Source organism: Anoplopoma fimbria, chromosome 7, assembly GCF_027596085.1.
Source record: "Anoplopoma fimbria isolate UVic2021 breed Golden Eagle Sablefish chromosome 7, Afim_UVic_2022, whole genome shotgun sequence".
In the NCBI taxonomy this organism is placed as follows: domain Eukaryota; kingdom Metazoa; phylum Chordata; class Actinopteri; order Perciformes; family Anoplopomatidae; genus Anoplopoma; species Anoplopoma fimbria.
In genome coordinates this window covers 13,782,795-13,837,748 of record NC_072455.1, presented here as the reverse complement: position 1 = coordinate 13,837,748, position 54,954 = coordinate 13,782,795, and the positions used below count along the sequence as shown (strand labels likewise).

The window sequence follows — 54,954 nt, the reverse complement described above, 5'->3', positions numbered from 1 at the left end:
AGCTGGTGCATTAATAGCAGCAGATGAATTCCCATGGTTTGGAATAAAAAGTCTGTGTCAGATTAGGGTGTTCACTGGCTTTGTTCAGGCCTCCACAAATCTTTTGCCCATTTAGTCTACTTTGATAACTTCCAATTGAAGTCCAAACACAAAATTAAATCGGCCGACTTTTTAATTTGAAGTCTCAGATAAGAAGAGGTTTATCTCTGTGAGGTAATTAGGTGGATAAACAAAGACCAAAGTGATTACACTGATTGATTTTCAATACAATTAGAGTGACAAAGAAAGTGCAACATTGACGCCATGTTGGAATGACATATAAATGAGCACCTCCAACATCGAGGTGTATTACATTATTAAATTGTTTTCACAGTGACATCAACTTTTTGAGGTAATCTGATTACTATAATACTATTACATGTTACTTGATACTCGTGAAAAAAACAAGTGTGGGTAAGCAATCAATCTAATTTAACTTAACTGCTTCTGAATGAAACAGCCATCTATTAGGGTTGGCTTCGGAGAGATCACTGAATTTGAGTCACTGCCAACAGAAGCTTTATATACACTCCCTCATGACCACAGATTTGATGTGTGACTTGACACTAGCGGCTAGCTGTTAATAGTTAGCTTCTATGGTAATTAAATTGGCGGCAGGCCAAATGGCAGTGACAGTGGATCATAAATTACAGTGCCGTGGATGGCCGATGAATGTGAGTGAGAGCAGAGTGACATGACAAAACCAGTAATGGGATATATGGAGGATATGTTTTACTCCAGGGGCCTTAAAAAAATAGTGTGGCAGTTAACCGCTTTGATCAACTTAGCATCATACTGTTTTCATTTCATGTTTATGTGCTAGGGACAAATACATAGAGAGAATTGTAAAAACATTTATCCAATGCAGTGTATCACAGCATGTTTAGCTACTGCTTATTTCCAATGCTGGTCCCTAGCAGGGCCTTTAAAAGAGATAATAATGGCTGCCGTATCACCTACATGTCCACTTATTACAGAGGGTGACTGCATAAGGTAGCCACATTTTACACCACAACAAAGACTGGACACTGTGTGACAAACAATATTTTTTCTTTATTGACATGTATATATGGCATCAGGTTTTTTTTTTAAAGCTTTGCTAGAAAGCTCCACGCAATGTATCACTCAACATGGGGAAATACAAATCAGTTCAATGTGGACATGATTCACATGGATACTAGGGATCAGGATTGAGATTGACAAATTGAGTGTATAGCACAGGAGAATGAACTAGTGGTCAAATGTGGATCAATGATTGGTGTAGATCTGAAGGTGTCATAGTTAGGGACCAATGGGATGAGGCCCTATGTTGAGTGAGACACCTGTCACTTTTAACAGGAAACTGAATGAGGGGGGGAAAGGGGCGTGGTCTTTATGTCTGAGCCAGTAGTGAGTCTCCATCTGAAGCTTCACTTCTGAGGGGGTGTGTGAACTGTGACACACACACCCTCCTCCCCTCCTCTCCTCTCCCCCCACAAGGTTGTAATTGGAGCAGACAGCAGTTGGTCAGGCTGGCATGACTGACAGACAACAACAGTCCAAACAGACCAAACCCAAACGTACACTGAGGAGTCCAGGGAGCTGCATTGGAATTGAAGAAGAAGAAGAAGAAGAAGAAGAAGAAGAAGAAGAAGAAGAAGAAGAAGAAGAAGAAGAAGAAGAAGAAGAAGAAGAACAAAAAAAAAGTTTGAAGGAGTCGATTAAGTAACTGCTTTGAGGAGGGGAGAGCTTTTTGGGGGGGGTTTGGGAGGGCGCCATGAAGAGCCTGGATCTGGTCCTGCTGACATGTTGCTTAGGCAGCCTCTGCACACTGGGAGGTAAGGCACCAGCTGACAAGTCTTCAGTGGTCAGCAGCTCTGTGAGACTGTAGTAACAGTTAGCTAACATCAACATGCTAAAGAGCTCCATGTGTCAAGCCAACATGCTAATGGTTAGCAGGTAATAGTGTCTCGGTTTTAGTGGTGTGCTAGCATGCTAGTATCTGCTAATAAGCACTAAACAGAGAGCTCAGTTTAGGCTTTTGCGAATGCATTTCGTTTTGCAGGTATTTGGTAAATAAATGAAATCAGTAATGTTATTTGAATTGATTCATACCTTGGATACCTGTAGGCTAAATTCTACAACAATGGATCAAATGCATGCCATGATATTTCACTCCAAACCACTACATCAACCTCATAGTAGAGTTAAAGGTCAAGTCAGGGGATCTTTTCATCTGTAAGGATTCATGTCATCAGTCAAAGAAATAACTCCAAAAAGGACATATTATCAGAGACAACCATAAACAATCATTGTTTTTTTTAGTGGCCTCAATTTCTTCAGAGAATTCAATGGCTTTTCATTTGATTTGTAAACCGACCATTGGTGCCTGGACTAGAGCAGTTCACTCAAACCACTCAGAGACAGATGTATTTCATATTGAACTTTATTGCTGTCAGTTTCCATTTTTGAAATCATGTCATATCACCTATCAACAAGTGCACTCACTTGTTTTCAGTTAGAGAAGTTATGGGGCTTTTATCAAAGTGACTTTAAATGACCATTTAAATTTACTCTGTATTTTACTGCCATCAGTTATATTCATGGCAAACATCCTTCACATGCCCAACACTAGGCTTCAGCATGTTCCTACCTCATCCGATCCCGCTGTACTTTAATCGGGTGTATTTACCAAGTCAGCTGAACTGGGCGTAGAGGAGAGAAAATGCTAAATTTGAGCCTTCTACAACCACTTCCCAGCCTCGCCCATCAACAGCCATGCTTGCCTGTGCCTATATCTAATGGGGGGTGCCTTGCTTGGTGATCGTTGTCATTTATTCCTGTCAGGTCAGATCCTGCTGGGGCTTCAGCTATGCCAAAAGTGATGAATGCTGCATCGCCAGAGCTGCTGATTATAAATGTGTCTAACCTTCCAACACCGAGGAGGAAATGGGTTGAAATGGAGCAGGAGTTATGTATAAAAAGGCTGTGGAGTGTAATGATTTGGGTTTGGTACATTCATAGCTTTGCAGGCCTGTTATGAGACACTTCTATAAGTGCTACTTTAAAACAGAGGGATTATGATCTAAGGGGAATTTATAATATGGATTTTGACAGTTTTAATAAATCTTTCATGTGGTAAGCTATGAGTGCAGCAATGTTGAAGGGACAATGTGTAGGATTTGGTGGCATCTTGTGATTTGGTTGCCGATTGCAAGCCACTGAATACCCCTCCACTCACTCCTCCCTTTCCTAGACTGCTGTAATGTGAGCAGCCAAGAGCAAAACCGTTGTAACGCAGTTCACCTCACTCAGAGGACATCCTTACCATAATACCGACTTTAGGAGCATGGTTTTGCCCTCACATGTTGCAGCAGTTTTGAAAGAGTGTTGGAGGACTACTAGGGCCTTCAGGTAATGTAAAACGCTAAAGTCTCTCACCGGAGCCAGTGTTTGGTTTGTCCGTTCTGGGCTACTGTAGATGCATGGCGGTACAACGCGGCAGACTCTGTAAAGAGGACCCACTCTCTATGTAGATATGAAAGGCTCATTTAAAGCTGATCTCGGAACCCATCGGGGCTATATTTCTGGTGTTCCAGTGTAGCCAGTGGATATCTGGGCCAATACTTCCTTTTCTTTGGGCTGCTTGTTGTTTACACTCACAAGTAGCCAGTTTACAAGCTAATTTTAAACCAATACAAAGCTAAATCATTGTCAGACGATAGTATGTGAGTTCAGAGATTGCATTTCAGGCAAAGTGTTTTGCCTCTTCCGCTCTCTTCGTGGACTGTTTACCTGCATTCAACCAAAGCCTGCTTGAACGCGATTGTTTAATACTACACAGACTTCAAATGGAAACCAGAGCATTTCTGATACGAACATTTTGCCTACAGTTTCTGCATATGAATGCAGAATCTATTTCTGCAAATAGATGTTGGCACATTGTTTACTACAAGGAACATTTCTATGGCTTTAATCAAAGATTCTTACATTTTTCCACTGATAAGGGAAAGGACCAATGACACTAAGCAAAAGAACAAAGAAAACACATTTTCCCTGTATTTGGATTGATCGATCGTTTTACCACACCAACCTGCAACCCTTGCAACAAATCAAACTCATCCAACCTTACTCTGTTACTAAGTCACTGTAATCCCTCCACAAGCCGCCGCTCTACTTTTCTCCCTCCCAACTCTTATTTGGATTGTGTCTCAGTTCGCAGTTGATGTGTGTGGTGAGGCAGAAGGTTGGACTCTGTCTAGTTAGGAAGGATATGGAGGATGTTCCATTGATTTCATTGACTACCCGCTAACTTACATTGGCTACAGCTAATCTGGCTCATTCTTGGAAGCATCCACTCACTGCGCCCTCTCGACTCGGCCCCTGAGCTACAGGGTTCTTTTATGTGGTTGCACAACACACCTTGCCTGCCAATCAGTTAGCTTCGTCCTCACTTGTCACCAGCGGAAACTTTGGTTAACAGTGTTTGTGTTCATTTTATGAATTTTAACCTCTGAGAGAGATGGACAATGGTTAATAGAAAATAAAATTGTTTCACAAAAGCAACCATTCCATTACTATTATTGTCTGCTGATGGATATGAACAGCTACCAGTAAGTGAACGATGCAGTGGCAGCCTAATTTGGCTAATGTCTTTCCTGACTTTTGAATTAATAAAGGACATAAGCAATGTATTCCTCATAATCCATTGCTAATGAAATCATACAAGCCCTCTTTCTATTCGTCATACAGGTGCGTCAGAGGTGGAGAAGGCTCTGATGAAGCAGCTCTTTATTGGCTACAACCTGAAGGTGCGGCCAGCATCCAGCCCTGAAGAGAGGGTGGTGGTTCGTGTGGGTATGGTCCTTTCCTCCTTCGTTGGACTGGTAAGGCACGAGACCCTGACACTTACCTTTATATTTACATACGTACATGCACAAGAAGAATGTTAACAAAACAGTGGTATATTGACAGGATATGACAAGAAACAGAGGCTTGTTCCCCCATCTACCAGCTCCACAACTCTAAAAGTTCTAAACATTTCACCTATTCACAAAATATATAAGTAGATAAAAGATAATCTGGCTCGTTACTATACAATATAAAAGGCTTCAAAATAGAAAATTGGATAATAAGTAGCTTTGCTTATGTAAACCTGTGAGAATTAGGATTTTTACATCCTTGTCGCAAATAAAAATGTTGGCATCAGCTTGATAGACCGTTTATGCAAACCTTGGATACGTTGGAAGCCAACGTTTTTGCATTTGGTCAGGGGAAGTGATGTAATATATTGTATGACCATTATTGAATGTTGCGTTCTATAATAACTAGTATGACAAACTAAGTCCACTAAGGGAAAAATAATTGCGAATGGAAGGGGTTGTGGATGGGTCACACAAACACAGGACTTAAACCCAGGAGACCGCTGTTTGTGTCCCATGTATAACCAAAAGTCAACGTTGACTTAAGCCTTGTTATCTAATGTTGTTGCATTTGCTATGAATTGTTACATCAGAAAGTCCGCTAAGGGGGGTTGATACGAAGTTACGCTTGTAACAATATATTTTTAAACATAAACCATGATCTTTTTTCTCAGCTTTTCCATGTAGTTTCTTTGCCTAAACCTAACCAATCGTGTTGTATTGTGCGTTTCTGCAAGCACGATACGAGGATGATATGAAAAGTATTCATGAAACGTATTTTCGTTCTGAAAAATCTACATTTATATTATCCCCTTGGTTTGCAGAACTTTTTTTTCAGGCGACTGATTTGTTTTTTTGGGGGTTCCATGTGACAGTCGAGACACATAATCTCCTGAGTATCTCCTATTTTTTGGGCGTCATTACTGGTACTTATCGCGAAAAACTGTGTTTCTATGCCTCTCAAGTACAGTGGTTGCTTCCTATGCTTAGAACCACCGATAGTTGCACATGAAAAGGATAACAAAACACAGAGTAGAGCTAAAGTTTTAAATTCAAAACAGTGAATATATCTGAGAGCCATCTGCTCGTGGATTTAGCTCTTGCTGTCCTGCTGAGTCAAATGTCACACAGAGTTATGCTACTGATGCGCAGTACTGGATTTCTATTCACCCATGCAGGTAAACAGGGTTTTAGCAGCAGGCACTCACTGGGCTTCTGTCTCAGTGTAACAGTTGTGCAACACTCAAACACACACACATACACACATATCTGGTACCTTTTATCTTTTCATTAATTTCCCCATAGCTCTCTTCTCTGTCGAACTCACCGACACACATATTCACACAGTGTCACATTTACATACACCACTACTGGAAGCACGCTCCTCACACCTCCACTCAAGGTCACGCTCACTCAGGAGAGGAAGTCACATGGGTCCCTTTAAGTTCTGATATGGAACGATCTTGAAAACTGACCCACTTTGATGCTCTGTCCCTCATCTGCCCAGAACTAGTCAGCTGGATAACAGCAGTGTTATTATTAACATCCCCCCCAGAGTTCCCTCCAAACGGTTACAGGAATAATAATCAGAAAGTGATAGGTCAGTGATGAGATGTGTTTGTGTGAGGGAGAGAGAGCGAGAAGGTTCAAGTCAACCTCCCTCTCCCCCTCCCTCCCTGATTCTGTCCCAGCTGTCTCCCTGACATTCCTCCCAGCGTTTAAAATAGCAGGCCCAGCTCAGGGAAGCTCCACCCTCCTGCTCAATAAACAATCACATGCACACATGCGTTTATTCATTGTCTGTAGTGGACATATACTTGAGCTCTGTCTTGGGTGACTATCAGCTGTTTTGTCTGCTGGTTTTCAGCTACTGTCGACAAATAAAGGCTGTATGGGTGAGTTATGTAGCCATAAGTCTTGACGTCATTAGTTCCATAATCATGGTATGATCGTCCAACAGCAGTACTGAAACTATATGTTTACATATGTACCTAGACTGAGCTTGGAAAGGGACATTTGAAAAATTATTATTAGCAAGAGTTAATTGTTTGGTATTGAAAATATCTCACAGTTCTGGTTTACTTCCTGAAACAAATTATAAACAAAACCTTTTGAATAATCCCGAAATGTTTAGCCAAAAGTGGAATTATGGGTAGTCCAGTGAGATGACTATTTAAAGGGACATTGACATTCCATTATTTTAAAACCTATATTCTTAGGCCCCTTTTATACATGAAACCCTTTACATTATTCTGATGGTCTCATGTTTAATTAGGTACCCTGCTCACTTTTACATAAAAAGCCTGACAGTAATGTAGTTTCATTTCTATATCACTTCAATACCATCGGACTGTAAAGGTGCAGCAGCACAAGCTGAAACATGCAGAAAGAGAGAAAGAGATATGTGGGTCTTGTTTCCCCTTCTAAGATCACTGTAATATATTTAATACTTCAATCATCATCTCTTAAGCACTAAATCTTTTTAATACACTAGGAAACACTATAAAATAGACCATTTCAGATTGTTGAGAAAATTCGACCTTGTCACGTCAGATCAGTCTCCAAAAATATTTACCCTTGAAATGTGACTGGACCAGAAGATGTCTGAAAATAATCTGTACAATCAGTTATAATCTGACCAGCACACCCTCTCTGCATTTTCAATTTTCAGCGTTGTAATTTTCTCACAACAAGGTTAATGCATATATGAACATATCGATTTAAAAAAAGAGTCCCAACTTGTTATTCAACGCTAGCATGTCAGACTTTATTAAACGGCCAGCAGAATGTGCTCTAACAACGCTAAACGATGGAATTTATGTGAAAAAGGATCAATGGATTAGTTTGAGAAGTTGGGGCCAGCGCCCCTCATCCTCACGAAGGTCATTAATAACGCATCAAAAGCAACATTAGTACATCAGTGATGTTGCCTGTGAGAGAACAGAAAACACTCAGGAGTTACACTAACCTTGGGCCCTCAATGTCCATCAGAAAAAAAGCTCTTTGCAAACTACATTATCAACCAAATATGCAGCAAGTTTAGTTTCCCTGGAAGTAGATCTCCCTGCAATAGAAAAAGGTGTGTGTGAAATGTTTAATGTAAAACAGAAGTTTGGGAAATTTGGAACTCTGTAGGATTCATGTGCTGCCCTCTCTGTAATTCCAAATGTAAAAATGGAGTAGTAAGTGAATAACCTGGTAATCAGAATGGGCAAAATGATGAGAGTCAGACTGCATTAGAAATCATCACATAACTGCTTGGAAGATGCCATGTTGTCAGAGTGTTGTGTATGTATGAATGTGTGTGAATGATCATTTTTACACTTTTGTTCCAGAACATGAAAAATGAAGAGATGAGCGTCACTGTTGTCATGAATCTGGTAAGTGTGTTTTGTGGCGGTTCAGTTTCTTACTGTGTTCCTGTTGCACTGAGGCTACAAAGTGGAGTTGGTTTATACATTTTACTGGTAAATAACAATCCTTCCCCAACACACAAAGATCACAATGATCTTTCAGCAGTTTGTTGCTTTACTAAAGTGACATTCATGAACGCACATCACTGAAAGTGAATAACTTCTTCACATCAGTTTGACCAACTCAACTGTGACTCCAGTTAAGCTGCAAATAACTTTATTGATGTAAGACCTCCTTCTTTGTTACTCAGTGCCAATACACTTCACAAATTACCAATGGGGAACTCTTGGAGAAGTCCTAATTATGCAAATAGTGTTTTGTTATGCAAGGACAAATGCACAAGGGAATCATCCATGTGGAATCTAATTACAGCAGTGGAGAAATGAAAAATAAACTGATGAAATGACAAATTGGTTACATATGTAAATGTAGATCTCCCTTATGTTATTTTCAGTTTCTCCTCTTGTCCCTCCCCTTTTTGTGTACAAACATTAACACAAACTCTTTTATAAACAGGAATGGACAGACCATCGGTTGTCATGGAAACCCAAGGAGAACGATGGGATTGAGGTGATGCGTATCCCCGCTGGGAAGGTTTGGCTGCCTGACATAGTCCTCATAAATAAGTAAGCACAAGCACTGCACTCCCATTGGCATGAATTAATCAGCTCCAAAGGGTTGAGAGGAGAAGCCACTTGGTCACTTTCCACCTTTTAAATAAAAGACAAATTTGCCCCTAATGGGCATTTAGTGTTTACCTTCACACAAATAATGATGTACCTACTGGTCCCTGTGTGAAAGACATGTAGAATATGATTTTGCAACAATATGACAAATGTCTCGTGAGGGAAAACTTTGGCACAACTTAAATAGTTCCTTTTTTCCTCCACTGACACAGAGGTATGATTATGTTAGTCTATTTATTCAGAGTCAATATACATCATTCCACATTCGGCATTTGTGTCGCGTTTTGCAGTCAGGGTTCTATTAAATAGTTTTATGTATTTAGTCTGTTAGCGTAGATGCTGCAATAGCATCAGTTATATCAGAACTGAAAGGTTTTCTTTCATTGGAAGACGAGCAAAAAGAACGACACTGAAGGTTTTTTCTCCATGGAAAAAAATGTTTTTGCCCTTCTTCCGAAAGGCTTCACAAAGACATTGATTGACAGATGGTCAAAAACCTGCCAAGTATTTTTTTTTTCTCCTACCCTTCACTAAATATTTTCTAATGATGGCTTCTCAGAAGGTTCTGTGTAACAAACCATCTGGCGGGTCGGTTTAGCATTTTGCCAGACCATGCTTGCAACAAAATTAATTTCTGAATGTATTTAAATTAATTTTGTATTTAATTTTGTATGCATTTGAATAGTTATCGACTTATCTTTATTTCTTTTTTTTTTTTTTTCTATTCATCCATCAGAGGTGATTGCGACAATATTCTCTATAGATAATAAGACAAGACAATGTGCGATTATAAGTCATTAAAACAAGTACATCCACAGATGATCTGTTACCATATTGATCGAGAGTCAGCAGCAGATAGTTTGTGGTGTGCAAGCAGCTGCAACCAGTGGACATTAGGTTAAAGACCCAGGTACAGCACAGTACAGTACCTATATATTGGAAAAACTCTATATCACAGCATTAAATTAGAAACTTAAGATAATTAGAGCAGCGAGGGGAGTCTCTTTTTCTTGTGCCCCCGCACACACTCCCATTAACACCGCTGTAAATATCCCCACTGTTCCATTCATCAACACTTTATAGGCAATTAAGCAGCATGGCTCCCTGAAAACTGAGCCGATGGCACACTCAGCTACTTCAGCGCACTTGGAACCACTCACACATACACACAAATATGTACATACACACAAATGCAGAAGCGTGTATACCCTTCTCTGTGTGTATGATCAATGCTGATCGTTTAAGCAGCAGCAGCACCTTCACAGGGACGGGGTTTTAGGAGGACACAAGCTTCTCCTTGTTAATTCACCAGAGCCATAAAAGCCAAACACTGCAGCATGACAGACGGCTAAATCTGTGTCTAATTGACTTGATGTCTTTGTTGTGCATCGTGTTTTGAGCTTGATGGCCAAAACAGCTCTGTTTACATCCAGCATTAGTGCTGCACTAAGAAGTGTCCTGTGAAATGTGCAGAGCTCCTCCATTTCATCCATGCCAATTCAAATGTTTTAGTGGGCTCGTGCAGTACATAAAACTGTATAGAGGCCGTTTGTTACATCTGTGGGTGTTTGCAATCTGGGGAAGGAACTGTGGGTTAACAAAAGGGATAACATGCAAACTCTGAACAGAAACAACCACAACCTCAAGACAGGTTAGAGGTCCATCATGCAGTCCGCCTGAAATGATAATTAATTAGACCCCAGTCTTTGCCATACTGTCATATTTAAGTAGTAAGGCAGTGATTTACAACTATCTAAAGCTGCATGGGATTCTGAAAGTGGCCCTATTATGCTTTTCCACTTTCTCCCTCTTCTTTAGTGTGTTATATATTTTTTTGTACATGTAAAACCTGAAGTCCACTCCTAAAAGGAGTTACCCTCCCCCTCAGAAGCTCCTGAGCTCCTGAAACGGCTCCATTCAATTCTCTCCTTCACTTCTGTAACTTTATGAGGTCATAATGTTACGGAAGTGACGTAAAACTCCTTCCTGCTAGTTTGGCCCTCAAACAACAAAAGAGAGAGACGGAGCTAGAGCTCCAGGAGGTAGAGTTTTTTGAAATGTGAAACGTTGACCAATCACAACAGAGAGGGCTAGCTGACCAATCAGAGCAGACTTTGCTTTCTGGAAGGAGGAGCAAGTGCTACAACGGAGCGTTTCAGAGAGAGGGTGAGAAGAGGTGCTGCAGGACAGCCAGGAGGAGAACATGTTGTAAGTGTAACTGGAGATAAAAATATGCACCCGGAAAATAGCACGATAGGGCCTGTTTAAAAGATGTTTCAACTGCAATCCTATTCTGACAGTAACGTACAGCTATAAGAGAAGAAAAGTTTTGAATAATCTTTCCCTTCTGTTTTCAGTAATGACGGGGTGTTTGATGTGGCACTCTATGTCCACGTCCAGGCTTATAGTAACGGCAGAGTAACCTGGACTCCCCCTGCTCTCTACTGCAGCTCTTGTGGAGTTAAGGTGAATATCAACACATACACAAACATAAACTTAAACTTGGAGACACTGGGCCCCATGCATGATTTGATCTTTAATTGTGCGTGCATACAGTTTTAGAACTTTTGTGGCACTAATTACCACTTGCGTCCTTATAAAGTATGATTCATTCTAGCTTTAATGAAACTACACCAATATGTCGCACACACAGTCACACACACAAACACCTGATCCAATAATTCGTTATGACACCGCAGATCATATATTAGGATTCTTCACACTATATAAAGTAGTACGAAGCGGCAATGGCTTATTTGCTTCCGCTCCATGCTTTGAGAAGGGAGAAGAGTTTATTTAAAGATGGAGCAGATTTGTTTGCTGAGAGTGACGAGTGACTCATAAGCCGTTTTCGATTACCGAGGCAAATTGCCTGGCATCCAATTTAAGATCAAACGCAGTTCATCACATACTCAGGTGGGTAAGAACAGATTTGGCCGTTAGCTCACGTCTCATGAATGCCACGTAGGATTTTCTTATTTTCCCCTTAATACTTTTTGCAGGAACAAACATAAGAGAAAAAATAAGAAATCGTTCATGTATAAGACTCAATGTTCTCCTTCTATTCTCATACTTTTCCATTCTAATCCCTGTGTGGTTCTGTCTAGGTAACCTATTTCCCGTTCGACTGGCAGAACTGCACCATGCAATTCCGCTCCTACACGTACGACTTTACAGAGATCGATGTGCAGTATGCACTGGACTCAAAAGGCAAGGAGATCAGAGAGATCCAACTGGACGAATCTTACACTGGTGAGAATTTGGCTTGGAACACATGGATGGATGGATTGTTGCGAAGATTATTGGATGGAACAGTGAAGGGTATGGGAGCCTTTTAGGAAGCAAGGGTATAGTTTGATGACACATTAAGTGAGGGGTTGGTATATTCCCTTGCATGATACAGTGAATGACTTCTCCACTCTTTTCTTAATTCCCCCCCCATCAGGCACTTTTGCTTCTGGCTAATATCTGAACCATAGCCACTGGAGTGTTTTTATATATTTGACTGTGTTTGCATTTTTTTTGTTTGGACCCTTTTGTGGTATGCAGATTTGCTGCTGTAATTTTGCTGATCTAAATTGTTGAAGTGTGAATGTTTCACCAGAGGGTGGCGAGTGGATAATAGTCCACAAGCCGTGCAGGAAAAACATGAACGATGATCTATACGAGGACATGACCTTCTACCTCATCATAGAGAGGAAGCCCCTGTACTACGTCCTCAACATCATCCTCCCCTGCATCCTCATCACCGTCATCGCCATCTTTAACTTCTACCTGCCACCTGACGCAGGTAGATAACAATACAAACAATGCACACAGTTTCCACTTTGATTTAGCTTTGCTAAGGAATATTTGCCTCATCATCACTCTCTAAAACTGCTTATAGCATCTCCTAATTGTGTTTGTGTGGTCTGGTTGAATTGGGCAATCACACATTTGTCCAATTACTGTCACAAAGCGATTCCGCTACAGATTAGTTAGTTGTTTCCCGTAGAGCACTGCTGAATCAATAAACTCTAAAACAAAATAGTAGCAATCAGCTTTAAGACTGTACTTTGGCCTAATAGACTTTGCATTCATTGGCTAATCAGTCTTTTGGTGTTTGAATGACAAATGTTAAACTGGCTAGAACATACATTAGAGTTGTGGACTAATTGCTGACAATACACAGATACTCTGGCTGTCAAAGGGAGGCAGAAAATGGCCCAGAGGCCGAGCGGTGCAGCTCCTTAGCCCTTATATACCCCCAGGTCCACAGACGTACCAGCCAATTGCACTAGTGGAGGATCACAGAACCAGAGGAGCAACACAGGCCATTTCATCATGCAGTGTGGCTCCAATAAGAACCTGCTGAACCCTTCACGCACACACTGCATAAAGTGAAATGACTAATTTATGCTCATAGAGGCATATAGAAACCATATAGCTTATATGTAGGTATAGGGAAATGATCCAAAGTGACATCACAAAGAGTTTACATTCTACAATTTCAAGCTGATTCTAATACTGTTTACATATTATCTTAGATGTCGCTCCATTATAAGCGCTCAAAATAAATGAATGTATTTAAATAAAAGGTATTAAAGCATTCTCCATCTGAAACCGCATTTAGATCATTACGTGGGAAGATGGATATCATGTGGAATCAACAGTTAACAGAACAAAAAGCTGCCTCCTCATCCTGCCTCTGTCTTTTTTTTTCTTACAATGTACTCCCAAGAGATCATCTGTCAACCAAAACTTTGGCATTTTGAATTTTTGTGAGGGAAATGCCACTGTTCTGACAGTTACTCAGTGTGGGAGCATGCCCTACTGCACATCAGTTTCTCATTACCCACCAACTCCAACCAATCTGTGGTAAACACAATTTGTAAGTGACCACTGAATACATCTGGGAGGCCTGGCTTTATTGCTCTATTAGCCTCACTTAGAATGGGAGATGAATTTTCTATTAGAGTCATTACTGGTGAAATACGTGGACCAGCTGCGGCTAAAACAGTACATCAGGTGAAGGAGGAGCAAACCATGTCCTGGTGAAACTAGAAAGGAACATGCTGTAATTGTAAAATAAGAGTCAAAACCATTAGCAGCCAAGTCCCCAGGAAACAAAGTAGGCTTACGTTTTTGCAAACCACTGATCCATGGGACGTTGATGTGTTGTCCTAATGCGTAAGAAAGTCGGCTTACGCTAGTTACGTTGTTACGCATGTTATGTTAAGTTTATTATTGTTTTACAAGTGTGATATGAGGCTGATATGAATCATATTAATGAAACTTATTTTTTGGTTTAGAAATGGCATTTAACATATCCCGTGGCTTGCAGAAGCGTACAATGCCCAAAAGAAATTCTGGCGACTGGGTTGCAATTAGAGCCATTGGTGGTAAACAGCATGGGGCCGCTATGTAAGATCTTCTCCATATAGTTAGTATCATATTCATTCATATATTCATTTTTTTTTCCCAACCAGGAGAGAAGATGGGTTTGTCAATCAACGTGTTGCTCACCCTCACTGTGTTCCTGCTGCTGCTGGCGGATAAGATCCCAGAGACCTCACTGGGCGTCCCGATCATTGTCAACTACATCATGTTCACCATGATCCTGGTCACATTCTCTGTCATCCTCAGCGTGGTCGTCCTAAACCTGCACCACCGCTCACCCAACACCCACTCGATGCCCATGTGGGTCCGTAAGGTGAGGTTCCGGTTTTGGGTTCGCCCTTCCTTTCCATAAAGAGACCATCAATTCTTTATTATATATGCTTATTATACAATGTCAAATTTAAAAGACTTCGTCACCTAACTATATTCAACATGCAACTAAGACTTGTCATTAATAGAAATAAGACTTGAATACATGAATACACTCAAGGTATTCCAACTGATTTATAGCACGAGTGCAATCTAATGCAACCATGTACACATTTAATTGTCTTGTAGGCACCTGCTTATGAACGCGTAAGCATGTGATGTCATGACAATGTGCTCATAATGAAAATGAAAAAGTGAAACTACCCAAAACATTTTAAATAAATGAAATTTAAGCACAACATCCATTATGTGTGCAAACAACGCCTCCATCAATGTAGTAAATTGGGGCCTTTAATTAATAAATGTAATATTAATTATTATGATAATTCGGAGGTGTAGGCAATAGAAGTTTCAGTCCAGGCAGTATTAAGTCACCAGTCCTCAACAACCTAATTGTCATGTTATACCATTAACCCCCATCAGTGGCTGTTGCCCTCGATGTACATTATGGGAAGCTAATTACAGGCCTGAGCAGCAGCTCTACACTTTGCTCCAAGTTCTGTCACGCTTTCAGGGAAGGCTCACCTCCGAAAGGCTTAAACACAGGTGATTCACATGGTTTAATGGAACTAAACAGCTTGGTACTGGATTGATGGGAGAAAAGAACATAACATGTTCTGCCTCTTTTCACTCCTACTCCTCGTACGATCAGTGCAATGAAATGTGGAAAAAGATTTGTACACAGAACAGACATTTTATGAATGGTCAGGTATGTGTGTATCTTGTTCTTGATCCCGGAACTCAATTTAATACAATGCAAAATGTGAAAAGGTGAGAACAAGCAACAAGTAAGAGGTAATGTGCACACTTGAATGTATACTATTAGCTTCACAGCAGTTTATGGAATTTCTGTGATGAATTACAAGATCCAACCTAGAAAAGTGCACTGAGCAGAGTGCAGATCTCTGCCAAGTGTGTCCGCAACGACCACTGCTTTCATTTTTGATTGAAAGAAATACAAATCACAATTTGCTACCCCCTCGGTCTAGACTGCAAGTGTATCAGATGGGTTTTTCACTAACGCGTCTCATCCATGCAGCTGTCTTGCGTCCTAGCTGCGATAAATCCATATTTTTTAAACAATACGTGCAAGGTTGATGCCCAACAAAAAGGCATTGTATATATAGTATATATATTTATCAAAATTTTGCAACCTGGGCAGAGCAAAGTGTGCTGTATATGGACAGAGCACTGGTTTAAAATTCCACAGACTTTATCTTCACTTTTTCCTAGAAGCTAGGAAGCAGGACACCAGAACTTTTGAGGTATTTTTGCAGTGTTTATTTGTGGGAAAACTTTAACCTAAACTGTAAATTTACTGCAGCTAGACAACTTCACTGCTCATCTTTTCTTCAGCTCCAATTGCCTACAGCTATCTGCCATGAGCACAGCCACGTCTTCCTCTCATGCTCAACCACACACTTGCTACGCACATTTGACCGGCCTAAGGGCGCAAATTTGACCAGGAACAATTTCTTATCTTTAACAAAAACAAGGGTCCAATTTGAAGCAGGTGTTGATCACTAAGAGAAGTAAGTAGTCAGCAGTCAGTGAGTGTATAAAACGACCCTATTTTTTTTTATTGTTTATCAATGCAACCATGAGAGGTCCTTGAGCATACAGTCATAAATGATCACAAGAAATATTAGGCGGATAAGTCTTGTAGTATAAGATATTATCTGTGGACAGACATACAGATGCACACTCACACAAACACAAACAGACACGACTGGACACTTAAACCCCCACCAGGCTTGCGTCTGCTCTCCTCTTCTCTTAGATTTATTTTATTAAAAGTATTATACTTTACTGGCATCTCTTAAAAGCTGGTCACGCAAAAATCTAAAGATGTGTTGTGATATTTTTTTCATTTCACCACCTCACAGCCCTTATCGAGGGAACAGCAGGAAGCCAGAGAGGTTGATATCCCCCCGATGTAGAAAGGGCAAATCTTGTTTCAGGAAATATTTTGGTGTTAATAATAAGATAAGATAATCCTTTATTAGTCACACAGCGAGGAAATTTACAGGATTACAGCAGCAGAGTGGATAGTGCAAACAAGAGACATAAGTAAAAAAAAAAAACACGATCAAAACAAGTATAATAAATAAGTAATCGCACAGTAATGAACATAAATAAGTTTACAAAGAAAGAAAAATATCTCCCCTTTTCAGCTGTAGAATCACAGTAAAGGACGAATTCAAGTGACCAACCTTAACTGTTTTGTAACTGTTAGTACTTTACATATTGATCATTTATATACGAGATAACACCCACCCACTTATTAATTAGCACGGTCGTCTATACCGCTAAACCTGAAGTGATAGACTCCTCTCACAGGTGCCTGTAGTGGGGTTGTGGGCATTGCCGATGTTGATATAGACCCATTTGAAAAAAATGACTTTTGTAAGTGTGTCAAATCCTCCTTCTGCACAATCACCAGCCGTTGTTTTAATACAAGGTCTTTGTAGATGAAGTGGAGCCCTCCAGAGTGAAGTTTTCTTTCTTATAGTCAGTTAGTAGTAGTTGTTGACCAGTAGTGGGACAGTCCAATTTAAATTATGCAGAGTATCCTTCAAAAATATCTATACAAGTGTAACCATGCTAGCATTGTATAACACCATGTCTATGAGCTCCCTCGGTGTGGCTGCTCTTTGTTGCTGTGTTAATGTCACTATGTGTGACTCACTGCTCTGCTGTCCCACACAGAGAGAGCAGTCTGTGGGAAATACAACAGGTGTCGCAGTATACTGGGAAACGGGAGGATAGAAAGGAAGGTCACATAAGAACATGGGCATATTTGATTCTGAATGATGGCGAAGTCATGCTCTTTCTTTGAAACTACAATGCAAGTCATTGAAGCTACAGTACAGTATGATCCTTGCCAGTGAGCGATTTATTGACATCCATCTGTCGATACAGGCTAGCCAAGAGTTATTCCAAAAGAAGTTTATCCAATCACTTCAAAGTGTAGATAAAAGAGCCATTAACAGAGCCAAACAGCATTTATGATATTGATCAAAACTAACATTTGGCCTGATGGTTTGCTGTTTTATCTTATTCCATTGAAAAGCAACTCCAAGTCTGACAGCCAGGGAGTACTCGGGTTATAGCAAACATTTATCTCTGTTTTAATAACACCCATCTGGGAGCTGCCCAGTACAACTGAAGTAAAGCTAGGTCTTAACTGAAGAGCTCCACTGGAGGATCCAGAGTTTATATTTTCTTTTCTCAAAGACACCTTGAGGGTAGACGTTGAAGAATTGGAAAGCATTAACAATTTGGTTTCCTCACCCACATCATTCAGCAGCAACTGTTCTCAAAGGTTATCTCACTGCTAAATTCAACATTTTAACACAGGGCAAGAACATTCCAGCTGCCCGATAAATCACAAAACAGGAATCCAAACAAATCAAATTTTATAACCAGACAAGACAATGGAAAGTTGAAAGTAGAGTTAAGTAACACGTCAAATCAGAAGAAGGTGAAGCGCTAAGAAACTGATTGTATTGGGAATGTTGAGCCAACTCTCTTTCTCCGTAGATCTTCATCCACCTGCTGCCTCCTTACCTGTGCATGCTAAGGCCAAAAGCAGAGACCCCGCTGTCCCTGGAGACCATTCCCCGTCGAGAGAAGAAGGTGTACAACATCAGCAAGGTGGCAGATGAATACTTCATCCGCAAGCCCGACTCCTCCATCTTGTTCCCTAAGCCCAACAGGTGAGACCAGAACCTGCTCTAGAATCTCAAGTGTATGTGTTAGTGGTTGTGCATGTGATTGGGCTTTGGTATTTTTTTGGGTCAGCATTTTTTGTGAATACCGTTGTGTATGTTCACAAATAAGCAAATTTTAGCCTCTACACGGCTCTCAACATGGCACCAACTAAGCTGGTGGCTCGCAGCAAACGGTGCTAACAGTGCTAACAACTGTGAAGGTGCAGACAGAACTAACAGTGTTTACCTAAGGGGGAACTGGAGGCTTCCATGACGAGGCCTTCTCTCATGAAGGCCTCGTTGGCAGTAACTGACCTTTGAGCACAGTGCAGACCGGTGGACATGAGCTAGCTGCTGGGGCACACTCGCAATGCACTAAAAGCATGCACGGGTGGCCCGGCTATGTAAACAAAGCACAGAGAAGCTTGGATTACAACACACAAAGATGGAGAGTGACATTCTCGGCTCAGGTAGATATTACGACACTATATCTTTACATAGTAAATAGATGTTTGCTGCTTTAATAATGCTCTGTATAGCGGATATATAGTACCTTTTTATATATTTAAAATAACTCAACTCTAGAGTATATTGACTTTTTAGTTGTTGATGTACATGATGACAATTCTACCTAGCTGACCTGTTTGCCAAGACCAAGACAGACGTACACACAATTTTTACGGCTACTTCGACGCTCGGACGATGTTAGATTGGCAGTTGAGACAGGGTCCTTTTTTAAATAGCCGATTAATCGGGGCTACACCTGAATGCCATTAAATGTAGTTTACAAATTCTAATACTGAAACTACCTTTCCATAAGTAATAGATACATATCGGTATTGATGTGAACTGGCAAATTTCTAAGATGTGTCATTGTTTACACAAAGGTCTTCCAAGTATAGAGCCATTCTTTTTCTTTGCTTTTTTTGTTTAAGAGGACTTTAAGGCATGACCTCCTCATGACCTCATGATGCAAGAGCATCACACCTACAAGCTTTAATTTCAAAGCTTATATCCACTTGTAATGCATAGTTCATATCTCGATCTCTGATCATGCGTTGTATGCAAAAGGGGAGACTTTGTGCAGTAGAATGATACATTTTTTTGATATCACTGTAAAATGAAATTTGCGCATTAATTTATGGTTTAGGAGTTCACATTAAAGTCTGTGTAGGAGGTTATCTCTGAAGTCAGCTGGCCAGCATTTCCTGTTTTCTGAAAGCTTGCATTTTTCAAATGAAATCCAGCTCTCAGTCTTCATTAATAAACATTACCAGGCACAGCAGTAACCTCAGATATGGAAAGACAGGAGTTTTAGTACAATTCCTTACTTCCTACCTGTATTTCAGTTGTTGTTTAGATTAAGAAATCATGATGCACAAAGAGCACTAGGTTTAAGGTTGAACTGAGGTCTGTGTGCAAGCACACTTGGACATCTCCTCAAAAGTCGCATATCATAGGTCCTGTGTGCAAATATCACAGTGTCATTTTTATATGCTTGCATTAAAGGCTGCACTTACTGCCAAAATTTAGGCTGCCAAATAAAATGATCTTCCTTTTTGAAGCAGTTGGAAAGTAAGTGAGCTCTTAACTCTTTGGTTTACAATGTGAGAGGGGTTTGCACCAGGACAGTGCTTGGATAAAAAATGAGGGAGTATCATGCTAAATATACTAGTAGTGTATATATATATATATATATATATAAAAGGTCCAATGTTTCAGATCCGGCCGTGATTTAGAACATAAACAAAAATGAACTCAAATCGACTGCATGTGAGGAGGTTACAGTGTTGAAGTTATGCCAGAGATGTCTCTGCATTGTGTTGCATAGATAGTCTACGGAAATGACCATTCTATAACAGCTAGTCCCGTCAGGTAATACCACTTGTTCCTCAAGGGGTGATAGTGAGTCACTGTAACGTCCAGTCTGTTCTCTCTCCAACATGAGAGGATGAGGAAGATGAGCTGCACCGAGGGTTTATCAGTCACGTTGAAGGTACGGGGTCTGTGTACGTTTTTGTTGTTCATTAGATTCAATTCAAAATGGCAGAAACCAGAAAATTACTTGTATTTTCTTTTCATCCTCCCGGCAGTCCCCCCGGGTCAGACCCCTGCTACTGGTGTTTGTGCTGGTTGAATTTGTGTTGCCACAGCTAACCGCTAACTGAAGGTCAGTCTTCAAACAGCTGGCTTCTTCCTGGCAGATTAGTATCGAGGTGGCAGGGAGGACCATAGATAATCTGCCATAGATTTAATCCAATAAACAAACTATCAAAATGTTCACCAACTCTCACAAGCCCTCTATCAGTCTAGTCTCTTTCCTGGTACACTGGTAATGGCTGACCTTGCTCAGGTGAATTTGGCAGAACGAGGAACTGTACTTCCTGGAAATCAGCAACTATGTGGCATCCTTCACTATTCCGCCTCCCTGTTGCTCTATTAATATGAAAAAAACAATCTTCCTGACAGTCTGTAGCTGTCTCTCCCTCTCTTTCCTTCACCTCCTGTGAGAAGTGAAATATGTCTAGAGGGAAAGACGGGAGGCGGCAGAGAATCGCTGCTAAAATAATAATGACCCCGCACAAATCGACTCTGACACATCAGAGCGGGACGCTGTGTGTCTAGGTGAGAGGACTGGTGACGGAAGGGGGGGGGGGCTCTATTAGAGCAATGTGATGAGACAGCAGTATCTCTCTTGAGCTCACACACATTCACACACTCCTTCTTAATTGGGTTTAGTGCATGTCTTGGCACCAGACGCAGACAGTTTTAGTTGAATTAGTCTCCTGAATAGTCATTTACTTCTCGCTGATGAAGTGCTACTTTGAGCTACGCAGGAGAAAAAGTGAGGAGGGGTTAAAAGGCCAAGTTGTGGCTCTCTCTTCCTCCTCCTCTTATCGCGCTCTCTCTCTCCATCTGATGAGGCTCCACCTCTCTTAGGTCACAGCCTCTTCACCTGCCACACTCACAGCAGCAGCGGCGATGGCAGCGCTGCATTGTAAACCACTGAACTGCTGCACTGAATACCAAGCAGCTCTCTACTCGGCCTAGTCTGTCGGGTTACACTCCTCTTTGAATGTTTTCTAGTCAGAGAGATAGTGCCCCACTGCCCTCTGGTGGTGTGCTGCCAGGCCTGCAACTCATTTTAGTTCTTTTTTATTTTTTTTAATAGGATCTCGAAAATGTGAAGTGTTTAATATTTGAGGTGTTTCATAAGAAAACAGATGTTTGAAAAAGGCGGCTGTTTTCCAGGGAGAATAATGTTAATTTGAGTGTTATCTGTTTGGACAAAGTCGTGGCAAGGACCAAGAGTAGATGAGTTCTAGTGACTTGGTTAAAGGGGAATACTGCTCAAAATAACAATGGAACAATATTTATAGTTTAATATTGTTAAATACGACTTTCACAAACATTATGTGCAGGTTCACAAGTAATGCCTAATAACTGAGCGTGTATTTTTTGTGCGCATAGGACCCATGTTTTTGTGTATTTCTACTCTAATTTTCATTACATTTATTTCATTTCTTATGGTCTTATTTTTGACCCTCAATTCTATGTATCATAATAACATTCGTAAAGTAGAAAATATGTCCGAAATGCCTAGCATCACATGCAGTTAGACAGGCTTTTAACATTCCAATAGCTAACCTTAACTGGAAGAAAAAATGAAGATGATCTATAAAATCATTACCTGAACCTTTCAATGGTAACATATCACAGGCCAACTTCAAGTCCAATTTTCTGTTTTTGTTTTAAGATTTGACAGTCAGAGTATAGAGAGAGAGAGAGAGAGAGAGACAGGAAACATGTGACATGAGACGGAGACAAAATAAACTAAACCAACTAAAATAATAAGCCACAATTATCCTTTAGGTTCAGAGGCAATTTATTTTCTCAACCAAGCATCTTAGCTGTGAAGTCCTGCACAGAGAGTCGTGCTGTATCACTACTTAAACTTATTGAGTATTGGAGATGTGTCCGACGCTCTACTGGAGACAACCAATGCAAATCCATGCGTCATTTCTCAAGGACGCTGTTTATGATTATCTGTTTAAATTCAGCAGGGAGAATCCGAGCAGAAAAGGATAATGAGTCATGCTTTTGAGTTGCTTTAGCAGCTGTATGTTAAAGCAAAACTACAAACATTTTGACAAAAGAAATAACGCATCTGTGCTTCTGAAAATGAAAAAGTTGTGTTCATAAGCAATCAATTGCCCTTCTGCCTATTTCAATTTACTCCGTTGTTTAGCTGCTACAGCCTTCCTTGGTCTGTTATGACCGGTAGCTAAGATAATGTTCTTTGTTATGATTTTAATATAGAACGAAAACAACGTTGGCCTACTGTTAGACCTGTCGTGTGAAACGTTGTGAGTGACAGCAGAGTTACGACGACACCCACAGCAACCGCTGGCACGTCATCGCAGCTGACGGTGGGTTACCGAGGGCAACCAGTAAACACAGCAGCATGCACATACACACATTGGCACTCGGAGGGTTTTCTCAGCCAGATCTGCCCAGTCAGCAGATGCAGAGCGGTGACTCCCACACTGGCAGAGCGAGCCCGGGGAGCTCCTCTGACCTTCTCTTTATTCCTCTCTGAATGACAGCGGAGTTAACGTGCAGCCTGTCTCATAAACGTTTTACTATTTTACAGCTTTTAACTAGTCTGGACCGACATCTGCTCCCACGTTGCTACATCCTGCAAGCCTGTGTGTGTTTGTTCACTTTGGATGGCGACACTTTATGTGCACTCACTACATTTCTCCTTTCTGTTCTATCAAATGTTGTGTATTGTGGATGTTTTTCCTTTGACATGAATGCTTGTTTGTGTCGTGGTTTAGGTTTCATCCGGAGGGGATGATTACAGATCTGAGAAAGTTCATTGACGGCCCCAGTAGCTACCTCACACTCCCTGACGAGCTCAAGTCAGCCATAGGGGCCATCACATATATCGCTGAGGCTCTGCAGGCCGAGAAGGACTACGAGGCTGTAAGTCTGTGTTAGCTGCAATGCTCTACAAACTTTTTTTCTCACTTTTATTCATTCTGTTTCTTGGTTCTTTGGTTTCTGAACTCTTCCCTTTTTTCTTTTTGTCCCCTTTGTCTCCTCCCACCCTCCACACCACTCCTTGTATCCACTCGCTCACTTCCCATCCTCTCCTTCTTCCTCCTCCCCTTCTGTTTAATGTCCTCCCTTTCATCCATCCATCCATCCATCCATTCTTGTCCAGCTGAAAGAGGACTGGCAGTATGTGGCCATGGTGGTGGACCGCATGTTCCTCTGGATCTTCGTCGTCTTCACCACTGTGGGCACCTTGGCCATCTTTGCTGATGCTAGCTTCAACCACACACCCACCGACCCCTTCAAAGCCCCCTGAAGCAGTGGGACATTTGTTCTTCCTAAACTATACCCATCCTGATTCATCCCCTCAACAAATAGGGAGGAGAAATCACTGTATTAAACTGCCAAATGATTCCTTAGATGTAGTTCAACATCAGCCAATAATTTAGAATATACCTCACATGTTCAAATCTGTCATCAAGCACTGCCAATCTATTTTACTTTCTCTGACTGGCAACCCCTAGATGTACATTTGCCTTTAGTGTAGACATGATCAAGTGTTGAAATAAATAATTCTTGGCAGTATGGAATGCAAAATCTGTGATTTGCAACGTATACGTTTTGGAGCCGTAAAGTACTGTTCCACCAGTTCTTGACCCTTAGCTGCATGTATCTTTCTGTATCTACTCTTAGAGGATGAGACGTTGTTTGACCAGCTGAGGTTTGTCATTTTATGCTTTCAAGAATTCCTGCATGGTTTTGTCCGAAATCAATATCAATTTGCAACAGGCAGCAACCTCCGGTTCTGAGAAATAAATGTGGAAGTGCCTTAAACCTGCTTCTTTTTAATGGCCATCAAGTTGCATACAGAAGTCTGACGGAATATAAGTTTATGAGAAAATGACTCTACTTCCCACTGAATTTATTACCTCAGTAAACATTGTAAACATGAGTTTATGATCTCAATCCCTAGTTTCAAATCTTCTTCAATACAGCTTGATGTTCATTTAGTAAATTATGGTCCCATTTAGAGCTGGATATGCTTTAGGGCGTGGCTACCATGTGATTGACAGGTCAACACAGCCAAAATGCCGAACTCGATGTTTCAAAACCGCAGTCCACAAACCATTGGGTGACATCATGGTGACTGTGTCCACTTTTGGTATACAGCCTATGAGTTGCACGCAAATTCATATGAACATCCTGAGGTTTGCATAATAACTATAGCATTAATCATATGGACATGTCTTGCTGCCAAGAAATATTTGGACTTATGTCTTGACATCAATCATTTATTAAACCAAATCAAATCTGCATTTTCTGTTCAAGGGCATTGATACTTTCATGAAATATACCAACCAAGTCAATGTTAGCGTACCTGCCATGTGTGTAAATCTAAGCTAATAGTGTTGTGTTTTGTGTGTATTAGCTACAGGAGGAATCTAGGTCTGAGTGTGGATCCAGAGTTGGATATTCATATGTGGTGTTCACACATAAACACCAAGACAAATCAGATGCTATAATGAGCAAGCTGTATGCCTTTCATTTTCCTCTGTCAGACTGTGCTGGAGTGTGGCACATGCTTTGTGGATATTTCTGCAGCCATAATAATCCTCTTTGTATTTATGGCACCAGTGTATGTGTGCGTTTGCATGGAGGCTATTCTGATGTTGAAGTGTGTAGCAGCATGCCACCTCAGTTCACCAGCTGCACCAATACCTTGTGGAATTCCCATTATATAGGAGACCTGCGCCTCTTAATGTCTCGCTTTCTCACAGACACGTACAGCACACGGCCTTTTCTTCCCACATGAAACAAACACGGACCTGCCCTTTTTAATCTATTTTTTTCTCATTTTGTGTCTGTTTTTTAAAAATAAAGATCTGAAGGGAAGATATCAAAGGCTACATCTGTTGTCACAATGCTGCCGTGAGAGTTGCGACGGTTTTCTCGTCACCTGCCTGCTCTGCTATTAATAATCCTACACAAACACACACACACACACACACACACACACACACACACTGGTAGTGGTTACCGGACACTGCTGCATGGGCTTCCCTGATATTTCTATGTGTGTAAATACACTCATGCATATATGCAGTGTGAGCGGAAAAATGCTAAGGATGAAAGTCTGCAGGCACTCTCGGCAGCTCTGCAGCTCTGCCGACAGTGCTGATTGAGCCTCAATAATCTAGACCTAGCAGCATTAGCGGCGCGCATTGAATTGCATTTAAATTGCATTTAAATTGCAATTCTATCTCCTATCTAGCACTTTGACCTTGCATGAGTCTGTAGCATTGAGAAGACGGGCTGTTCAACAGATAGACAAAAACACACATTGTTCATTCTGAACGATGTATTTATACTAACATCATTTTCTGATTTATTACCTTTTGGTCTGAAAATCCTGACCAGTATTCAGGAGAGAGGATAGTATGACCTCAGATGCAACAGAAGGAGAAACAAAGAGGTTGTGCAAAGAAGGTAAGTTTTCTCTTACCTTGTGTAACAGACAAAATAACTTTCACGACCCTCGAAATACAGACATTACCTTCGTAAAAACCAACATGAGGCATCCAAGAAGCAGCAGAGCCAGAGCTCATTCTCAGGCCTTCACCTTATCGATCACAACACTTGTAGTCTTCATGTCTCAGAACTCCCCTCACCATTTCTATGGCAACAACATCATCTCTATTTTTAAATTGTATTTGACATGCTTATCTTTCCTTGCCTCAAGCTCACCTCAAACTCAATACCAAGCAAGACTGAGGTGCTCTTTCTCAGCTCAAACTCATGAACCCAATAGGACCTCTTTATAACTATTGACAACAGCTCTGAATTCTGAACTCTACTTTGGCAACTTAATCCTGGAGGTTTTCTCTTCTCAGCGTCCGTGGATCCAAGTCTTTCAGCATCCTATATATAAATTCCAGTAAATATATTTGCTATAATGGCTAAGAGACATATTAGGTCACACCATGTCAGCTTTACTCTGCTGAATTATGTCTCTTATGCTCTAGCACCTGCAATTTCTTCATCTCTCTCTTTTTTTCTACCACTATTCTGATATCAATAGAATAATATCAGGGCTGTGGATCTGATCCCTGTTCTTACTATTGTAATGTATTAATATCTCTTGTAATTTTAAGACTTTGTTCTTACCCCAAATACCTGTTACTTAAAGTGACATTACAGCACATAGTCTGGACCGGAGTTGGTCCATTCTTTGTGCTGCTTTCAGAACATTCATCTACGTGTCCCAGGTTCAGATTCAAGGGACATTATCATAATCATTGCTTTTCCTTATCCCCATTGCACCCTCTCTATGCATTTTGCTGTCTGCCACAGTGTCTTTTTGGAAATCTTAAAAACTTCTACACATAGTGACTTTAATTCATTGAGCATTTATTTTTTCCTGGAAACTTAATAGGGCTGGGTTTCGTAAAAAAACGAGGAATAATGTCTATCAAAACTTCAGTCAAACAAAACCTGCATTCAATCCTTTTTGAACCCAGATCTAGAAAACATTACTATATGTATGGTTTTGCTTGCAGACAAATTGCTGCAAGCGTTCTTCACTTTAATGCAACGTGTGATTGGCCCACTACCACAGCTACAACCCATTTGGTCTGTGACGTCGTCATGGGCCGGTGTATTTGACTGGAGTTGGCAGTTCTGTATGCTACCAAAACGTTCAAAATTATGGCTAAGCTACCACAGTACACACCGGTGGCGTCTGATAACAATTAATATCGTGGTGGTGACATTTTATGCAAATAAATAATAATAATAATAATAATAATCAATCCTTTATTAGTCCCACAATATGGCTAAGCTACCACAGTACACACCGGTGGCGTCTGATAACAATTAATATCGTGGTGGTGACATTTTATGCAAATAAATGGTATTGAAGGAAGTAGAGAAAAGTTATTAAATGAAAAGTTCTTCGAATAAACTAATACGACAATCAAACCCACACACATCAACTCAGTTCTGTTAAGTTAGATCAATTGTGTGATTATTTTTGATGCAGAACTGTTGAAAATTTGACAGCCAATTCTACCCTGAGATATAATACACAGCATAAATTCCACAAAGCCCATTGGGAATGATGTCACTGCACCAAAGGACAAAGGCAAGACTAAATGTGTGAAGGGATGAAAACGGTAGAGGAGATTTGATTTAACAGGAAAAAATAGGGGATGGGTCAATTACAGGATGAAGAAGGCATGGAAAGTGAAAAAGCGAGAGTACCACCTATTAACCACTTCATCCCCAAACCGCCTCCAATCATTCTTCGACAAGAGAAAGTCAACCTCCTAATAAACTCCGCCCACATGTTCTCTCCCCTAAAATATCTCCATTGTCATAGCTCATTGACATTCCTTTACCCCGTCCCACCCCTCCACCTTCTCTTCCTCCCACCCACCATCCCAACAGTACAAACCACAGATTGGTGAGCACCAACAGGTGCTTACCCCACAGGCTTCCCAGTACAAACAAATTCCGCCCTCTCGTCACTCCCAGTGTGCGCACCCAATCAGGCCGTGGTTTCACCCATGGAGCCATGGCCCTAAAGAGACGAAGGGACAGGAGAGAGAGCTGAACAGTGTGTGTGCTGCTGAAGGTCCCAACGAGCTGCAATCTCACTGAAGGTGTGCATGTAGCTAAGAGCTAGAGAGTTGTGTCTTTTTAGGACGCTCCATCAAGATTCCAGGTGAGGGCACGGAGGGGTCAAAGTGCCGATATAGCAGAGAGCGGACCTTTTACTGAACATAAAAGTGTAAGATGTCATGACTGTCATGATTGAACAAATGAAGATGAGGATGAAGGTATTTATCATCGTATGCAGCAGCCTTTGTTTCACTTTTACTGGTAAGGACATTTTATGGAATGTTTGCTGCTTTTGTGTGGATTTTCCCTAATCTGAATTTGGATATAAGGCATGTAGCATTTTATTGGCACTAATATCAACGTCTTTCTAACTGAAAACAAACAGAAATACACTGCTCCTGAGCCTTTTCAAATAAGAACTGCACAGTGACAGGGAAGGGATGGAGAGAAAAGGGGGGTAAAGAAAAAAATATGTCTGACTTCCGTTGACTTTGACTTTTGACCCTATATTTGGCTTTGGGAACTCCCGTTTTGTTTGTTGGCGACCATGGGCTTTGACTTTGACCTTTTGATCCCTCAATGGGCGTGAAAAGGAAAAGCTGTCCTGCACCGGTTGTTGACTTCCACAGGGGTTGTGTATTGTTGCTGTCCATTCACGGGATGCTTTTACAACTGTATTAACCCAAAGAGAAGGGCCAACAGCAACAGAAAAGAGAGAGAAGAGAAACGGAGACCAATAGAAGGAAGTCCATGTCCTGTCAAAGATGTTTATCGTGATTAGATTGAAAATCAAAAAAAACCAAGACCGCCTTATTCTGGAACATATAATGAACCATATTAACACACCATTGTTTCTTAATCAGAGTCTATTTTGGTCCATGATGGAGCCGGTATCCGAGACATGCCTTTGATCCCGTTCCCCTGCTGCATATCAATTACATTAGCTCAGTCACCTTTGCTACCCATCATACGCCACCAGCACCTGCCCTGCTCACTGCTCCTATTGCACGTCCTGTCTGTCCTTCTCTGTCTTTTCCACATGTTGTTTCGTCACATGTGTGGAATGAAAGTCAGTCCCTCATCAGTAGGTACGAACACGCATTTTTGGAAGCGGAGTGCTAAATTCTAAATTCTATTGCTGAGGTTCTTCAAGAACCGTGCTGAACAAAATATTTGTTTCATTAATGATTTCTCTGTTCCACATACCTCCAGTTTATTTCCATATAAGAAAGTAATAATATATACACTATGCTATTTGCATGACTCCATTAGAACCTGAATCAGTCCACCCATACTAAGTATACATGAGCATACACAGTAGTATTTTTAGTAGGCATCATCCCAGTGGGAATTGAACCCCTAACCACTGAAGGCCTGGCTCACTGATCCGCAGAGAACAAACATGCGGTGCTCTGGGTGTCAGTGGCATGTGTCATATGCTTTGGTTGTGTTTGACTACATCCCATTTTAACAGTATGGTCTTTTACATTAATTTATTCATACATTTACTCGTTCATAGCTCATTTTGTTCTGCTGTAATTCTCACTCACTTTTTGTGTGAGGTGTATTCTTCATCAATCAATCAATCAATTATTTGTACAGCAGTAATGAGACTATTCGACAAGGTAAAGATTTACAATAAAAGACTATGAGACACTGGCACACACAAAAAGTAACATTATAGAGATGTAAGATTAGAAATGACGGAGCATTATCAAAAACAAATTAATAAAATATTAACAAGACAATAAAACATTATATTTTAATGTTCTGCTCCACTATTTGGTAGAGCACAGTTTGTTACACTATATCTTACTGAAAATGTGTTGAACTTTTCAAACTGATTGAGTCATCTCGACCACTCAGTTTAGGTTTTTCACACAAAACAGAATCCCCTAGCTGTTGCTGTGTCTCTCACAACTCACAGGAAGGAAAAACAAAAAAGTAACTAGTAAATGTTTTTTGTTTTTTTGACGTATCATAGTTTCAGTGGACTTTCTGAACAGAATTAAGTAACTTGATACAAAAAAAGTCTTACAGGGGCAAACTATTTTCTAAAAGCATGCTCCGAGTCCTTTTATGGTAAGGGTAGTAAAGCTTATAGATAATAATTCAAATTGACTACAGTAATTGCTATTAAATAAAAAAATATTCTAATCATTCATTGTGTATGTGATACATTTAATATATGTCCACTATATAGGCCTAAATAATTTAATAAATATAATGTTTTAATGTCAAAATATATGTTGTCTGATATAAAAACAACTTATGAACATTCTTTGTCTTTGATATCATTTATTGAATTATTGAGTTACTCAGTTATATACTTAATGAAAAATAAATCAAAATGATTTTTCACCATTTCTGAGATGTTTTTAAAGTAACTTATATAAATAAGGTTAATATCTAGAATAAATACATGGAAATAGTACTAGTTATGGTAATGTTACGAGTTTCATTGGAATACCAAAATATTGGGAGCATTATAACAGTACATGGAATGTATTTTACTTTTACCTTTAAGCGACATCATAACTGTTTGGTAAAAGCCTAATTTTTCCATTACTTTTGTCTTAGTGAGGACTTTAAAGGGTTAAACACAAAAAACTGAAAACTGACAGGCAGCCAGTGCATATAATGTGTGTCCTTCAGGTGATACTCTGAGCTCTGGCAAGTTTTAGATCTATTGTAGTTTATTTCATGCCTCCTCTATAATGTAAATTACAATGTGAAAAGTAAGATATCTTGCCTAAAAGCATGTGAATTTAGCATGTTTTAACATATTTATATTAAAAATATAAATTTTCCATGTAGTCACATGTTTTTTTTGTACATTTTACATACAAGATATTATATTTCAAACAAAAGAAAGCAAAATAAAAATGCCCAGTCCTTCTTCCCTTACTCTTTCTTCCTATTTCTTTATTGTCTTTCATCTTTCAATCACTTTTTTTTTTTACGTGTGGTGGTGGCTCTAGATTCATTAGGTATCACTTCCCCCTCATCATAACTGTGTGTTTGCATCTGTCCTCTTATCCAGGAGCCTCAGAAATAGAGCGGCGGCTCCATCAAAAGCTGTTTGAGAACTACAACATGAAAGTCAGACCAGCTCCTTACTGGGAGGAGAAGGTGATGGTTCGAGTGGGGATGACCCTCTCTCAGCTCGTCAGCCTGGTAAATACAAATACAATACAACACACACACACACACACACACACACACACACACACACACACACACACACACACACACACACACACACACACACACACACACACACACACACACACACACACAATTGTCCAGATCACTGCAGGGAGCATATACCCAATTAGTTTTCATAAAGCAGGATTGAAAGTAGCAGCACTGTCATATACAACAATATATAGTGGCATCAGTAACGTATCTCCTCGTCTCTCTTTCTCTTTCTCTCTATCTCGCTACAGAACGAGAAGAACGAAGAGATGACGACCAACGTGTTCATGAACCTGGTATGAGGATGAAAAACATTCATCTTCATCACTGAGCCACACTCTGCTGCTCCAACTCCTGTCTCCTCTCTCTGCCGCCCTGCCCTCAAATGGACTTGTCACTTTTTATAACTACAAATATTTTCTTGCTTTATGTCTCTTATTCTCTGTCTCGCTCTTTCATTTCTGTCCCTCGCCTTCCCTGATTAGAATTCAGGATGGCTTGGGTGTTTGTGAGGGCGGTTGTGTGAGTGGCTGTCTCGATCAGTGGGATTTAAATGACTTACCAGAGACAGGATAAACCAGGACGTAGATGACAGAGACATCAGGGCACCGCAGTAATGATTTCACCTCTTGTCTGCTCCTCTATGCCTGTTATTCACTTTTCTTTTTTCTTTTTTCCTCTTCTTTCCCCCTCCCTTCCTTGCTGCCTTCTGTCCTTCCTTCCTTCTTTCCTTCCTTCCCAGGCATGGATAGACTACAGGTTGTCATGGAACCCAAAGGACTATGACGACATTGAAGTTTTGAGGATTCCTCCCAACAAGGTGTGGCGTCCTGACATCTACCTCATAAACAAGTGGGTGTCCTATTTGCAGTTTCACAGTCATCCATAGCATTCATCATAAAGTAACTCACAGAGGATTTGCCAACAGTCTCTAGAGATGACAATGTCAGTCTGACAGTCGGTCGGTCCACCACTGGTTCACTGTCAAGACTTAAATATTTGAAGGACCAGTGTGCAGGTTTTAGAGGGATTTATTGGCCGAAATGGAATAGCTTCACAATATCAGATTTTCACTACACGATTATCCTGGCCAAAATAATCCAATATATAGATAAAATTGCAATAACTATAGAAAACTTATTTATTGTGTGTATTGTCACTTTTTGGGCAAATTAATTACACTTACATTACATTACATTACAGTCATTTAGCAGACGCTTTTATCCAAAGCGACTTACAATCAGTAGTATATTACATATCATTCACCCATTCACACACTGATGACAGGCTACCATGCAAGGTGCCACCATCAGACTCTAACTAACATTCATGCATCATCCAGTCCACACCGATGGCAAGCCTTTTTTAAGTGTCTTGCAAGGACACATCGACTAATATCGAACACTTCTGAATGGAGAATTGCTCTCCACTACGCCACAGCCGTAGACTCACTTAGAATCATTTATGAAAGTGAAGAGAGTCTGATTTTATCACATGTGTATTTCCTATTTAAATATCATGGTTATGGTCAATACCGGAAATACCGCGACATCTACAGAAAACAATATGCATTATTATGTTTTCATTAGTGTATAATCACCCTAAACCAGTTGTTCTGTTTTCGCTAGAATGAGCCCCTCATACCTACATAGAGAGTGGGTGTGACAGAGTCTGCTATTTTCCACTGCCATATTTCTACAGTAGCCCAGAATGGACAAACCAAACACTGGCTATAGAAATGGTGGAATCCATGAAAGCTGTATTGTTAATTCATGTTCTAAAGTGTGTTTTGAAACATGGAGGGAGTGATACATCTGACAGCTGATCAGCCCAAAATGCCCCTGTGACATTTGCTATTAACAATTTTAACATGTCTTTGTATGTTCATATCTACATGTATGCCCTGAATAATGTTATCAAAAGGGTACAGAAGTAAAATGTATGATCTCCCATGAATGACATGTGAAATGTCATGTTATACTACCATGTCTAGAATATGGTCGTCACATTTGTCTCTTCCTACAGTAATGACGGTCAGTTTGACGTGGCTCTGTACGTCAACGTCTTGGTCTACAGTGATGGGACAGTCAACTGGCTTCCACCAGCCATCTACCGCAGCTCCTGCTCTATAGAGGTACTATCGCTAGTTATACAGCAAGATAGGAAGGACATTTACGGCACAATAGTACTAATGTTTAACACGCAAGAATACCTTAGGTTTAACTTTATCTCATATTTAATGGAACTTTATCCAGAAATCCAAACGGGTGAAAATTCCCCTTTAGAAAATATGAAGCTTTTCCTAATGTCCACTCCTACAGGTGTCGTACTTCCCATTTGACTGGCAGAACTGCAGCATGGTTTTCCGCTCGTACACCTATGACGCCTCTGAGGTGGAACTGCAGTACTTTCTGGATGATGAGGGCAAAGAGATTCAAGAGATTGTTATAGATGAGAACGCTTTCACTGGTTGGTGCCTGCTTTGACCTCGTCCAGAAGCTATAGCCCTGTTGATTCATTTCTTTATCACCATATTAATGCGTGCCTTAAATATTGAGAATAATAATAATATTTATTTTTATTTTCGTTGCATCTATTTCTCCACAGAAAACGGAGAATGGGCCATCTGTCACAAACCCTCCAGAAAGAACATTAAGGAGGACCTGTATGAGGACATCACCTTCTACCTCATCATACAGAGGAAGCCTCTTTTCTACATCGTCAACATCATCGTGCCCTGCATCCTCACCAGCGTGTTGGCTATATTTGTCTTCTACTTGCCTCCTGGAGCAGGTCAGCACATCAGACATGTTCTGACACTGTGACTACACATCACCACGAAGATGGAATGTAGGAAGGAAGGGAGACTGCCACAAGAAGCATGTGCCTAATACAGACTACTTCATGAGGCAGGCCAGCCTTTAAAGGAATGTATTGATGTATTATAGATTGAAGGAAAGGGACCTTGTTGAGGAATCTACTTTGTCTTGTGGCTAGATTTTAAGATGATGTTTCACTGACATAACAAAGGGAAATGTAGATTCAACAGAAAACAACAAGATCAATGGCAAATAATTGCTGAATGTTTGCAAGCATCTTTCAAACATTTTTAACGACAAAGACAATTCATCGGTTTCCACAGCAAAAAGTCTAGTAATCATGTCTTAAAGTTTGCCCTTGTCAACATGAAATAGATGCAAGCAGAGTTTTATTTGCTGCCTCTCATATAATGAATTCTCCCTTTTGTCTGCAGGAGAGAAGATGACTCTCTCCATTTCCGTCCTCATCGCTCTGACTGTTTTCATGCTTCTGCTGGCTGACAGGGTCCCAGAGACTTCCCTTGGCATCCCAATTATTGTCAACTACGTCATGTTCACCATGATTCTGGTCACTTTCTCTGTCATCCTAAGCGTAGTTGTCCTCAATCTGCACCACAGAACGCCCAGCACACATATCATGCCAAACTGGGTTCGAAAGGTGAGGCTAGGTCTAACAAATTCACAGTGCACCCTTCTTTAAAACAACTGATTTCTATGATTTCTTTACCTCTAATGTACAGGTATTCATTCACTTCCTGCCCAAGTACATCGGCATGGAGAGGCCAAACCCAGAGGAGCCTCTGTTGGAGGAGGAGTCTAGTGATGACTCGCCCCTCCGAAGCTTCAATGGCAGGCAGCCTGGAGGAGAGTACTTCTTTCGAAAGATTAACCCTGATCTCGTCATACCCTGGAGAGGCAGGTAGGTCAATCAGCCTAACCATTCATAGTGTCTACTTTGATCAAAATGAAAAAGTATTTTGGAAACGCTGTGAACTGGCAATTTGTTCCGTCGATAAGGTGTTTTACAATAGCTGACTAACAGGGGAAATGTTATTCTGGTAATCCAAGGTAAGAACAAAAACAAACAATAGAGAATTTAGCGAGCAACATCCTTTTAATAGAATGTAGCCTATTCAAACAAAAGCATGGAATGTCCAAATAGGCTACAACAGATGAATCACTCAGTCGCACTTGTATACTTTTTACATCATTCATCAATTCAATCAACTCTACTTGTCATGATGGCAGATGTTGATTTCTTTTAACTGATTTTGGTCCATGAAAGTATTTCAGAACTTGTTGGAAAACTTAATTGTGGTATCTTTTATAAATTAGGCTATCCATTACAGTAACAAGTTAGATAACAGCCCGCAAAGTAGTCATAATGGTGTTCTGATTATATTGCACCTCTTAGACTCCCAAGACCCAGTCTGATTGAAGGCTGTCACACTAACAGAAAGACTACCGCATGCACAAGGGTGATACGCAGACAAAGATGTAATAAAAAATGCATTTTGTTCTGCCTTCGTAAAAGCACTATAATATATGTGTCACATTTATTTATCATTTCTCGTGTGCGCAAAGAAAATAAAATCAGTTTAATAAACCTCAAAATACTATGAATGAGTAAAGGCTCCAAAGATAAACCAAGCTCTCGGGTTGAGTTATTGAGAGACGTAAACTGCCAAAAAGGTCATAGTGCCTATATTCTTACCTGTCAAGACTGTTAAACACCACATACCTGAAATAAAACCCATCAGAGTCATTCATCCTGATTCAGTCTCTTTCCGCTGCTGAGATGGCAGATCCTAACGTCACACAAGCAGAAAGCAATTTCCATTAATGTTAATAAAATCCAGCGCGGACATGAATCTTCTTCTTAGAGTGTGCCAAAGTGTGAATGTTGTATCTGATGCCAAGCTAGCTATTATAGGAAAGTACACAGTGTGCTAGACTTGGCAGAAATACAGCCATCATCACAGCAGCTCAGACAATCTGTGAAGACAGTAAAAGTATGTGCCCTTCCTTTAGCATCGCATATCTAATACAACCACATGAAAGGTACTCTGACAGATGAAAAAGAAGGATTAATGATTCAGCTGGATAACACCAGGTGGAGTAGACCATCATTCATAATTATTTATGTTATTAGTATTATGTGTTGATTTACCCTGCTTTCTGAGTTTTAATGTTGGTCCAAGAAGTAAAGGATGTTTGAGGGGGACTTATTCAATGAAAAGTGTATTCTTATGTGGGATTATTGTAATGTCTTTTTTAAAACAAATCTGTACGCAAATAGCTTTATTTCATGCTGGAAGCGCGACAACAATGTCGGACCGACTGAAATATTTCAACAACTATTTGAAGGATATCCATGAATGAATGATTGTAACTTGAACCTGTGACTTTTCTTCTAGCACCACCATGAGGTTGACATTTGTGGTTTGGAACCAAATCCGATGGATTGTTGAAACATTCTGGTGTGTTAAGTGTCTGTTGGCAAATGTTAGCATGCTAACGTGCTTAACTTGGCGAACATTACCTGCTAAACATCAGCATGTTTGCATTGTCATTGTGAGCACGATAGAATACTGACATTAACATTTAGCTCAAAGTGCAGCTGTGCCTAAATGCAGCCCTGCTAGCTAGCTAGCTGAGTCATTTGTGTTTAAGATGGCAATACAAGAGGTTTTCTTTTTCTTTCTTAACCCTTGTGTTGTCTTAGGGGTCAAAAATGACCCGCCACCATGTTTAAGGCTTTCTTTGGTGCAATAAGTTGATATGTTCCTGTACTGACTTTTACTGAGATCCGCTGTTCATTAAGCAGCGTTTACAGGATCTACAGGTATACAGGTCATTTTTCTATTTTTCTGTTGATGGAATCGGAGTTTCTGTAGCTGGTGTTCTTTCTTTGTCTGTTCTTAGGTTTCCACCTTGATATTCTGTACCAGAGCCTGGGTGTATAGATCAACACATTTTAAAGAAACAGTGTGTAACATTAAGGGGATATATTGGCCTAAGAACCTAAGAATGGTTATGTTTACGTTAGCTTAAAGAAAGCCATGTAATTATACATTTAATTACACATAGGGAGCGGGTCCTCATCCACAATGTCCGCCATGAGATATGTTTAAAAGGCATTACTTATTCATGAAAAAAAACAAGTATTGATAAAAGTAGCTCCTTGTGGTAACACAATGCTGAGCATAGCATGAGTCACTACTGTATATCAATGTTATCTAAAGAAACAGAGGTCAATAGAGCACAAATCACAGCCTGATACTGTACTGTTATGGCAGTTAGCAGAAAAGACGCACAAAGATGTGCAAAAAAACTATACAATGCCTATCAATATGCAAAACCTATCAACAATAGCTTAAATAAATGACATTTTTTACTTAGTTTTTATTTTTATGTTTATTTTCTTACTGGACACTACTCATAGTGAGGTGGACATGGTGCAAAATGAAATGCAATAAAGTCTTGCTTATCGTATTGTCCCTCTAACCAGGCTGACTCCACTCTTGCTAATCTGCCAGTAGGCCTCAGCCTTGCCACCCAGCACTGGCATCATAAACAGCTCCACAGTCCTCTGAACCAGGCCCTTTGCTGGGCATCTCTCATCCCGTTCCAAAGGCATCATATTCAGCCCCACTTAAGCCCCACACCCGCGTCCACAGTCGCCAGCCACTAAGCCTCTGTTTAGTTTAGACATTAGGGGGTAATCCCACAGAAAGGAGTTGGAGGCAGCGTGAGGAATAGATAGGGGGGAGATGAGTTGAAGGGAAGGCCGGTGATGAGTGATCGGGGCAGAGGAGGATTTCATCGTTTTTAATGTGGACGAGATGGTGGGGCTACCATCACTAGTCTGTGTCATGTAGTCTTTTCCCTGTTATCTGTCAGATACCTAGTTAGGAGCCAGGTGCTGTCCTTAACAACACATTTATGAGGATTCTCTGCATATTTACTTACATGTGCATCTCAATTGTGGTGTATTTAGTTGGTATCACTGTGTGCGCTATAGTCCCTGTTTCTGCTGTTCATCACCTGTAGGTGTGTATCTGTGTCAGTCCATACTATGAATCAATCTATTACTCAATACCCATATGTAAATGTATACGCATATATGGAGCAACAGTACTATACATCTGCTTGTTTAACGGTGTGTGTTTGTGTCAGAGGGGGCTTCATGTATCTGCAGTAATGAATACAAGCCGTGGAATGTTGATGGCATGCAGCATGTAGAGCGCCACATAGCTCAGCCCTGAGCTTTGGCCACACAGACACACAGACACACACGCACACACAGCACCATTCCTACAGGAGCTCATTGGTCATCCATGTTTATTGTCCCGCAGTCCATCTGTTGTCACGCTGTCTCCCTGGGACTCTGATAACTTGTCCTGCTCCTTCACTGACGCCTTTCCCTCTCTGCTGACGGAGGTTGTGCACATTATTTACATCAGGCACACCCTATATTCAGTGTAGACATGCACTGAAGTGCCAATCCGACAGTTGCACTGTGGTGTCGGCCCAGACTCCTTCAGGAGGTGACCCACAGAGTTCTATCTGGCTCTGTTTTTGTATTCTTAATAGCGTACATTTTAACATGTGAGCAAATGAGTTAGTAACTAAGCAAAGCCAACAACTAACCAAATTGATGTACAAATATATTAGCAAACTACTGTAGAAGAAAGCAGAGAACATGCACAAATGAGGGAAGTAATGCACCCGAGCCAAAAAACAAGTGAATAATTCAACAAAGAAATGAAGGCAGGCTTTTTTCCTTGTCGGGGGGAATTAATTTTGTTAGAATGAATTAAGTTACTTACCTTGACTTAAAAGAAGGCAATATGTTGTAATGCCTGCTTTTACTGTAATGTATGTTAAAATGTAGAAAAGTGTATTAGATGGGAACATAAACATACAAATCTGACAAATACATATGGTACAGTTATATACTGTAAATATATGAGTATTCTATTCCTCGTGCAACATATCAGCTTATCTTTTTTGTTTACTGTATGTTACAATTTCTCATGTTTGCTGCATGTGCAATTTTGAATAATTAATTAGGTTTTAATGTAAAAGATATAAGTACATAGTAATCTAGAGCTGAACAGCAGAAACCATAGCAACTGGTTTGCTAGTTCTGACTGATCCTCCTGCTTAAAACCCCAAAAGTCAGACGGATTTTAAGGCCTTGCTTTCACGGTCTGTATTCATACTGAAAATCAATATCGAGTTCAATTTAGTAGCATTGCAATCAGCGCAGTGCAAAAAACCTAGCTTGCATAGACTTGTAAATCAAATTTTTAAATACTCAAACATAAACAAATCAAACATGAAGGATGACTATTGTAAAAAGTTGAGATTAAATGTTCAGCTGACACTGAGGGAATGCAAAATACATCCAAGTTTTACAAGAGGTGAGGGGTGAATGGGATGATGGGAAGCACAGGGCAGCAGGAGAAAGTGGAGTCTGTAGCAAACAATTATCACTCCAAGTGTTCGCTTCAACCTGTATTACTGTGACCTGACCTGCTATATAAAAGCACTGTATACTGTTGGGTCAAGTATGCATAAATAAATAAAGGGTGAGTGAATATTGAGGGTTTTAACACCATCTAGCTACAGGCTGCACATATATTCTGTGTTACTCTTTATTTCCACCTGAACATCTGGTTGGTTAACAAAGACTGAAATAGGGTAAGACATAATACTATTAATCATTATTTTTATTATTAATAATGATATTATTATCATTATTTTTATTATTAATAGTATTTGTATTATTATTATTATTTGTATTATTATTATAATATTTTTTCCCTTCTGATTTCAAGGATACATGAATGTAGAGGTTGTTTAAATGCCTCAGATAGCATTTCTAAATTATTTATTTATGGTCAAGCAGTTATGAACAAAAGCATGAAGGCACTACAAGAACGCTGCCTTTAAGACTCTCGCTCCTCGTATGTTTTTCTTTATGGAACAGCTGTGTGAGGGGAAGAATGAAGGGGTCAGAGGTCATGGCGTTACATGAATGTTGACCCAGTGTTGTGTCAGTGTCACCCCTGCGTCAGTGCTGCTGCTGTCACTCAGTGTTCAGAGGAGCTGCTTGATCTTGTCATGTACAGAGGAGCACAAGGACACGAGCTATATGTTAGACAGCGACAACACTGACATCTACATCCACACTGTATGTCCTACACTGGACAGCTAATGTCAGCGGGGGTTTGTTTCAGCGGGGCTGAACAATGCTGTGCTAGTGACTTCTGACATTCACAACATAAATCTGAGCTTGTTGAGCATTTGTGAGGGATGTTGCTGCATCTTTTACTTCTTCCAGAGGACATGCATCTGAGTAATAGCATGACATTCTCAAATCTGAATGTGTTTCTTTTGGAAACAGAATTTCTCTTTGATCATACGTTCACTGTAATTAGCAATTATAGGCCTAATATTAAATATCAAATAAAAATCACTGGATGAATAAATAGTCAAATGAATCACACCCCAAAAACACATTTCTGTAAGTTATTTTTTTCAAGTTGAAACATATATCTTGAACATACATCTCTGTACAGTTTCTTTACATTTTTTTAATTTAATTTAATTTGAAATACATAGTAACGATTTAAATAAAAAAAGATAAATAATAAAATAAAGGGAGGTATAAAGGAGAGTTGGTGCAACAAATGATTCTTGGGTTTGCACTTACTAATACATAATTAAAAGCATAGAAGTATTTAGTATTAAGTTAATAATAAACTGTGGTCAGTCTACAGCTTAGGAGAGATGCTCAACCTCTGTGTCAGTTGTTGTTTTATTTAGTTTTTTTCTATTTTTTTTAAGCATAGTTTGACAATTTGAGAGTTATGCATATTCGCTTTCTGGAAGAGTTTGATCTGAAGACTGATACCACTCTAATGTCCAGCTTAGCTTAGCACATATACTGGAAACAATCTAGCAGGGGAACTCCACCTACCCACACCTCTAAAGATCTCTTTATATGTTCTCATCATAATTATCATTAGTGTTGTTATTATTAGCCAAAATGCTAAACTGTTACTTTAAATCAAATGTCAATAAATGACACAATGTATTCATTTAAAATAGATATGACTATTAGATAATGAAGTATTGTAAAGACAGATGTTTTTAACCCCACCAGCACATGACTTAGGTGTATAACATTTTTGGAAACTTGGACAGCGGTTTGAAAGACTCTGAATTAGACCAAATTCCTTCTTGCAGTAATGCCCGTTTTTCCACTACTTTCCTGCTCCTTTGTTTAAGATGTGAGAGCACAGTGCAGCTCCAGCGGCTCCCGGACACTGACAGCTACTGTCTGATCCTCCCTCCCAACCTGAAGTCAGCCATCTCTGCCGTGACATACATGGCCGAGCAGCTGAAGAAGCAGGACACGGGTGACACAGTGAGAAATGTGCACAACACGTCACACGCTGTCAGGCCGCATGTTGTTCAGTCTGTCTGCAGCTCCCGAGCAGTGTTCCAATCATGCCCCCACAATGTTCATGTGCCATTGCATACATACAGCACATTGCTGACTACTGAGTCAGCAATGTGCGTTCTTTTGTGTGTGTGTGTGTGTGTGTGTGTGTGTGTGTGTGTGTGTGTGTGTGTGTGTGTGTGTGTGTGTGTGTGTGTGTGTGTGTGTGTGTGTGTGTGTGTGTGTGTGTTTTCCTCCAGATGACAGGGGACTGGCAGTTCATCGCCCTGGTGGTGGACCGTCTCTTCCTGTGGTTGTTTGTCATCATCACCACTCTGGGCACCCTGGCCATGTTCTTGGACGCCAGTTTCAACTATACACCCGACGACCCCTTCCCTTAGAAGACAAAACACAACTACACAAACACAGTCGGAGCTTGATACATTGTTTGGTCGTCACTTCTTCTTTTTGGTGATTTCTGAGATCACCGGATCTGACTTTCCTTAAAATACCTATTCCACATTTCTGTTGTGAGTCAAGTAGCAGGAAAAAGAACCATGTCATATTTGCATTAAAAAGAACCATGTACACACAGCCTACATGATAACAGAATCCATGTATAGATTTATAGAAGGTATATGTGATAACACTCATTGGTTTTGCATTATGTTTTTGATTAAATCATGTATTTAACACATTGTGATATTCATTTCTTTTCAGTCTGAAAGCTTGAAATACATTTTTCCCATAAGTGACATTGTTTGTGCCTTCTGTAATTTGTGGAACATTGTCCTCTGCAAGAAAAGTGATTACACTTGGTGATTGTTTTGTTGTCCTGTGGGCAGTAGAGGGCAGTAACATAATGTTCATTCAAAAGATGAGAACACTGCTGTTGAAAGGGCTGCAAAAGGTAGACATTTCTGTCTCAAACATAAGTCACATCATTTTAAGATAACATATTGAACATTTCCTTCTCTGTGAATGAACTGAACTCGTACAGTTAATACTCTTTGGATTCCTCATGTTTTGTTGATCTCAAAAAGAACCCCGGTCTCTGTGTTTCACCAATCAATCTTTGATCAATTTTAACAACACTGTTTACTTTACTGACAGCTCTATTTTTTTTAAATAAATAATATATATAAATATATATATCCATCCATCCATTTCCTTCCGCTTATCCGGGGCCAGGTATATATAAATATTTATATTTATATATATATATATAAATATAAATATATATATATATATATATATAATAGAAATAGAAACTAAAGCACTATTAAACATTTGTATGTGAATAAAGGCTTTCATTGCAAGTCTTTTTATTATTTAGATTTATAACATCTACACATCATCTTTACCTTTCTTTCTCTTTCTGTTTTTCTTTTTCCTTCAGTATTCAGATAATAGAACGCTATGACTCTACACACTCCGACACAGTAGGCCACGATATGCACCTGTAGTTGGTTCGTGCTGCGCTAATTAACACAGATGAAGAAGACTCAACCTAATCAATGTGATTGGATACATCCTGTGCTCAATAGGTTCGAAAAGTGGATAACTGATAAATCACTGAAGACTTTCATTTATTAGTTTTCATAAACTCACCCAAGAAAAACACTGTTCAATGCTGGATTATAAAGCTTCTGAAAGGGGCACACGACCTGGCACTGGAACCCTCGTTGGAAACCTACAATGGTGATGGAGTGCGTGGTAATAACAAAGGCATGGCTGTGAGAAATGTTCACTATTCTTGTAACCTCTTATAAACAGTCTATGTTTGTATGCTGATCACAACTGTGGCCAAACAAGTGTTTGCCGTAAGTATGGCATTCACGTATTGTAGGCAACATTATAATGTTAGTTTCTGATGATATGTGTTTGCTACGTCTAATATTATTGTTAATATTTGGAGACCAGACTGTATTAATAATGATTTAAGAATGGGTTATAGAAATGATCTCGTTTGCATTATGAAGGAGCTGTAATCAATTATTGATTATTATTACATTTTAAATGTAATGAAAAAGATGGCATAAAGTAGGTATAGAAACTGATAAGAAAAAGTAAAAGTATAGTTTGCTGTAAAAGAAATGTTGTATAATGATAGTATAATATGCAATAAAAATGTCCAAATATAGTAAGCAATTAAAAAGTAATTACAGATATCAAAGCTATGTGTAAAATATAATAGTATGTCATAAAAAGTAAAAAAACATAATAAAAATGTCATACAAATATGATAGTTTAGTATGCAATAAAAATAAAGGACATTGTAAAAAGTAGTAGTATAGTATGTTGAAAAAAGTCAAAGCATAGTATATTGAAGTAGGTAAAAAAAACATAAACATCACAGAAATGTCATAGTATTGTACGTCCAAAAAAGTCTCAGAAAGAGTCATAGTATAGTATGTTTTAAAAAGTCATGGTATAGTGTGTCAAAAGAATTGATAGTATAGTGTGTTGAAAAAAGTCATAGTATAGTATGTTGAAAAGTCATAGTATAGTATGTTGAAAAAAGTCATAGTATAGCATGTTGAAAAGTCATAGTATAGCATGTCAAAAAGAGTCATAGTATAGCATGTCGAAAAATGTCCCAGAAGTCATAGTATAGTATGTTAAAAATGCCATAGTATAGCATGTCGAAAAAGTTAAAAAAAAGTCATAGTATAGTATGTTGAAAAAAGTCATAGTAGCCTATAGCATGTTGAAAAAGTCCCAGAAAAAGTCATAGTATAGTATGTTGAAAAAAGTCATAGTAGCCTATAGCATGTCGAAAAAGTAAAAAAAGTCATAGAATAGCATGTCGTAAAAGTTTTTAAAAAGTCATAGAATAGCATGTCGAAAAAGTTTTTAAAAAAAAAAGTCATAGTATAGCATGTTGAAAAGTCATTGTATAGTATGTTGAAAAAAGTCATATAGCATGTTGAAAAAAGTCATAGTATAGCATGTCGAAAAAAAATGTTGAAAAAGTCATAGTATAGTATGTTGAAAAAAGTCATAGTATAGCATGTCGAAAAAAGTCCCAGAAAAGTCATAATATATGTTAAAGATGCATGTTGAAAAAAGTCATAGTATAGTATGTTGAAAAAGTTGAAAAAAGTCATAGTATAGTATGTTGAAAAAGTTGAAAAAGTCATAGTATAGCATGTTGAAAAAAGTCATAGTATAGCATGTCGAAAAAAGTCCCAGAAAAGTCATAGTATAGTATGTTGAAAAAAGTCATACTATAGTATGTCGAAAAAAGTCCCAGAAAAAAGTCATAGAGTATAAAATGTTGAAAAAAGTCATAGTATAGCATGTTGAAAAAGTCCCAAAAAGTCATATATAGTATAAAAAGTCCCGAAAAAAGTCATAGTATAGCATGTTGAAAAGTCATTGTATAGTATGTTGAAAAAAGTCATAGTATAGCATGTCGAAAAAAGTTAAAAAAGTCATAGTATAGCATGTCGGAAAAAGTCCCAGAAAAAACATAGTATAGCATGTTGAAAAAAGTCATAGTATAGCATGTTGAAAAAAGTCATAGTATAGTATGTTGAAAAAAGTCATAGTATAGTATGTTGAAAAAAGTCATAGTATAGCATGTTGAAAAAGTTGAAAAAGTCATAGTATGTTGAAAAAAGTCATAGTATAGTATGTTGAAAAAAGTCATAAAAGTCATAGTATGTTGAAAAAGTCATGTTCAAAAAAGTCATAGTATAGTATGTTGAAAAAGTTGAAAAAAGTCATAGTATAGTATGTCGAAAAAGTTTTTAAAAAGTCATAGTATAGCATGTCGAAAAAAGTCATAGTATAGTATGTTGAAAAAAGAAAAGTCATAGTATAGTATGTTGAAAAAAGTCATAGTATAGTATGTTGAAAAAAAGTCATAGTATAGCATGTCGGAAAAAGTCCCAGAAAAGTCATAGTATAGCATGTTGAAAAAAGTCATAGATAGTATGTTGAAAAAAGTATAAATATTGAAAAAAGTCATAGTATAGCATGTCGAAAAAGTTGAAAAAGTCATAGTATAGTATGTTGAAAAAAGTCATAGTATAGTATGTTGAAAAAAGTCATACTATAGTATGTTGAAAAAAGTCATAGTATAGCATGTTGAAAAAAGTCATAGTATAGCATGTTGAAAAAAGTCATAGTATAGCATGTTGAAAAAGTTGAAAAAGTCATAGTATAGTATGTTGAAAAAGTTTTTAAAAAGTCATAGAATAGCATGTCAAAAAAGTGTTGAAAAAAAAAGTCATAGTATAGCATGTCGAAAAAGTTGAAAAAAGTCATAGTATAGTATGTTGAAAAAGTTGAAAAAGTCATAGTATAGTATGTTGAAAAAAGTCATAGTATAGCATGTCGAAAAAGTTGAAAAAAGTCATAGTATAGCATGTCGAAAAAAGTCCCAGAAAAGTCATAGTATAGTATGTTGAAAAAAGTCATAGTATAGTATGTTGAAAAAAGTCATAGTATAGTATGTTGAAAAAAGTCATAGTATAGCATGTCGAAAAAGTTGAAAAAAGTCATAGTATAGCATGTCGAAAAAGTTAAAAAAAAGTCATAGTATAGCATGTCGAAAAAGTTTAAAAAAAGTCATAGTATAGTATGTTGAAAAAAGTCATAGTATAGCATGTCGTAAAAGTTTTTAAAAAGTCATAGTATAGTATGTTGAAAAAAGTCATCGCTTAGTATGTTGAAAAAAGTCAGTGTAGCATGTCGAAAAAGTTGAAAAAAGTCATAGTATAGCATGTCGAAAAAAGTCATAGTATAGTATGTTGAAAAAAGTCATAGTATAGCATGTTGAAAAAAGTCATAGTATAGCATGTCGAAAAAGTTGAAAAAAGTCATAGTATAGCATGTCGAAAAAGTTGAAAAAAGTCATAGTATAGTATGTTGAAAAAGTTGAAAAAGTCATAGTATAGCATGTCGAAAAAAGTCATAAAAAAGTCATAGTATAGCATGTCGAAAAAAGTCCCAGAAAAGTCATAATATAATATGTTAAAGATGCCATAGTATAGCATGTTGAAAAAGTTTTTAAAAAGTCATGTATAAAAGCATGTTGAAAAAAAAAAAGTCATAGTATAGTATGTTGAAAAAGTTGAAAAAGTCATAGTATAGCATGTTGAAAAGTCATTGTATAGTATGTTGAAAAAAGTCATAGTATAGCATGTCGAAAAAAAAAGTCATAGTATAGTAAAGATGTTGAAAAAGTCATCAGTATAGCATGTTGAAAAAAGTCATAGTATAGCATGTCAAAAAGTCCCAGAAAAGTCATAATATAATATGTTAAAGATGCCATAGTATAGCATGTCGAAAAAAGTTTTAAAAAAGTCATAGTATAGTATGTTGAAAAAAGTCATAGTATAGCATGTCGAAAAAAAAGTCCCAGAAAAGTCATAGTATAATATGTTAAAATGCCATAGTCATAGTCATAGTATGTTGAAAAAAGTCATAGTATAGTATGTTGAAAAAAAGTCCCAAAAAGTCATAGTATAGTATGTTGAAAAAAAGTCATAGTATAGCATGTTGAAAAAGTTTTTAAAAAGTCATAGTATAGTATGTTGAAAAAGTAAAAAAGTCATAGTATGTTGAAAAAGTCATAGTATAGTTGAAAAAAATCATAGTATAGCATGTTGAAAAAGTTGAAAAAAGTCAAAAAAGTCATAATATAGTATGTTGAAAAAAGTCATAGTATAGCATGTCGGAAAAAGTCCCAGAAAAGTCATAGTATAGCATGTTGAAAAAGTTGAAAAAGTCATAGTATAGCATGTTGAAAAAGTATAACATTTTTAAAAAGTCATAGTATAGCATGTTGAAAAAAGTCATAGTATAAAATGTCATAATATAAAGTTGTTGAAAAAAAATCATAGTATAGCATGTCGAAAAAAGTTGAAAAAAAAAAGTCATAGTATAGCATGTTGAAAAGTCATTGTATAGTATGTTGAAAAAAGTCATAGTATAGCATGTCGAAAAAAGTCCCAGAAAAGTCATAGTATAATATGTTAAAGATGCCATAGTATAGCATGTTGAAAAAGTTTTTAAAAAGTCATAGTATAGTATGTTGAAAAAAGTCATAGTATAGCATGTTGAAAAAGTTATTAAAAAGTCATAGTATAGCATGTTGAAAAAAGTCATAGTATAGCATGTCGAAAAAGTTGAAAAAAGTCATAGTATAGCATGTCGAAAAAGTCCCAAAAGTCATATAGTATAGTATGTTGAAAAAGTCATAGTATAGCATGTTGAAAAAATAGTCATAGTATAGCATGTTGAAAAAAGTCATATAGTATGTTGAAGAAAGTCATAGTATAGTATGTTGAAAAAAGTCATAGTATAGCATGTCGAAAAAGTTGAAAAAAAGTCATAGTATAGCATGTCGAAAAAAGTCCCAGAAAAGTCATAATATAATATGTTAAAGATGCCATAGTATAGCATGTCGAAAAAAGTCATAGTATATAGCATGTTGAAAAAGTTTTTAAAAAGTCATAGTATTGTTTGTCGGAAATCGTATGAAAAAATTATAGTAGTGTTGAAAAACGTCATACTATCGAAATTTGATGTGAAGTTTTCAGTTCTTTTTCATGGTATAGTATGTTGAAAAATGTCATAAAAAGGTCATAGTATAGTACGTCTAAAAAAAAGAAATTTCATGTATTTCCAAAAAAGTCAGTCTAGTATATCAAAAAGTTATAATGGTCATAGTATATCGAGAAAAGTCATAGTTGAATATGTCAGTCATAGTATAACATTTGAAAAAAGTCACAAAGAAGTCTTAGTAAAATGGAAAAAAAAGCTTTATTGATCATATATACATTGTTACATATATACATGAAAGGTGCCTTCTGCATTTAACCCATCCCTGAGGAGCAACTTGGGGTTAGGTGTCTCGCTCAAGGACACCTCGGTATGTGAGCTGTAGAGGCCAGGGTTCGACCTTGTGGTTGTGGGACAAGTGCTCTACATCGTGAGCCACAGCCTACTATGTCAAAAGAAGTCATAGTATAATGTCATGTCTCGATACAAAATAAAGACGTCATATCAAAATGTGTCAAAAAAGTAAAAAAGAAAATCGGTAGCAGTCGAAAAAAGTAACAAAAGCGTCTTATAATGTTGATAAAAGTCATACTATTGTATGTTTAAAAAAAGATTCATAGTGTATTTTTTCGAAAAAATAAAATATCAATGCAGTATGTCCCAAAAAGTCAAATATAGCATGTTGAAAAAATGTCATAAACCAGTTTTCAAGGATCTTTTGTTGTCATTTAACAGGAATGCACAATGAAATTCAGTTGTAGGCCATTTGGAACATAAGGAAAAACATCACAAACAAAACAGAAGTTCATTCCTGTAGAGCACGTTTTTAATTTGCATCATAAGTAATGTAAACCGCAGCAACAAAAACAATTCTGGCAGATAATATGGCTAATATCTTAAACAATTCCACATCAGGATCATTGGGCCTTTCTCATTACTATTGTACATCAACTTGAGCACCAAGCCTCATGATGTAAATATAGAGTCCACCTCCTCTCGTCCCACTGGAGTCCTGCACTCCCCCTTTCAACTGCAGCTTAATACGGAATGGCACAATGGTGCCAGGTCTCTGTAAATATGCAGGCTCAACAGTCACCAAACTCCGGCTGCTGGGTTCGCCTGATGTCTTATTTCGTCCATCTTATTTTTCTGTGACTGCACATCAGACAGCCAGGAGGAGGCTGGGTAGTGGATTGGCCTTAGGTCCTAGCTGGGTTAGCTTAGCTTCCATCTTGGCTCTCCTTCCGGGGTAGCTTGGTCTGGCATGTAGAAGAAGTCAGTGAAGCCTGTCGAAAAAAGTATAAAAACGTGATAGTACAGTTTGTTGAATAAAGTCATAAATAACTATGTATAGAAAGTCTAAAAAAATGTATAGTATGTCCAAAAGGGTAAAAAAAGTCCTAGTATATTATGTTGAAAAAGGCCATAATATAGCAGTATGTATAAAACAGTATGTTGAATATATCACAAAAATGTCAAAAAAGAAGTAAGAAAGTCCTTGCATCAAAGTCAGGAAAGATTCAAAGTATGCCATGTTGAAAAAAGTAAGTTTTGTATTATGTAAAAAAAAATAATATAGCATGTCCAAAAACAGTCTTAGGATAACATATCCAAAAAAGGTAACTGTATAGTATGTCGAAAAAAGCCACAGTAAAGCGTTTCAAAAAAGTAAAAAATGTCATAGTACATAGCATTACAACAAAAATGTCAAAAGAAGTCTTAGTATAGCATGTCGGGGGAAAAACAAAGTCACTAAAGTCTTAGTATAGTATGTTTAAAAAAAGTCACAGTACAGTCGGAAAAAGTCATTTAGTATTTTGAATAAGTTATGCATTGTATAGCATAGTGTGTGGGACAAAATCAGAAAAAAGTTGTATAGTATGTTGAAAAAAGGAAAAAAATGTCATAGTTTTAGTATGTCGAATAAAGTTGCAAAAAAGTAATCGTATAGTACAGTATTTCAAAAAGTCATACTATAATTTGAGTAAAAAGTAACAAACATTATGTTGTACTTCTCTTTTCTCCCCAGATGACTTCATAGTTTACGAACCAAAACTGATGATGACAAAGTTTCTTCACTCCTGTTATTCACATATTCTACACAATGAAATGTGCTCAAAAGGGGGTGTCATGGCTGCTGCATTTGTTATTAAATCACTAAAATGTGTGTTTTTTTCTGTTTTACAACCCTCTCCTATCTGACTGGGAGGAGACACCCGTCTCCTACTGCCTTGTCATCCTCCACAGTGGTGCTCTCAATACAGTGAGGATACAAACCCAGCCATGGCACATTCCAAACAGGCACCTTAACCTGATCCTTTGACCTTAGGTCGACAAACTAACAGTTGTATTTGCATCTTATCTTGATGCACGATTTCTGAAGTTCATGATTGTTCTAAGATATGTTGTCCAGACTTCTGAGGATAAAACTTGGAAATCTAAAGATTGGTTCGACAGACTTTAAGGCATCAGCCTATCTTGCTGTTTTTGGAGCCTTCAGAATGTTTGTATTTTATTGATGGTTTTTTTTTTCTTTCTGAAAAGCACTTTGTAATCTTGATGAGAAAAAAATTGTTATATAAATAAAGTTTATCAGCAATCATTGTGTCAACCTGAGCATATTTTTATTGCCAACCATAACGTGACATTTTTATGAAAGTTATACTTTACTATAATTGCTTCATGACTATCCTTTGACATTTTATTTGCATACTATACTGAAACATTTTTAAAACTAACCAATCTATGACATTTTTATATTATCTTTAAAAACTGAATCCTAACATAATATATGATTTCTATCATGGCAGACTATGCTATGACAATTTAATATAGCATTTTTGACATGCTATTACTATTCAAATTATATAAATTTATGGCATACCGTGACATTTTTAGGACATACTATTAAATTATTTTCTATGGCATACTATATTATGACATTTTTATAGCATACTATATGTTAAATTCTAAAGACATTTTACTGTGACATGTTTATTGCATACTGTACTATCACAGTTTTTACAACATTTGTTTGACATACTATACTTTGACATTATCATGGCTTTTTTTTTTTAGGACATACTGTCGTAAGACAGTATGTAGTGTTTATGACCACTACACTACAAGTTACTGAAACTACAATTACTACTCACTAGTACTACTAGTTGATTTGATAGTTATCAAATGTTTGTTCCATGAGCTCCAGTTCTCGTCTCCTCCAGGCCGTTTAAGTCCCTTTGTTCATTCGGCAGTCTGGACAGAAAACAAAGGCATTTACATCAACATTTACAAAACAAAAATAATGTTATGTCATACAAAAAAAAGTCATATAAATATAATTCAAAATGTGTGAACAGATGACAGCGTAAGATGGACTCCAGCAGCTGCGGCTCTTGCTCCAATAATCATCACTTTTTAAACAGACTTTTTGCATCGCTTTTCAAGGAAGATAGACCTTGTACACACTTTGGCATATCAAACTATGACATTTTATCATGCAATATACTGTGATATTTTTGAATGACATACTAAATTATTATTTTTCTAAGGCATACTTTAGTATGATATGTGTATGACATTTTTATGGCATACATACTATGAGTTTTTTGATGTTTTGTTATGCAATACTTTACTTTACTAAATTACATATTATTTTTGGCCATACAATTCTTGGGCTTTTTACATGATCTATTATGCTATTTTTTTATGATATTTGTATTGCATACTATTTGATAAAACTTTATATGTAATTTTATGGCATACCATATAATAATATTTTTATGGCTGTTACATTTTTCATGACATTTTATGTTGCCTATTTAATTATGACATTTGTATGGCATACTACACTATTATGCTATAAAGACATACTGTATTTAGTTAAAGGCATATTATAGGCTACTAAATCACACACCCTACAATGACATTACTTACCTTATTATTTTTATGGCATACTATACCATGACATTTTCATGGCGCACAATAGTATGACATTTTTCATGAGATTTTGTTATGTCATTTGTATGGAATGCTTTTCTATTCATTTTTATTAGACTTTTTTTGATAATTAGATCTTTTGGCAAATAAAGGGAAGGAGGGCGAGAAGATGGAGGGAAAGCAGAAGGGCAGCTGGGTGTAACTGAAGTGACAGCCTGCTCCCCTCGTCAGCACCAAGAAAATGAGCCGCAGCTGCTGGAGTCCATCTTACGCTGTCATCTGTTCACACATTTTGAATTATATTTATATGACTTTTTTTTGTATGACATAACATTATTTTTTATCGAACTATACTTTTACCTTTTTCATATTTTTTTATGTCCTATTATACTTTGACAATTTTATGACATTTTATATTGCCTAATACAGTGGTTCTCAAATGGGGGTACGCGAAGGCAGTCCAGGGGGTACGTGAGATTTTTAAAAAATATATTTAAAATTAGCATCCATTCAAAAATCCTTTAAAAATAGTTATTTAATAAATATTCAATAAAATATAAGTGTAAGTTCATAAACTGAATGTTACATTCAGTAGGCTATTCAATTTCATTATCCTAAAAACCCCGAGTCTCCCCGATACCAGGATGGTTTGACCCAACCTGGCACACGCCACCTGCCATCACCTGTCAATCACTGCCGCCTTCAAAACTTAACAATGGAGTCGTGGTTGAAGCGTAGCAGAAATGCTGCTGAAAACATGGAGGGACAAGTGGCGGCTGTGGCTCGGTGGAGAGCAGGGTCGTCCTCCAATCAGAGGATCGGCGGTTCGATCCCTGGCTCTGGCAGTCCATGTCGATGTGTCCTTGGGCAAGACACTTAACCCCGAGTTGCTCCCGAAGGCTGTGCCATCGGTGTATGAATGGGTGTGAATGATTAGAGAGATCCTGATGGGCAGGTGGCACCTTGCATGGTAGCCCCTGTCATCAGTGTATGAATGGGTATGAATGGGTGAATGATTAGTAATGTAAAAGCGCTTTGAGTGGTCGGAAGACTAGAAAAGCGCTATACAAGTACAGTCCATTTACCATTTACCATTTACAAGTGCCGAAGAAGGCCAAACCAGAGCCGGAAGAATTTCGTCAATATTCAGAAGAATATGTTTTAATGGGATTTACGTCCACGAGTTGCCATCCACCCAAGGCTTTGTGTTTCTTCTGTGGCGAGAGATTAGCCAACAGTAGCATGAAGCCAGCACATCTTCAGCGGCATCTCAACACAAAACATGCAAGTCATGTTGGTAAGCCATCGGAGTTTTTTAAGAGGAAACTTTCTGAATTCAGGTCATCTCAAGACACGATGCGGAAAGCCTCCACGACATCAGCCAAAGGCCTGGAGGCCTCTTATGTGGTGTCTTTGCTCATAGCTAAAGCCAAGAAACCGTTCACCATAGCCGAAGACCTGCTCCTTCCCGCCGCCGTTGTGCTGGCTGAGACCATGCTGGACACGAACGCAGCGGAGAAATTAAAGACTGTGCCTTTGTCAAATGACTCTGTGTGCCGCAGAGTAGATAAAATGGGAACAGACATTGTCGAGCAAGTTGTGGGAAAACTTAGCGACTCTTTTTCACTCCAGCTGGATGAATCCACAGATGTCAGTGGAAATGCACAACTTGTTGCTTTTGTGAGATACATCGATACTGACGACATTTATGAGCACATACTATTCTGCAAAGCTTTGGAGGGGGAAACAACAGGAGAGGACATTTTTGATGTTGTCAACACCTTCTTCTGTGAAAACAGCATGAGCTGGAAATCCTGCAGCAGCATCTGCACGGACGCAGCAGCATCGATGACGGGCAGCGCGCGAGGACTCATAGCGCACATTAAAAAAGAGAACCCCGACGTGAAGTGGACTCACTGTGTCATACACAGGGAAGCATTGGCGTCCAAGAAAATGAGCCCTGAGTTACATGACGTTTTGAACGACAGCATCAAAGTGATCAACTTCATAAAGTCAAGGCCACGTAACGCACGCCTGTTTCGCCGCCTCTGTGAAAACATGGGAGCTGAACACACACAACTGCTGTGCGCTGGCTCTCTCGAGGGAGAAGACTCAACCGGCTGTTGGAATTACGATCTGAAGTACACACCTTTCTGATAGAGCACAGATCTCCCCATGCCACCTTGTTCCAGGACACAGACTGGCTTGCTATCTGGCAGATATATTCAGCAAACTGAACGAACTGAATATGTCTCTGCAGGGAAAGGACACCAGCGTCTTAAACCTGTATGACAAGGTGGGTGTCTTCCTGAAGAAAGCAGAGCTGTGGAGAAGGGCCTCTGCACAGGGGGATTTCCCCTGCTTTCCTCAGGTGGATGATTTTCTCTCTAGTGAGGATGTGGACAGAGCTCCAGGCAAGTCGGTCATAGTGGGACATTTGACCAACTTGATTCAAGATTTTCATTCCTACTTTCCTGACATGGAGGAGAAATCTGCACAGCTGGATTGGGTGAGAAACCCATTTCTCTTGTCCGAAGCAAACGGAAGCAAGCTACCTTTCACTTATCAGGAAAAACTCCTGGAAGTGTCATCTGACCGTGGCCTCCAGATGAAGTTTGCCACATCCACACTCACACAGTTTTGGGTGTGTGTGAAGCAGGAGCACCCTGACCTGGGACAGAAAGCTTTGGAGCAGCTACTACCCTTTGCCTCCACATATTTATGTGAGGCCTCCTTCTCTGAAATGACTGTGATCAAAACAAAGCAGAGAAACAGACTGAGCCT

At 38.7% G+C, this 54,954-nt stretch overlaps 2 protein-coding genes and 1 long non-coding RNA gene across 3 annotated transcripts in view; 2 read left to right on the top strand and 1 right to left on the bottom strand.

Moving 5' to 3' along the window:
- The first annotated feature begins 1,795 nt into the window (after positions 1-1,795).
- Positions 1,796-24,099, top strand: chrnb1 (cholinergic receptor, nicotinic, beta 1 (muscle)). The gene is made up of 11 exons (XM_054601708.1): positions 1,796-1,856; positions 4,771-4,904; positions 8,276-8,320; positions 8,871-8,980; positions 11,398-11,506; positions 12,148-12,292; positions 12,645-12,830; positions 14,509-14,732; positions 18,392-18,567; positions 23,403-23,550; positions 23,792-24,099. Exons 1-11 carry the CDS (start codon positions 1,796-1,798, stop codon positions 23,936-23,938), a joined length of 1,485 nt encoding a protein of 494 aa, XP_054457683.1. The 3' UTR covers positions 23,939-24,099.
- Positions 24,100-28,421: 4,322 nt separating this feature from the next.
- chrnb1l (cholinergic receptor, nicotinic, beta 1 (muscle) like) lies at positions 28,422-42,116 on the top strand. Its single transcript, XM_054601389.1, has 11 exons — positions 28,422-28,503; positions 31,286-31,419; positions 31,692-31,736; positions 32,183-32,292; positions 33,466-33,574; positions 33,762-33,909; positions 34,048-34,233; positions 34,694-34,917; positions 35,000-35,178; positions 41,562-41,700; positions 41,976-42,116. The coding sequence occupies exons 1-11, from the start codon at positions 28,422-28,424 to the stop codon at positions 42,114-42,116; spliced, it is 1,497 nt and encodes a 498-aa protein (XP_054457364.1).
- Positions 42,117-48,960: 6,844 nt separating this feature from the next.
- Positions 48,961-54,954, bottom strand: part of LOC129093776 (uncharacterized) — a 9,481-nt gene continuing 3,487 nt past the window's right edge. The window contains exons 2-3 of the long non-coding RNA XR_008531307.1: positions 51,387-51,486; positions 48,961-49,517 (exon numbers count right to left, since the gene is read on the bottom strand). This is a non-coding gene — a long non-coding RNA (uncharacterized LOC129093776). The remainder of the gene's footprint in view (positions 49,518-51,386; positions 51,487-54,954) is intronic.

Excerpts from the sequence above, each read along its gene's own strand:
- chrnb1 (XM_054601708.1), top strand. The coding sequence starts at position 1,796 with ATGAAGAGCCTGGATCTGGTCCTGCTGACATGTTGCTTAGGCAGCCTC. Across the intron at positions 12,831-14,508 it reads CTACCTGCCACCTGACGCAG|GAGAGAAGATGGGTTTGTCA; the intron begins GTAGATAACAAT and ends TTTCCCAACCAG. Across the intron at positions 18,568-23,402 it reads TTGTTCCCTAAGCCCAACAG|GTTTCATCCGGAGGGGATGA; the intron begins GTGAGACCAGAA and ends GTCGTGGTTTAG.
- chrnb1l (XM_054601389.1), top strand. The coding sequence starts at position 28,422 with ATGACTGTCATGATTGAACAAATGAAGATGAGGATGAAGGTATTTATC. Across the intron at positions 34,234-34,693 it reads CTACTTGCCTCCTGGAGCAG|GAGAGAAGATGACTCTCTCC; the intron begins GTCAGCACATCA and ends TTTTGTCTGCAG. Across the intron at positions 41,701-41,975 it reads AGCAGGACACGGGTGACACA|ATGACAGGGGACTGGCAGTT; the intron begins GTGAGAAATGTG and ends GTTTTCCTCCAG.